Source organism: Sturnus vulgaris, unplaced genomic scaffold (genome assembly GCF_052056855.1).
Source record: "Sturnus vulgaris isolate bStuVul1 unplaced genomic scaffold, bStuVul1.hap1 Scaffold_1138, whole genome shotgun sequence".
NCBI lineage: Eukaryota > Metazoa > Chordata > Aves > Passeriformes > Sturnidae > Sturnus > Sturnus vulgaris.
Window position 1 is genome coordinate 145681 of NW_028276043.1, and position 51247 is coordinate 196927.

General features: G+C 47.2%; 2 protein-coding genes across 2 annotated transcripts in view; both read right to left on the minus strand.

Annotated features, from left to right (window-relative positions):
• RUSF1 (RUS family member 1) overlaps nucleotides 1-9146 on the minus strand; it is a 10091-nt gene extending 945 nt beyond the window's left edge. Inside the window, exons 1-6 of the mRNA XM_088157583.1 lie at nucleotides 9009-9146; nucleotides 6540-6646; nucleotides 4523-4600; nucleotides 3425-3544; nucleotides 1339-1385; nucleotides 5-110 (exon numbers count right to left, since the gene is read on the minus strand). Of these exons, the coding sequence (XP_088013709.1) occupies nucleotides 5-110; nucleotides 1339-1385; nucleotides 3425-3544; nucleotides 4523-4600; nucleotides 6540-6646; nucleotides 9009-9024 (474 nt within the window). The 5' untranslated portion in view covers nucleotides 9025-9146. The remainder of the gene's footprint in view (nucleotides 1-4; nucleotides 111-1338; nucleotides 1386-3424; nucleotides 3545-4522; nucleotides 4601-6539; nucleotides 6647-9008) is intronic.
• Nucleotides 9147-12217: 3071 nt separating this feature from the next.
• Nucleotides 12218-49115, minus strand: LOC106864623 (E3 ubiquitin-protein ligase BRE1B-like; the record flags this gene model as incomplete). Its single annotated transcript, XM_088157584.1, has 17 exons — nucleotides 12218-12611; nucleotides 15573-15674; nucleotides 16697-16837; nucleotides 20533-20658; nucleotides 21537-21749; nucleotides 23768-23917; nucleotides 26207-26324; nucleotides 28371-28843; nucleotides 30114-30235; nucleotides 31390-31525; nucleotides 33306-33485; nucleotides 35403-35522; nucleotides 37823-37897; nucleotides 38582-38728; nucleotides 39536-39648; nucleotides 43805-43955; nucleotides 48973-49115. Coding segments are annotated over 17 exons (2687 nt in total), but the record flags the coding sequence as incomplete, so codon positions are not given.
• Between the last annotated feature and the right edge of the window lie 2132 nt (nucleotides 49116-51247).

Consider the following 51247-nt stretch of genomic DNA (forward strand, 5'->3'; position numbering starts at 1 on the left):
TCACCCTGGCCACCGCCGCCATCACCAGGAGGGCGGGGCCGAGGCTCAGCCAATGGGGAGCGAGGATTTTCCAGCACCAGGGCGACGTCATTGAGGAGATCGGCACGAACCTGGGGAGGGGGCGTGGCCTGCCCTTATATGGATCTGAGGGCGTGGCCTGCCCTATATGGAGCTGTGGGCGTGACCCTTCCCCTATATGAGCTGTGGGTGTGGCCTTCCCTTATATGGAGCTGTGGGCGTGGCCTGCCCTCTATGGAGTTCTGAGCGTGGCCTTGTTTGGAAAGGGAGGGGCGGGGCTTGGGCTATAAAAGGAACTCGCTTCCATATATGGTAAAAAAGTGGGCGTGTTTAAGCGGAAGGGACCATATATGTGAAAAAGGGGGCGGGGCTTATTTGGGAGTGACCATATATGGGGAAAAGAGGGCGGGGCTTAATTATAAACAGCCATAGATGGGTAAAAAGGGGCGTGGCTTAACCGGGATGATCCATTTATGGTTTAAAGGGGCGGGGCTTAGTCGGGAGTGTCCATATATGGTAAAAAAAGGGGGCGGGGGGCTTAGACGGAAGTTGCCGTATATGGAAAAGGGGCGGGGCCTCACCGCCATTGCTTGCCTCGCAGTCCAGGTGGCTCTGGGAGAGGGAAAACCAGAATGGACCAGTATGGACCAGTACGGACCAGTACGGACCAGTATGGACCAGTATGGACCAGAATGGACCAGTATGGACCAGTACGGACCAGTACGGACCAGTATGGACCAGTACGGACCAGTTCAGACTGGTCCAGAGTGATGTGGACCAGTAGAGGGCCTCCCAGTCCCTCCCAGTTTGTCCCAGTCCATTCCCAGTTCCCTCCCAGTCCCTCCCAGTCCATCCCACTTTGTTCCAGTTCAATGCAGTCCATTCCCAGTTTATCCCAGTTTATCCCAGTCCCTCCCAGTTTATCCCAGTCCATTCCCAGTTTATCCCAGTCCATTCCCAGTTCATCCCAGTTTGTCCCAGTCCATTCCCAGTCCCATCCCAGTTTCTCCCAGTCCATTCCCAGTTTATCCCAGTTTATCCCAGTCCATTCCCAGTCCATCCCAGTTCATCCCAGTTTGTCCCAGTCCATTCCCAGTCCCATCCCAGTTTCTCCCAGTCCATTCCCAGTTTATCCCAGTCCATCCCAGTTCCCTCCCAGTCCATCCCAGTTCATCCCAGTTCATCCCAGTTTGTCCCAGTCCCATTCCAGTTCCCTCCCAGTCCATTCCCAGTCCATCCCAGTTTATCCCAGTCCATCCCAGTTCCCTCCCAGTCCCTCCCAGTCCATTCCCAGTTCGTCCCAGTTTGTCCCAGTCTCACCCCTGCAGCCACACAAAGAGGATCCTGGTGATGATCCCCGACCCCGTCTGAGAGGGGGGGGAAAAAAAAAAAAAGGGAATTCTGGGAATTCTGGGATTGGAATTCTGGGAATTCTGGAATTCTGGGAATTCTGGGGAATTCTGGGAAATCTGGATTGGAATTCTGGGAATTCTGGGAATTCTGGGAATTCTGGGAAATCTGGGATTGGAATTCTGGGAATTCTGGGTTTGGAATTCTGGGAATTTCAGGAATTCTGGGAATTCTGGAATTCTGGGAATTTTGGGAATTTTGGATCAGGAATTTTCAGAATTTTGGGAATTTTGGATGAGGAATTCTGGGAATTCTGGATCAGGAATTTTGGGATTTTTGGGAATTTTGGATGAGGAATTCTGGGAATTCTGGGAATTATGGGAATTCTGGATCAGGAATTTTGGGATTTTTGGGAATTTTGGATGAGGAATTTTGGGAATTTTGAGAATTTGGGATCAGGAATTTTGGGGAATTTTAGGAATTTTGGGGATTTTTGGGAATTTCGGATCAGGAATTTTTGGAATTTTGGGAATTCTGGGAATTTTGGATCAGGAATTTGGGATTTTTGGGAATTTTGGATCAGGAATTTCAGGAATTTTGGGAATTTGGGATCAGGAATTTTGGGATTTTGGGGAATTTTTGGATTTTTGGGAATTTTGGGAATTCTGGGATTTTTTTTTATTTTTGGGAATTTCGGGGATTTTTTGCATCAGGAATTCTGGAATTCTGGGAATTTTTGGAATTTAGGGAAATTTGCATCAGGAATTTTGGGAATTCTGGAAATTTTGGGAATTTTTGGGAATTTTTGGGAATTCTGGAATTTGGGATCAGGAATTTTGAGAATTTTGGGATTTTTGGGAATTCTGGGACTTTTGGTCCAGGAATTTTTGGGATTTTGGGGAATTTGGGATCAGGAATTTTGGGAATTTTGGGAATTCTGGGGATTTTGGATCAGGAATTCCTGGAATTTTGGGAATTTTGGAATTTTCTTGGGAATTTTGGATCAGGAATTCTGGGAATCTTGAATTTTGGGGAATTTTTGGGAATTTTGGATCAGGAATTTTCGGAATTTTGGTCCAGGAATTTTGGGATTTTTGGGGGGAATTTTGCATCGGGAATTTTGGGAATTTTGGGAACTTGGGGATTTTTGGGAATTTTTGGTCAGGAATTTTGGATCAGAAATTTTGGGATTTCGGGAATTCTGGGAATTGTGGGATTTGGGGAATTTTGCCTCAGAAATTTTGGGATTTTTGGGAATTTTTGGTCAGGAATTTTGGGGAATTTTGGATTGGGAATTTGGGATTTTTTGGGAATTCTGGATGAGGAATTTTGGGAATTTTGGGAATTTTCGGAATTTGGGATCAGGAATTTTGGGAATTTTGGGAATTCTGGGAATTTGGGATCAGGAATTTTGGGAATTTTGAGAATTTGGGATCAGGAATTTTGGGATTTTTGGGGCAATTTTGCATCAGGAATTCCGGGAACTTTGGGGATTTTTGGGAATTCTGGGACTTTTGGATCAGGAATTTTCAGAATTTTGGGAATTCTGGGAATTTTGCCTCAGAAATTTTTGGATTTTTGGGAATTTTGGATCAGGAATTCCTGGAATTTTGGGATTTTTGGGATTTTCTTGGGAATTTTGGGAATTTTGGTCCAGGAATTCTGGGAATTTGGGGAATTTTGGGGATTTTTGGGATTTTTGGGAACTCTGGATCAGGAATTTTTGGATTTTGGGAATTTTGGGAATTTTTGGGAATTCTGGATCAGGAACTTTTGGATTTTTGGGAATTTTGGACCAAGAATTTTGGGAATTTTGAGAATTTGAGATCAGGAATTTTGGGAATTTTGGAAAATTTGGACCCGGAATTTTGGGATTTTTGGGGGGGAATTTTGCATCGGGAATTTTGGGATTTTTGGGCAGTTCGGACCGGAATTTTGGGGATTTTTTGGGGGGAATTTTTGGGGAATTTTGGGAATTTTTTTGGGGATTTCTTTTTATGGGAATTTCTTGGGAATTTTTTTTTTTATTTGGGAATTTTTCCCCTCCTCCCCTCACCCCTGAGGATCCAGAGTGAGCGTCGCTCCCGTCACTGGGTGGCGGCGCCGTCACCGACCCCGACGGCCTCTGAGGACGGCGCGAGTGGGAGAGAGACCCGGCCAGGGTGGAGCACAGAGCCTGAGACCAGTATGGACCAGTATAAACCAGTATAGACCAGTATGGACCAGTATGGACCAGTATGGACCAGTATGGACCAGATAAAACCAGTATGGACCAGTATGGACCAGTATGGATCAGTGTAAACCAGTATAGACCAGTATAGACCAGTATAAACCAGTATGGACCAGCATAAACCAGTATGGACCAGTATAACCAGTCCAAACCAGTCCAAACCAGTCCAAACCAGTCCAAACCAGTCCAAACCAGTATAAACCAGTCTAAACCATTATAACCAGTCCAAACCAGTCCAAACCATCCAAACCAGTCCAAACCAGTATAAACCAGTCTAAACCATTATAACCAGTCCAAACCAGTCCAAACCAGTATAAACCAGTCTAAACCAGTCTAAACCAGTCCAAACCAGTCCAAACCAGTATAAACCAGTCCAAACCATTATAACCAGTCCAAACCAGTCCAAACCAGTCCAAACCAGTAAAAAACCAGTCCAAACCAGCCCAAACCAGTCCAAACCAGTCCAAAACCAGTCCAAACCAGTATAAACCAGTCCAAACCAATCCAAACCAGTCCAAACCAGTCCCAAACCAGTATAAACCAGTATAAACCAGTATAAACCAGTCCAAACCAGCCCAACCCAGTCAAACCAGTCCAAACCAGTCCAAACCAATCCAAACCAGTCCAAACCAGTATAAACCAGTATAAACCAGTCCAAACCAGCCCAAACCCAGTCCAAACCAGTATAAACCAGTACAAACCAGTCCAAACCAGTATAAACCAGTATAACCAGTCCAAACCAATCCAAACCAATCCAAACCAGTCCAAACCAGTCCAAACCAGTATAAACCAGTCCAAACCATTATACCAGTCCAAACCAGTCTAAACCAGTCCCAAACCAGTCTAAACCAGTCAAACCAGTCCAAACCAGTCCAAACCAGTCCAAACCAGTATAAACCAGTATAAACCAGTACAAACCAGTACCTGCAGGCTGTCCCAGCACTGGTACCGGCCGTAGTCGGGGCTGACGCTCTCGGGGAAGCCTTGGGGGAGCAGAACCCGCTGGGGGAGGGGGGAAAAATTCCAAAAAATTCCCAAAAAATTCCCAAAATTCTCCCAAAATTTCCCCCAAAAATTCCCAAAAAATTCCCCAAATTCTCCCAAATTTCCACCCAAAAAAGTCCCAAAATTCCCCCCAAAATTCCCCCAAAATTCCCCCAAAAATTCCTAAATCTCCCTCAAAAATTCACCGAAAATTCCCCCCAAATTCCCCCAAAATTCCTAAAAAATTCCCAAAAAATTCCCAAAATTCCCCCAAAATTTCCACCCCAAAAATTCCCCAATTTTCCCCCAAAATTCCCCCCAAAATTCCTAAAATTCACACAAATATTCACCGAAAATTCCACCCAAAAATTCCCCAAATTCTCCCAAAAATTCCCTGAAAATTCCCCCCAAAATTCCCCAAATAATTCCCCAAAAATTCCCCAAATTTCCCCCCAAAAATTCCCCAAAATTCCACCCAAAATTCCCCAAAAATTCCAAAAAATTCCCTCAAAGATTTGCCCAAAATTCCCAAAAATTCTCCCCAAAAATTCCCCCAAAAATTCCCCAAATTCCCTCAAAAAATTCCCCCAAAATTCCCAAAATTTTCCCCCAAAATTCCCCCGAAATGCCCCCCAAAATTCCCCCCAAAATTCCCCAAAAATTCCCAAAATTTTCCCTAAAAATTCCCCAAAAAATTCCCCAAATTCCCTCAAAAAATTCCCCCAAAATTCCCAAAATTTCCCCAAAATTCCCCAAAATTCCTGAAATTTCCACCCAAAAAATTCCCACAATTCCCCCCAAAATTCCCAAAAAATTCCCAAAATTCCCCCAAAATTTCCTCAAAAATTCCCCAAAAATTTCCCAAAAATTCCCCAAATTTCCCCCCCAAAATTCCCTGAAATTCCCCCAAAAATTCCCCCCAAAATTCCCCAAATTCTCAAAAAATTCCCAAATTCCCCCCAAAATTTCTCCCCAAATTCCCAAAATTTTCCCCCCAAAAATTCCAAAAAAATTCCCCAAATTCCCCCCAAAAATTCCTAAAATTCCCCCCCAAAATTCCCAAATTTTCCCCATTTTTATCCCATTTTCCCCCCTAAAATTCCCGTTTTTCCCATTTTAATGCCATTTCCCCCCCATTTTCCCACCATTTTTATCCCATTTTTTTTCCCAAAAAATTCCCATTTTTCCCCCATTTTCCCCCGCATTTTATCCCCATTTTTTCCCCATTTTCCCCCAATTTTTTCCCCATTTTATTCCCATTTTATCCCCATTTTCCCTCAATTTTTTTCCCAATTTTTCCCCATTTCCCCCCCAAAAATTCCCATTTTATTCCCATTTTTTCCCCATTTTTTCCCCCATTTTTTCCCCATTTTCCCCCCATTTTTCCCCATTTTTTCCCCAATTTTTCCCCATTTTATTCCCATTTTTATTCCATTTTTTCCCCATTTTTCCCTCATTTTTATTCCATTTTATTCCCATTTTATCCCCATTTTTCCCCCATTTTTCCCCAATTTTTCCCCATTTTCCCCCCCATTTTATCCCCATTTTTTCCCCATTTCTTTCCCATTTTCCCCCATTTTTTCCCCAAAAAATTCCCATTTTTTCCCCATTTTATTCCCATTTTTATTCCATTTAATTCCCATTTTTCCCCAATTTTTTCCCCATTTTCCCCCCCCCAAAATTCCCATTTTTATTCCCATTTTTTCCCCATTTTTCCCCCAATTTTTTCCCCATTTTTCCTCATTTTTTCCCCATTTTATTCCATTTTATTCCCATTTTTTCCCCATTTTATTCCCATTTTTCCCCCCATTTTATCCCCATTTTTTCCCCATTTTTTCCCCATTTCACCCCCATTTTTTCCCCAAAAAATTCCCATTTTTTCCCCATTTTTATTCCCATTTTTATTCCATTTTTCCCCCCCAAATTCCCATTTTTATTCCCATTTTTTCCCTCTCACCGTGGCCGCTCTCCTCAGTTTTTCCCGCGCGTTTCGGAGCCGCCCCCGAGCGTCGGCGCGGGCGGGAGGAGCCTCCAGGGAGCCCCAAAAACAGCGGCAAAAACAACCTGGGGGGGGAAAAAAAGGGAATTTTAGGAAAAAAAAAAAGGGAATTTTGGGAAAAAAAAATTGGGAATTTGGGGGAAAAAAATTGGGGATTTTTTGCGGATTTTTTTCTGATTTTTTTCTGAATTTTTTCTGATTTTTTTCAATTTTTTCGGATTTTTTTTCGATTTTTTTCGGATTTTTTTCTGATGTTTTTTTGATTTTTTTTTTCTGATATTTTTTCTGATTTTTCTCGATTTTTTTCTGATTTTTTGGGGATTTTTTTCGGATTTTTTTCGGATTTTTTCTGATTTTTTTGAGATTTTTTTCCGATTTTTTTTCGATTTTTTTCTGATTTTTCTCTATTTTTTCTGATTTTTTTTCTGATTTTTTTCGATTTTTTTCGATTTTTTTCGGAATTTTTTTCGGATTTTTCTTCGATTTTTTTCGGATTTTTTTCTGATTTTTTTTCTGATTTTTCTCGATCTTCGGATTTTTTTGAGATTTTTTCCGATTTTTTTGAGATTTTTTTTCTGATTTTTTTCTGATTTTTTTCAATTTTTTTCGGATTTTTTTTCTGATTTTTTGGGGATTTTTTCCGGATTTTTTCCGATTTTTTTCTGATTTTTTTCGATTTTTTTCGGATTTTTTTTCGGATTTTTTAAATTTTTTTCCGATTTTTTTCTGATATTTTTTCTGATGTTTCTCGATTTTTTTCTGATTTTTTTCTGATTTTTTTTCTGATTTTTCTCGATTTTTTTCTGATTTTTTTGGATTTTTTCTTGATTTTTTTCGATTTTTTTCGGATTTTTAAATTTTTTTTTCCGATTTTTTTTCTATTTTTGTCTGATTTTTGCCTGATTTTTTTTCGATTTTTTCTGGATTTTTTTTCGATTTTTTTCCTGATATTTCTCTATTTTTTCTGATTTTTTTTTCTGATTTTTTTCGATTTTTTTCGGAATTTTTTTCTGATTTTTTTTCGATTTTTTTTTGGATTTTTTCTGATATTTTTTCTGATTTTTCTCGATTTTTTTCTGATTTTTTTGAGATTTTTTTCTGATTTTTTCTGATTTTTTTCCGATTTTTTTTCGATTTTTTACTGATTTTTTTGAGATTTTTTTCTGATTTTTTTTTTCATTTTTTCGGATTTTTTCCGATTTTTTCCCGATTTTTTTCTGATTTTATTCGATTTTTTTTCAGATATTTTTCGATTTTTTTTCGCATTTCTTCTGATTTTTATCCGTTTTTTTCTGATTTTCTTTCTGATTTTTTTTCCGATTTTTTTTTGGATTTTTTTCGGATTTTTTCTGATATTTTTTCTGATTTTTCTCGATTTTTTTCTGATTCTTTTGAGATTTTTTCCCGATTTTTTACTGATTTTTTTCTATTTTTTTCTGGGGTTTTTTTCGATTTTTTTCTGATTTTTTCCGATATTTTTTCTGATTTTTTCCGATTTTTTTTCTGATTTTTTTCCCCACTTTTTCTCATTTTGGGGCTTTTTTTTTCGATTTTTTTTTTCGTTTTTTTCTAATTTTTTTCCGATTTTATTCGATTTTTTTCTGATTTTTTTCCGCATTTTTTCTGATTTTTTTTCCAATTTTTTCTGATTTTTTTCCCTTTTTTCTGATTTTTTTTGTGATTTTTTTCTGATTTCTTTCGATTTTTTTTCCCGATTTTTTCCGATTTTTTTTTATTTTTAAAGATTTTTTTTTAAGGTGATTTGAGGAGATTCGGGGATTTCGGGATTTTTTTTGGAATTATCGGATTTTTTTTAGCGTTTTTTTGTGATTTTTTAAGGGGGAATTTCTGATTTTTTGGGGGAATTTTGGGGGAAATTTTTAATTTTTGGGAATTTTTTTTAAAAACTCTTTTTAAGTGATTTTTTTTTTTAGGCGGGAAATTTTGGGATAAAAAAAAAATTCGGGAATATTTTTGATTTTTTTGGAATTCCTTTTGGAATATTTGGGAATTTTGGGGAAAATCCGGGAAATTTTGGGGGAAGAATTTCGGGAAAAAAAATGGGAATTTTTGAGAAATTTGGGATTTTTGGGAGCGATTCCAGTGGGATTTTTGGGGAATTTTTCACGAGGATTCCAAGAAAATTTGAGAGATTTGGGAAATTTTGGGAATTTCGGGGTCGAATTTTGGGGGAAATTTTGGCGATTTTGGGCAATTTTGGGGCTCCCGGCGCTGATTTCGGGTGAATTCGTGGCGATTTTCGAGCTCTTGGCGTCGATTCCAGATGATTTTGGGACGCCGGATGCGATTTTTGGGGTCTCGAGGTTGATTTTGGGGCGATTTTGGACGATTTTGGGGCATTTTGGGCGATTTTGGGGCATTTTGGTGTCTTTCCCCCCCCCCCCCCCCCCCGCGCTTCCACGTTACCGTCCGGCCGCTCCATGGCACTTCCGGTTTTGGCGCTTCCGGCTTCCGGTGTTTCCACGGCAACGCCGGAAGCCGCTCTGGCCACGCCCCCTTCGCGTCTCTATGGTCGCCGTGGAGCCGCTCTGGCCTCGAAGCCTCCGCAACTCGATGGTCACCCCTCGAAATGACCCCAAACCCGCCAAAATCGCCCCAAAATTCCCAGAAATTCACCCCAAATCCCAAATTTCCCTCCAGATCCCGCTCCGTGATGGGATTTTTGGGATCTCCGGGCCTCGAATTCTCTTTAATCACCCTAAAAATTCCCAAATTTCCCCCCCAAAATTCCCCAAACCCCCCAAAATCCCCCCAAATGACCCCCGAGTGACCCCAAACCCCCCCAAATGACCCCAGTGACCCTAGAGTGACCCCAAACCCCCCAAAGTGACCCCAAAGTGACCCCAAGACCAAACAAGTGACCCCAAAATGACCCCAAGCCCCCCCAAAATGACCCCTGAGTGACCCCAGACCTCCCCCAAATGATCCCAGAGTCACCCCAGGACCCCCCAAGTGACCCCAAATGACCCCCGGAACCCCCAAAATTACCCCGAGTGACCCCTGAATGACCCCAAACCCCCCCAAAGTGACCCCAAAATGACCCCAATTGACCCCAACCCCCCCCAAAGTGACCCCAGAGGCCCCCAAAGTGACCCCAAAATGACCCCAAGACCCCCCAAAATGACCCCAAATGACCCCAAACCCCCCAAAGTGACCCAAAATGTCCCCAACCCCCCCCCAAAAATGACAACCCCCACACCGGAAAGGCGGGAACGGCTCCGAGCGATTTTATTGGCTGGGAAGGGGCGGGAAAAAGGGGGCGGGGCCAGAGCGGGGTCAAAGGTCAAGGACTGGGGGAGGGGTCAAGGGGTGGTGACCACCAAAGGTGGCCTTGGGGTGGCCAAGGATCATTTTGGGGTGGCCAAAAGTGGCCTGGGGTGGCCAGGGGTGGCTTTGGGGTGGCCAGGGGTCACTTTGTGGTGGCCAAAAGGGGCTTGGGGTGGCTTTGAGGTGGCCAGGGGTGGCTTTGGGGTGGCCAAAAGGGGCCTGGGGTGGTTTTGGGGTGGCCAGGGGTCACTCTGGGTTGGCCAAAGGTAACTTTGTGGTGGCCAAAGGTGGCCTGGGGTGGCTTTGGGGTGGCCAGGGGTCATTTTGGGGTGGCCAAAAGGGGCTTGGGGTGGCTTTGAGGTGGCCAAGAGTCACTTTAGGGTGGTCAGGGGTCACTCTGGGTTGGCCAGGGGTCACTTTGGGGTGGCTAAAGGTGGCCTGGGGTGGTTCTAGGGTGGCCTGGGGTGGTTCTAGGGTGGCCAGGGGTCACTCTGGGGTGGCCAGGGGTCACTTTGGGGTGGTCACTGGTCACTCTGAGGTGGTCAGGGGTCACTTGGAGGTGGCCAGTGGCCACTTTGGGGTGGCCAGGGGTCACTCTGAGGTGGCCAGGGGTCACTTTGGGGTGGTCACTGGTCACTCTGGGGTGGTCACTGGTCACTCTGGGGTGGTCAGGGGGTCACTCTGAGGTGGTCAGGGGTCACTTTGGGGTGGCCAGGGGTCACTTTAGGGTGACCAGTGGTCACTCTGGGTTGGCCAGGGGTCACTTTGGGGTGGCTAAAGGTGGCCTGGGGTGGTTCTAGGGTGGCCAGGGGTCACTTTGGGGTGGCCAAGGGTCACTCTGGGGTGGTCAGGGGTCACTCTGGGGTGGTCACTGGTCACTCTGGGGTGGCCAGGGGTCACTTTGGGGTGGCCAGTGGTCACTCTGGGGTGGTCAGTGGCCACTGTGGAGAGGTCAAGGGTCACTTTGGGGTGGCCAGGGGTCACTTTGGGGTGGTCAGTGGTCACTCTGAGGTGGTCAGGGGTCACTTGGAGGTGGCCAGTGGCCACTTTGGGGTGGCCAGGGGTCACTTTGGGGTGGTCAGGGGTCACTCTGGGGTGGCCAGGGGTCACTTTGTGGTGGCCAGGGGTCACTTTGGGGTGGTCACTCGTCACTCTGGGGTGGCCAGTGGTCACTCTGAGGTGGTCAGGGGTCACTTTGGGGTGGTCACTGGTCACTCTGAGGTGGCCAGGGGTCACTCTGGGGTGGCCAGGGGTCACTCTGGGGTGGCCAGGGGTCACTTTGGAGTGGCCAGTGGTCACTCTGAGGTGGTCAGGGGTCACTTGGAGGTGGCCAGTGGCCACTTTGGGGTGGCCAGAGGTCACTCTGAGGTGGTCAGGGGGGACCAGAGATGGCCACATGTGGCTACGAGGTGGCCAGAGATGCTCAGTGGTCACCACGGGGGTGGCCATGAATGGTCAGAAATGACCACAGGTGGTCACTGGTCACCATGGGATGGACACAGAGTGACCATGGATGGTCATTGGCCACCATGGGATGGACACAGAGTGACCACAGGTGGTCACTGTCACCATGGGGTGGACACGGGATGACCACGAATGACCACGAGTGACCACCAGGTGACCACGAATGACCATGGGGTGACAAGAGATGACCACAAGGTGACCATGAATGACCATGAGTGACCACGAGTGACCACCAGGTGACCACCAGGTGACCACCAGGTGACCACAAATGACCACGGGATGACCACAAGTGACCACCAGGTGACCACGAGTGACCATTGGTCATCATGGGGTGGTCATTGGTCACCATGGGATTGACACAGAGTGACCACAGAGTGACCATGAGTGACCACGGGGTGACCACGAATGACCACGAATGACCAGGAATGACCACCAGGTGACCACGAGTGACCACCAGGTGACCACCAGGTGACCACGAGCGACCATTGGTCATCATGGGGTGGTCATTGATCACCATGGAATGGACATGAAATGACCACAGAGTGACCATGAGTGACCACCAGGTGACCACAAACGACCACGGGGTGACCACAAATGACCACCAGGTGACCATGAATGACCAGGAGTCACCATGAATGACCACGGGGTGACCCCAAATGACCATGAATGACCACGAGTGACCATGAGTGACTACGAGTGACCACCAGGTGACCATGAAGGACCACAGAGTGACCATGAGTGACCACCAGGTGACCACGGGGTGACCACAAATGACCACGAATGACCACGAGTGACCACCAGGTGACCACGAATGACCACCAGGTGACCATGAAGGACCACAGAGTGACCATGAATGACCATGAGTGACCACGAGTGACTAACAGGTGACCATGAAGGACCACAGAGTGACCATGAGTGACCACCAGGTAACCACAAATGACCATGAATGACCACGAATGATCACCAGGTGACCACGAATGACCACAGGGTGACCACGAATGACCCCGAATGACCACCAGGTGACCCCAAACGACCACGAATGACCCCAAATGACCACGGGGAGGTGACCCCCCCCCCAGTGGCCCATCGGGGGGGCCGGCCTCAGCTGATGTAGACGCGGTGGAAGTCGTGGGCGCCGAAGGCCGCGTTGCACTTGGGGCACTTGCGCTGCCGCGTGTCGTAGCGGCTCTTGACGCACTCGAAGCAGAAGACGTGGAAGCACTTGGTCAGCACCGCGTCCTTCTTGCGCGCGTTGCAGCACGGGCACGTCAGGCGGGCCTGGCCGGGGGGGGGGGGGGGAATTAACGGTCATTAAGGGTCATTAAGGGTCATTAAGGGTCGTTAATGGTGATTAAAGGTCAAGCGGAGTCATTGGAAGTCATTAACGGTGGTTAAAAGTCAACCGAGATCGTTAAAGGTCAACTGACGTCATTAAAGGTCAACTGAGGTCATTAAAGGTCATTAATGGTCATTGAAAATCAACCGAGATCGTTAAAGGCCAACTGAGGTCATTGGAAGTCATTAATGGTCATTAAAGATTAACTGGGGTCATTAAAGGGTCATTAATGGTCATTAAAGGGTCATTAGTGGTCATTAAGGGTCATAAAAGGTCAACTGGGATCATTAAAGGTCATTAATGGCCACTAAAGGTCATTAATGGTCATTAAAGGTCAACCGAGGTCATTAAAGGTGAACTAAGGTCATTAATGGTCATTAATGGTCATTAATGGTCATTGAAAGTCAACCAAGATCGTTAAAGGTCAACTGAGACCATTAGAAGTCATTAATGGTCATTAAAGATCAACTGGGGTCATTAAAGGGTCATTAATGGTCATTAAGGGTCGTTAATGGTGATTAAAGGTCAAGCGGAGTCATTAGAAGTCATTAATGGTCATTAAAAGTCAACCGAGATCGTTAAAGGTCAACTGACGTCATTAATGGTCATTAATGGTCATTAATGGTCATTGAAAGTCAACCAAGATGGTTAAAGGTCAACTGAGATCATTAAAGGTCATTAAAGGGTCATTAATGGTCATTAAAAGTCAACCGAGATCATTAAAGGTCAACTGGGCTCATTAAAGGTCATTAATGGTCATTAAAGGTCATCAGTGGTCATTAATGGTCATTAAAAGTCAATCGAGATCGTTAAAGGTCAACTGAGGTCATTAGAAGCCATTAATGGTCATTAAGAGCAATTAAAAGTCATTAATGGTCATTAAAGGTCAACTGGGATCATTAATGGTCATTAAAGGTCAACTGAGGTCATTAGAAGTCATTAATGGTCATTAAGAGCAATTAAAAGTCATTAATGGTCATTAAAGGTCAACTGGGATCATTAATGGTCATTAATGGTCATTAAAGGTCAACTGAGATCGTTAGAAGTCATTAATGGTCATTAAGAGCAATTAATAGTCATTAATGGTCAACCGAGATCGTTAAAGGTCAACCGAAGCTTTTAATGATCCATTCGAATCATTAAAAGTAATTAATAACAATTAAAAGTCATTAAAGCTCTACTGAAGTCGTTAGAAGTCGTTAGCGGTCATTAATAATCATTAAAAGCCGTTAAAAGTCATTAAAGATCAACCGAGATCATTAGAAGTCATTAATGGCCATTAACGGTCATTAAAAATAATTAAAAGTCATTAAAAGCCATTAAAGGTCATTAATGATCATTAACAGCAATTAAAAATCATTAAAGGTCAGTGGAAGTCATTAGAAGCCATTAATGGCAATTAAAAATAATTAAAGTTCATTAAAGGTCATTAAAAGTCGGCTGAGATCATTAATTAAGAGTCATTAAAGGCAAGAAGGTCCTGGAAGGTTCCAGAAGGTCCCAAAAGGCCCCAGAAAGGTCCTGGAAGGTCCCAAAAAAAAAAATCCCAGAAGGTCCTGGAAGGTCCCAAAAAATCCCAGAAGGCCCCAAAAGGTCCTGGAAGGCCCCTAAAGGCCCCCAAAAGGTCCTGGAAGGTCCCAGAAAACCCCAGAAGGTCCTGGAAGGTCACAGGAACCCCCAGAAAGGTCCTGGAAGGTCACAGAAAAACCCCAGAAAGGTCCTGGAAGGTCACAGAAAGGTCCTGGAAGGTCCCAAAAGGTCCTGGAAGGTCCCAAAAAACCCCAAAAGGCCCCCAAAAGGTCCTGGAAGGCCCCAGAAAAACCCCAGAAAGGTCCTGGAAGGTGCCAGAAAATCCCAGAAAGGTCACAGAAAGGTCCAGGAAGGTCACAAAAAAACCCAGAAAGGTCCCAGAAAAACCCCAGAAGGTCCTGGAAGGTCCCAGAAAACCCCAGAAAACGCCAGGAAGGTCCTGGAAGGTCACAGAAAGTTCTGGAAGACCCCAGAAGGCCCCAGAAAGGTCCTGGAAGGTCACAGAAAGTCCTGGAAGGTCACAGAAAACTCCAGAAAAGTCCTAGGAGGTCCCAGAAAATTTCAGAAAGGTCCTGGAAGGCCCCAGAAAGGTCCTGGAAGGTCCCAGAAGGTCCTGTAAGGTCCCAAAAAACCCCCAGAAGGTCCTGGAAGTTCACAGAAAGTCCTGGAATGTCCCAGAAAGCCCCAAAAGGTCCTGGAAGGTCACAGGAACCCCCAGAAAGGTCCTGGAAGGTCCCAAAACGCCCCCAAAAGGTCCTGGAAGGTCCCAGATAAACCCCAGAAAGGTCCTGGAATGTCACAAAAAAACCCCAGAAGGTCCTGGAAGGTCCCAGAAGATCCCAAAAGGCCCCCAAAAGGTCCTGGAAGATCCCAGAAAGCCCCCAAAAGGTCCTGGAAGGTCACAGAAAACCCCAGAAAGGTCCTGGAATGTTACAAAAAACCCCAGAAAGGTCCCGGAAGGTCCCAGAAAAACCCCAGAAAGGTCCTGGAAGGCCCCAGAAAAACCCCAGAAAGGTCCTGGAAGTCCCCAAAAGGTTCCAGAAGGTCCTGGAAGGCCCCAGAAAGGTCCTGGAAGGTCACAAAAAAACCCCAGAAAGGTCGCGGTAGGTCCCAAAAAAACCCCAGAAAGGTTCTGGAAGTCCCCAAAAGGTTCCAGAAGGTCCTGGAAGGTCACAGAAAATCCCAGAAAGGTCTCAGAAAATCCCAGAAAGTCCTGGAAGGTCACAAAAAAACCCCAGAAAACGCCAGGAAGGTCCTGGAAGGTCCCAGGAAGGTCCTGGAAGGTCACAAAAAACCCCAGAAAGGTCCTGGAAGGTCCCAGGAAGGTCCTGGAAGGTCACAGAAATTTCTGGAGCCCCCCCCCCCGGGCTGACCCTGTACTCTTTGATCTCCTCCTGCAGGATCTGGTCGGCGTCGGCGTACACCTCCACCTTGCGCTGCTTCTCCAACTTCCGGCGCAGCCGCGACAGCTCCTCCTGCCAGGACCCAACGGGACACGGAAGGGGAGAAAAAAAAAAAAAAAAAAAAAAAAAAAAAAAAAAAAAAGGGATGGAAGGGAAAAAATGGCGATGGGAAAAGGGGAAGAAACGGTGAAAAAATCCCCCCAAAAAATCTCAAAAAAATGCCCAAAAAATCACCCCAAAAATTCCAAAAAAATCACCCAAAAAATCCCCAAAAAATCCCAAAAAACCCAAAAATATTCCTAAAAAACACCCAAAAATCCCCAAAAAATCCCCCCAAAAAGCCTTTTAAAATCCCCAAAAAATCCCAAAAAATCACCCAAAAAATCCCCAAAAAATCCTCCAAAAAAACCCTTAAAAACCCCCCAAAATCCCCAAAAAATCTCAAAAAAAATCCCAAAAAGTCCCCCCAAAAACCCTTAAAAATCCCCCCAAAAAACCCCAAAAATCTCAAAAAAATCCCTAAAAAATAAAAAAATTCCCAAAAATTCCCAAAAAACCCCCAAAAAATCCCCAAAAAACACCCAAAAATCCCCAAAAAATCCCCCCAAATCCCCCAAAAATCTCAAAAAAATCCCCCAAAAACACCCCAAAATCCCCAAAAAATCCCCAAAAATTCCCCCCAAAAATCACCCAAAAAATCCCAAAAAATCCCCCAAAAATCTCAAAAAAATCCCCAAAAAATCCCCCAAAAAACCTCCAAAAATCTAAAAAAATCCCTAAAAAACCCCAAAAAATCCCCCAAAAATCACCCAAAAAAACCCTTAAAAAACCCCCCAAAAAATCCCCAAAAAATCTCAAAAATTCCCCAAAAAATCACCCAAAAAATCCCCAAAAAATCCCCCAAAAAAACCCCAAAAACAAAAAAAATCCCCCAAAAATCCCCAAAAAACCCTTAAAAAAACCCAAAAAACCCCTTAAAAAACCCCAAAAAAATCCCCCAAAAAACCCCCAAAAAATCCCAAAAAATCCCTCAAAATCCCAAAAAAACCCCCCAAACCCCCCCCCAAAAATTTCCCAGAATTCCCCGTGCTCACCTGCGCCCTCTTGAGGCTCAGCGATTCTTTGTCCTTGGCCGCTCGGTTCTCGGCCGCGCACACCTGGAGCTCGCGGAGCCGCGCCTGCACGTGCTCACCTTGAGCCCGCAGGTCCTCGGCCAGCTGGGCGGCCTCCACGGCCTGGGGGGGGGCACAGGTGAGACAGGTGAGACAGGTGGGCACACCTGGACGCACCTGGGGGCACCTGGGATACACCTGGGTAAGGCTAACGTACACCTGGGTACACCTGAGCACACCTGGGCACACCTAAGATACACCTGGGTATGCCTAACATACACCTGGGCACACCTGGGATACACCTGGGCACACCTGGATATGGCTAAGATACACCTGGGCACACCAGGGCACATCTAAGATACACCTGGGCACACCTGTGATACACCTGGATACACCTGAGTACACCTGGGTATGCCTAAGATACACCTGGGCACACCTGTGATACACCTGGATACACCTGAGTACACCTGGGGGCACCTAAGATACACCTGGGCACACCTGGGATACACCTGAGTATACCTGGGCACACCTGGGATACACCTGGGCACACCTGGATATGGCTAAGATACACCTGGATACACCTGGGATACACCTGGGCACACCTGGAGCTCGCGGAGCCGCGCCTGCACGTGCTCACCTTGAGCCCGCAGGTCCTCGGCCAGCTGGGCGGCCTCCACGGCCTGGGGGGGGCACAGGTGAGACAGGTGAGACAGGTGGGCACACCTGGCCACACCTGGGATACACCTGGATATTCCTGGGGGCACCTGGGCACACCTAAGATACACCTGGGTATGCCTAACATACACCTGGGCACACCTGTGATACAGTTGGGCACACCTGGGTATGGCTAAGATACACCTCGGTACACCTGAGCACACCTAAGATACACCTGGGTATGGCTAAGATACACCTGGATACACCTGAGTACACCTGGGCACACCTGGATATGGCTAAGATACACCTGGGCACACCAGGGCACATCTAAGATACACCCGGGCACACCTGTGATACACCTGGATACACCTGAGTACACCTGGGTATGCCTAAGATACACCTGGGCACACCTGGGATACACCTGAGTATACCTGGGCACACCTGGGATACACCTGGGCACACCTGGATATGGCTAAGATACACCTGGGTACACCTGGGATACACCTGGGCACACCTGGGATACACCTGAGTACGGCTAAAATACACCTGGGGGCACCTGGGCACACCTGGAGCTCGCGGAGCCGCGCCTGCACGTGCTCACCTTGAGCCCGCAGGTCCTCGGCCAGCTGGGCGGCCTCCACGGCCTGGGGGGGGGCACAGGTGAGACAGGTGAGACAGGTGGGCACACCTGGGATACACCTGGATACTCCTGGGGGCACCTGGGCACACCTGGGCACACCTAAGATACACCTGGGTATGCCTAAGATACACCTGGGCACACCTGAGATACACCTGGGCACACCTGAGATACACCTGGGCACACCTGGACACAACTAAGATACACCTGGGTATGGCTAAGATACACCTGGATACACCTGAGCACACCTGGGCACACCTAAGATACACCTGGGTATGCCTAAGATACACCTGGGTACACCTGGCATACACCTGGGCACACCTGGATATGGCTAAGATACACCTGGGTACACCTGGGCACATCTAAGATACACCTGGGCACACCTGTGATACACCTGGATACACCTGAGTACACCTGGGGGCACCTAAGATACACCTGGGCACACCTGGGATACACCTGAGTATACCTGGGCACACCTGGGATACACCTGGGCACACCTGGATATGGCTAAGATACACCTGGATACACCTGGGTACACCTGGGATACACCTGGGCACACCTGGAGCTCGCGGAGCCGCGCCTGCACGTGCTCACCTTGAGCCCGCAGGTCCTCGGCCAGCTGGGCGGCCTCGACAGCCTGGGGGGGGCACAGGTGAGACAGGTGGGCACACCTGGACACAGCTGGGGGCACCTGGGATACACCTGGGTAAGGCTAACGTACACCTGGGTACACCTGAGCACACCTGGGCACACCTAAGATACACCTGGGTATGCCTAAGATACACCTGGGTACACCTGGCATACACCTGGGCACACCTGGATATGGCTAAGATACACCTGGGGGCACCTGGACACACCTAAGATACACCTGGGTATGGCTAAGATACACCTGGATACACCTGAGTACACCTGGGCACACCTGGATATGGCTAAGATACACCTGGGTACACCTGGGCACATCTAAGATACACCTGGGCACACCTGTGATACACCTGGATACACCTGAGTACACCTGGGTATGCCTAAGATACACCTGGGCACACCTGGGATACACCTGAGTATACCTGGGCACACCTGTGATACACCTGGGCACACCTGGATATGGCTAAGATACACCTGGGTAGACCTGGGATACACCTGGGCACACCTGGGATACACCTGAGTACGGCTAAGATACACCTGGGGGCACCTGGGCACACCTGGAGCTCGCGGAGCCGCGCCTGCACGTGCTCACCTTGAGCCCGCAGGTCCTCGGCCAGCTGGGCGGCCTCCACGGCCTGGGGGGGGGCACAGGTGAGACAGGTGAGACAGGTGAGCACACCTGGGGGCACCTGGGATACACCTGGATACTCCTGGGGGCACCTGGGCACACCTAAGATACACCTGGGTATGCCTAAGATACACCTGGGCACACCTGGGATACACCTGGGCACACCTGTGATACACCTGGGCACACCTGGACACACCTGGGGGCACCTGGGATACACCTGGGTAAGGCTAACGTACACCTGGGTACACCTGGGGGCACCTGGACACACCTAAGGTACACCTGGGTATGGCTAAAATACACCTGGGCACACCTGGAGTACACCTGGGCACACCTGAGCACACCTGGGCACACCTAAGATACACCTGGGCACACCTGGAGTACACCTGGGCACACCTGAGCACACCTGGGTATGCCTAAGATACACCTGGGCACACCTAAGATACACCTGGGCACACTTGAGAACCATCAGGACACACCTGTGCCATACCTGTGCCCATTATAACACACCTGTGCCACACCTGTGCCCACCTGTGCCACACCTGTCCCCATTATAAAACACGTGTGCCCACCTGGATACACCCGGACACACCTGAGGCCCATTAGGACACACCTGTGGCCCATTAGGACACACCTGTGCCCCCCTGGGACACACCTGTGCCCATCTGTAGCACACCTGAGGCCCATTAGAACACACCTCTACCACACCTGTCCCTATTATAACACACCTGTCTCCACCTGTGGCACACCTGTGCCCACCTGAGGCCCATTAGGACACACCTGAGGCCCATTAGGACACACCTGTGCCTACCTGAGGCCCAGTAGAACATACCTAGACACACCTGGAAACACCTGAGGCCCATTAGAACACACCTGTACCACACCTGTGCACACCTGAGGCCCATTAGAACACACCTGTGCCCACCTGTGGCCATTATAACACACCTGTAGCACACCTGGGCTCCACTGGGACACACCTGTGCCCACCTGAGGCCCATTAGGACACACCTGAGGCCCATTAGAACCCACCTGTGCCCACCTGAGGCCCATCAGAACACACCTGGACACACCTGAGGCCCATTAGGACACACCTGTGCACACCTGTGCCCACCTGAGGCCCATTAGGACACACCTGTGCACACCTGAGGCCCATTAGGACACACCTGTGCACACCTGTGCCCACCTGAGGCCCATTAGGACACACCTGAGGCCCATTAGGACACACCTGGACACACCTGTGCCACACCTGTGGCCGCTCACCTTCCTCTTGTGCAGCTCGAGCGCCTGCGAGCGCAGGCTCAGCTCCTTCTCCACGGCTCCCAGGGCGCTCTGCAGGCCCCTCTCCTTCTCCTCCAGCTTCTGCACCACCTGCAGCTGAGCCTCCACCTGTGATAATCATTAATTAGTTATTAATTAGTTGTTAATTAGCGAAATCCGCTCGTTAATAGGTGAAATTATGGCGGTTTTAGGCCTTTATTAGCCCATTATTAGCCAATTATTAGGGCCTGATAAGCCCCTCTCCTTCTCCTCCAGCTTCTGCACCACCTGCAGCTGTGCCTCCACCTGCCACAATCATTAATTAGTTATTAATTAGTTATTAATTAGCGAAATCCGCTCGTTAATAGGTGAAATTATGGTGATTTTAGTCAAAATTAAGGATTTATTAGCCAATTATTAGCAATTATTAAGGCCTGATTGGTTTTCTTGAGGTCCTGCTCCACCTGCAACTGCACCTCCACCTGCGATAATCATTAATTAGTCATTAATTAGTTATTAATTAGCGAAATCCACTCTTTAATAGATGAAATCCTGGTGATTTGAGACAAAATTAAGGCTTTATTAGCCAATTATTAGCAATTATTAAGGCCTGATCCTCTTGAGCTCCTGCTCTGCCTTCCACAACCATTAATTAGTCCTTAATTAGGTATTAATTAGCAAAATCCGCTCATTAATAGGTGAAATTACAATATTTCAAACAAAATTAAGGGCTCATTAGCCAATTATTAGCAATTATTAAGCTCTGATCCTCTTCACCTCCTGCTCTGTCTTCCACAGCCATTAATCAGTCATTAATTAATCATTAATTAGCGCAATCCGCTAATTAATCGGCGCAATTAACCCCTCTTCAACCCTCACTTATTTCTCTTCACCGCCCACCGACCCCTCGGACCCCCCTGACCACGACCCCGCCCTCGCTACCGACCGTTCGTAATTACTAAATAATTAATAATTAATTAATTAATAATTAATTAACCCTCCCTCACCTGCGCTTTCAGGGCCAGCACCTGCTCTGCCAGCTCGTCCTTCTCCTCCCTCAGCAGTTTGTGGATCTGGTTCGCTTTGATCCGCTCCGACATCAGCTTGAAGTTGGCGTCGTCCTTCTCGCGCAGCTGCTGCAGCAGCCGCAGGTTCTGCTCCTGCATGTCCTCGAAGGCCTGGCCCGTCACGTCCATCTCTGACAGCAGCGCCTCCTCCTCCTGAGAAACCAGGCAAAGATGGCCGCCGTGAGGTCGTAACACGTAATGGCAAGATGGCGGCCTACGGGCGTGGGGCAAGATGGCCGCCGTGAAGTCATAGCATAACTCATAGAGACAATATGGCTGCTGTCAGATGTGGAGCAAGATGGCCGCCGTGAAGTGATATCATAATACTTAGAGACAAGATGGCCGCCGTGAAGTGATAGCATAATCCATAGAGGCAAGATGGCCGCCTTCAGATGTGGAGCAAGATGGCCGCCGTGAGGTGATGTAATAACTGATAGACACAAGATGGCCGCCTTCAGATGTGGGGCAAGATGGCTGCCGTGAAGCGGTATCAAATGCCATAGAGACAAGATGGCCGCCCTCAGGGGTGGTGCAAGATGTCTGCTGTGATGTCGTAACCAATAGAGACAAGATGGCCGGCTTCAGATGTCGGGCAAGATGGCCGCCGTGAAGTGATATCATAACTCATAGGGACAAGATGGCCGCCAACAAAGAATTGGGCAAGATGGCTGCTGTGAGGTTGTAACCCATAGAGACAAGATGGCCGCCTTCAGAGGCAGAGCAAGATGGCTGCAGTGACGTAATATTATAATACACAGAGACAAGATGGCCGCCTTTAGATGTGGAGCAAGATGGCTGCCATGAAGTGATATCATAACTCAAAGAGACAAGATGGCCGCCATTAAGGAACAGGACAATATGGCCGCCATTAAGGAATGGTACAAGATGGCCGTCCTCGAAGGCCTGGCCCGTCACGTCCATCTCCGACAGCAGTGCCTCCTCCTCCTGAGAAACCAGGCAAAGATGGCCGCCGTGAGGTCGTAACACGTAGGGGCAAGATGGCCGCCTTCAGATGTGAGGCAAGATGGCCGCCATGAAGTGATATTGTAATACATAGAGACAAGATGGCCGCCTTCAGATGTGGGGCAAGATGGCCGCCATGAGGTGATGTAATAACTGATAGAGACAAGATGGCCGCCTTCAGATGTGGGGCAAGATGGCCGCCGTGTAGTGATATCATAAGCCATAGAGACAAGATGGCGGCCTTCAGATGTGGGGCAAGATGGCTGCCGTGAAGCGATATCATATGCCATAGAGACAAGATGGCCGCCCTCAGGGGTGGTGCAAGATGGCCGCCGTGAGGTTGTAACCCATAGAGACAAGATGGCGCCTTCAGATGTTGGGCAAGATGGCTGCTGTGAGGTGATATCAGTGAATGGGAGACAAGATGGCCGCCTTTATGGAATGACACAAGATGGCTGTCATGAGTGAATACAAGATGGCCGCCATTAAGGAACAGGACAAGATGGCGGCCGTTGGTGAACGGGTCAGGATGTTTGGTGGCCGCCAGGCTCCTCTGCAGGTGCTCGAGCTGCCCCTCACCTGTCCAGGTGTGTCCCAGCTGTCCCCAGGTGTGTCCCAGCCCTCCCCAGGTGTGTCTCAGGTGTGTCCCAGGTGTCCCCAGGTGTGTCTAACCTGTCCCAGGTGTATCTCAGGTGTCCCCAGATGTGTCTCACCTATCCCAGCTGTGTCTCAGGTGTCCCCAGGTGTGTCCCAGGTGTCCCCAGCTGTGTCTCACATGTCCCCAGGTGTGTCCCCAGGTGTGCTGTCTCACCTGTGCCCAGGTGTGCTGTCTCACCTGTGTCCAGGTGTGCTGTCTCACCTATCCAGGTGTGCTGTCTCACCTATCCAGGTGTGCTGTCTCACCTGTCCAGGTGTGCTGTCTCCCCTGTCCAGGTGTGCTGTCTCCCCTGTCCCCAGGTGTGTCCCCAGGTGTGCTGTCTCACCTGCCCAGGTGTTCTGTCTCACCTGTGCCCAGGTGTGCTGTCCCACCTGTCCAGCTGTGCTGTCTCACCTGTCCCCAGGTGTGTCCCCAGGTGTGTCTCACCTGTCCAGGTGTGCAGTCTCACCTGTCCCCAGGTGTGTCCCCAGGTGTGCAGTCTCACCTGTCCAGGTGTGCTGTCTCACCTGTCCAGGTGTGTCCCCAGGTGTGTCCAGGTGTGCAGTCTCACCTGTTTGGTGGCCGCCAGTCTCCTCTGCAGGTGCTCGATCTGCTCCTCGCTCACCCTCAGCCTCCTCAGGGCCTCCTCGTCCGCCAACTTCTTACTCTCCCGGCGCTCGCGCTCCTCCAGCTCCCGCCAGCGCTGACGCAGCTCCTCCAGCTCGTTAATTAATTAATTAATTAGCCGTTAATTAGTCACTAATAAGTCTTTAATTAGCCATTAAGTAACTAATAAGGCAATAAAACTTTAAAAAGTTTATCAATAATGAGGAGGAATTTTGGTTCCCGCTCCTCCGGCTCCCGCCAGCGCTGACGCAGCTCCTCCAGCTCATTAATTAATTAATGAATTAGCCATTAATTAGTCGCTAATAACTCCTTAATTAGCCATTAAATAACTAATAAGGCAATTAAAGTTGATGGGAGTGATTAATGATCAGGAGGAATTTTGGGTCTCCCTGCGCTCGCGCTCCTCCAGCTCCCGCCAGCGCTGACGCAGCTCCTCCAGCTCATTAATTAATTAATTAATTAGCCATTAATTAGTCACCAATAAGTCTCTAATTAGCCATTAAGTAACTAATAAAGCAATTAAAGTTAATGGGAGTGATTAATGATAAGGAGGAATTTTGGGTCTCCCGGCGCTCGCGCTCCTCCAGCTCCCGCCAGCGCTGACGCAGCTCCTCCAGCTCATTAATTAATTAATTAATTAGTCATTAATTAGTCGCTAATAACTCCTTAATTAGCCATTAAATAACTAATAAGGCAATTAACGTTCATGGCAAGGATGAATGGCAAGGAGGAATTTTGGTTCCCGCTCCTCCAGCTCCCGCCAGCGCTGACGCAGCTCCTCCAGCTCATTAATTAATTAATTAGCCATTAATTAGTCGCTAATAACTCCTTAATTAGCCATTAAATAACTAATAAGGCAATTAAAGTTGATGGGAATGATTAATAATGAGGTGGAATTTTGGTTCCCGCTCCTCCGGCTCCCGCCAGCGCTGACGCAGCTCCTCCAGCTCATTAATTAATTAATCACTAATTAGTCACTAATAAGTCATTATTTAGTAACTAATAAGGCAATTAAAGTTGATGGGAGTGATTAACGATCAGGAGGAATTTTGGTTCCCGCTCCTCCAGCTCCCGCCAGCGCTGACGCAGCTCCTCCAGCTCGTTAATTAATTAATTAATTAGTCACTAATTAGTCACTAATAAGTCATTATTAATCATTATGTAACTAATAAACCAATTAGCGTTCACGGCAGAGATGAACGGCAAGGAGGAATTTTGGGTCTCCCAGGGTTGACGCAGCTCCTCCAGCTCATTAATTAATTAATTAGTCACTAATTAGTCACTAATAAGTCTCTAATTAGCCATTAAGTAACTAATAAAGCAATAAAACTTTATAAAAATGATTAATAATGAGGAGGAATTTTGGTTCCCGCTCCTCTGGCTCCCGCCAGCGCTGACGCAGCTCCTCCAGCTCGTTAATTAATCATTAATTAGCCGTTAATTAGTCATAATTACCCCATAATTACCATCTAATTAGCCCTAATTAACTCCTCACCGCCCTCATTTTCACCCCTAATTAACAACCAAAACCTCATTAAGACACAGCACCCTATGGACCGGACTCCCTGCTGTTAATTGGGGGACCTAATTAGCCTTAATTAGCGCTAATTAGCATATAATTAAGCCTAATTAACGCCTCAATGCCTTAATTTTCACCCCTAATTAACGACCAAAACCTCATTAAGACACAGCATCCTATGGACCAGACTCCCTGCTGTTAATTGGGGCCTTAATTAGCGTTAATTAGCGCTAATTAGCATCTAATTAACCCTAATTCACACCTCAATTCCCTCATTTTCACCCCTAATTACCCCTAATTAACGACCAAAACCTCATTAAGACACGGGACCCTATGGACCAGACCCCCTGCTGTTAATTGAGGGACCTAATTACCGTTAATTAGCGCTAATAAGCATCTAATTAACCCTAATTCACACTTCACTGCCCTATTTTTCACCCCTAATTACCCCTAATTAGCGACCCAAACCTCATTAAGACACGGGACCCTATGGACCAGACCCCCTGCTGTTAATTGGGGGACCTAATTAGCCTTAATTAACCCATAATTAGCATCTAATTAACCCTAATTAACACCTCAATTCCCTCATTTTCACCCCTAATTAACAACCAAAACCTCATTAAGACACAGCATCGTAGGGACTGGACACCCTGCTGTTAATTAGGGCCTTAATTAGCGCTAATTAACCCATAATTAGCATCTAATTAACCCTAATTCACACCTCAATTCCCTCATTTTCACTCCTAATTACCCCTAATTAACGACCAAAACCTCATTAAGACACGGGACCCTATGGACCACACCCCCTGCTGCTAATCGGGGGGGCCTAATTAGCCTTAATTAGCCCTAATTAGCGCTAATTACCTCGGCCTTGCTCTTCCTCTCGGCCGCCATCAGCGTCACTTTGTCCCTCTGCTCCTTGGGTGCCGACTTGTACATGTCCAGCAGCAGCTTCATCTCCTTCTGGTTCTCCTGGGCTTTCCTGCGGTAATTAGCGCCTAATTAGCGCCTCATTTGCATAATTAGAGCGACCACGCCGCCTTAGGCCACGCCCCCTTTTTTCCGCTTCGATTCCCGCCAAAATTGACCCCAAAATGCCCCAAAAATTCACTAAAAAAATGTTTGTCTCCTTCTGGTTCTCCTGGGCCTTCCTGGGGTAATTAGCGCCTAATTAGCGCCTCATTTGCATAATTAGAGCGACCACGCCCAGTTCAAGGCCACGCCCACTTTTTTCCCGCTTCGATTCCCGCCAAAATTGACCCAAAAATGCCCCAAAAATTCACTAAAAAAATTTTTGTCTCCTTCTGGTTCTCCTGGGCCTTCCTGGGGTAATTAGCGCCTAATTAGCGCCTCATTTGCATAATTAGAGGGATCGGGTCCCCCTTGAGGCCACGCCCATTTTTTTCCCGCTTCGATTCCCGCCAAAATTGACCCCAAAATGCCCCCAAAATTAACAAAAAAAATAATTAATCACTTCCTGGTTCTCCTGGGCTTTTCCTGGGGTAATTAGCGCCTAATTAGCGCCTCATTTGCATAATTAGAGGGATCGGGACCCCCCTGAGGCCACGCCCACTTTTCCCCGCTTCGATTCCCGCCAAAATTGACCCAAAAATGCCCCAAAAATTCACAAAAAAAATTTTCGTCTCCTTCTGGTTCTCCTGGGCTTTTCCTGGGGTAATTAGCGCCTAATTAGCGCCTCATTTGCATAATTAGAGCGACCACGCCCAGTTCAAGGCCACGCCCACTTTTTTCCCGCTTCGATTCCCGCCAAAATTGACCCCAAAATGCCCCAAAAATTCACTAAAAAAATGTTTGTCTCCTTCTGGTTCTCCTGGGCCTTCCTGGGGTAATTAGCGCCTAATTAGCGACTCATTTGCATAATTAGAAGGATGGGGCCCCCCTAAGGCCACGCCCACTTTTTTCCCACTTCGATTCCCGCCAAAATTGTCCCAAAAATGTCCCAAAAATTCACAAAAAAATTTTTCGTCTCCTTCTGGTTCTCCTGGGCTTTCCTGGGGTAATTAGCGGCTAATTAGCGCCTCATTTGCATAATTAGAAGGATGGGGTCCCCCTTGAGGCCACGCCCACTTTTTTTCCCGCTTCGATTCCCGCCAAAATTGACCCCAAAAAACCCCCAAACCCCCAAAATTCAAGCCCAAAAAGCCCAATTTTAAACGACTGGCGAATTAACATCTCATTTGCATAAACACGCCCCTTTCGTTATCTCATTTGCATAAACATGCAAAATACCCCAAAATTCCCCGAAACTCCCTCCAAAAATTCCCAAAAATCCCCCAAATTTTCCCCAAATCCTCCCCAGCCCCTCCTTACCATCTCATTTGCATAACCACGCCTTCATTACCAGCTCATTTGCATAATCATAAACATTCAAAGAACCCCAAACCCCTCTAAACCCCCTCCAAGAACTCCCAAAAATCCCCAAAATTTTCCCCAAATCTCCCAAAAAATCCCCCAACCCCCACCACCTAATTAGCATCTCATTTGCATAACCACGCATTCATTAGTATCTCATTTGCATAATCATAGACTTTAACATAAGCCCAAACCCCCTTAAATTCCCTCAAAAATTCCAAAAAATCCCCCAAATTTTCCCATAATCCTCCAAAAATGACCCAACCCCCCAATCCCCTCATTACCATCTCATTTGCATAACCACGCCTTCATTACCACCTCATTTGCAAAATCACAAACTTTTAAATAACCCCAAACCCCTCTAAATCCCCTCAAAAATTCCCAAAAATCCCCCAAATTTCCCCATAATCCCCCCAAAAATGACCCCAAACCCCTCCCCACCACCCAATTAACATCTCATTTGCATAACCACGCCTTCATTACCACCTCATTTGCATAATCATGGACTTTAAAATAAGCCCGAACCCCTCTAAATCCCCTCAAAAATTCCCAAAAATCCCCCAAATTTTCCCCAAATCCCCCCAAAATGACCCCAAACCCCTCCCCCAACCCCCTCATTACCGTCTCATTAGCATATCCCCGCCCCCTCACTCACTTTAGCTCCGCCCTCAGCTGCTTCAGCACCTCCGAGTCTTTTTTCTTCCCCTCTTCCGGCCCCGCCCCCTTCGGCCTCTCCCGCCCCTCCCCCCTCCCCCCGGGTGGGCGTGGCCTGGGAAGGGGCGGGGCCGCCTCCTTGGGGTGGGGGCGGGGCTGGGCGGGGCTGGGGGCGGGGTTTGGGGTGGGGGAGGGGCCCGGGGGAGCCTCCTCCTCTTCCTCCTTCTGGGCTGGGGGAGGGGCGGCCTTGGGGGGCGGCTCCTGGGCGGAAGGGGCGGGGCCGGAAGTGGCCGCGCCCTCTTTGTCGTCGGCGGCGGGGGGAGGGGCGGGGGTGGGGGGAGGGGTTTCCTCGGGGGGAGGGGCGGAGCTGGAGGAAGGGGCGGGGCCTGAGGAGGAAGAGGAGGAGGAAGGGGGAGGGGGTGGGGGAGGGGCGGGGCTGGGTGGGGGCGGGGCGCCGCTGGCCTGGAGGCGGAGCTAAAACAGGAAGGAAAAAAAAAGAGGGGGCGGGGTCACTTAAAAGTGGCCACGCCTCCATTCCGGCCACTCCCCCTTTAAGCCCCACCCACCGCCTTAAAGGGGCCGCGCCCCGTTTGAGCCGCGCTCTTAAAGGGGCCCCGCTTCATTTTGGGAGGCCACGCCCACTCTTAAAGGGGCCACGCCCCTTTAGACCACGCCCACTCTTAAAGGGGCCACGCTCCAGTCATGCAGGCCACGCCCCTTTAGGCCACACCCACTCTTAAAGGAGCCATGCTTTATTTTGGGGGGCCACGCCCCTTTAAGCGAATCTTAAAGGGATCAGGTCCCATTTTTAGAGGCCACGCCCCCTTTTAAAGCGGCCACGCCCCCTTTGAGGTGCACCCGCAGTCTTAAAGGGGCCACGCCCTATTTTTTTAAAAAGCCACGCCCCTTGGCATGGCCACGCCCACTTTTTAAAGAGCCCAGGTGTGCCCTGGCTATCTCAGCTGAGCTCCCAGGTGTGCCCAGGTGAGCCCAAGTGAGCTCCCAGGTGAGCACCCAGGTGCCCCAGTTGTGTCGAGGTGTGTCCAGGTGGGCCCAGAGTGTCTCAGGTGTGTCCCAGGTGCCCCAGATGAGCTCCCAAGTGCGCCAGGTGTGCCCAGGTGCCCCCCAGGTGTGCCCAGGTGAGCTCCCAGGATCCCCAAGTGCATCCAGGTGAGCTCTCAGGTGTGCCCCAGGTGTGCCCAGGTGTGCCCCAGGTGAGCACTCAGGTGCCCCAGTTGTGTCCAGGTGCCCCAGGTGTATCCCACGTATGCCCAGGTGTGTCCAGGTACGTCCCAGCTGCCCCAGGTGTGGCCCAGGTATATCCAGGTGAGCTCCCACATGGGCCCAGGTGTGTCCAGGTGAGCTCTCAGGTGCCCCCAAAGTGTGTCCAGGTGCCCCCAGGTGTGCCCAGGTGTATCCCAGGTGCTCTCAGGTGCCCCCCAGGTGTGCCCAGGTGCCCCCCAGGTGTGCCCAGGTGTATCCCAAGTGTATCCCAGGTGTATCTCAGGTGTGCCCAGGTGTACCCAGGTGTGCTCTCAGGTAACCCAGGTGTATCTAGGTGTGCCCAGGTGTATCCAAGCTGTGCCCAGGTGTATCCCAGGTGTGCCCAGGTGTACCCAGGTGTGCCCAGGTGTGCCCAGGTGTATCCAAGCTGTGCCCAGGTGTATCCCAGGTGTGCCCAGGTGCCCCCCAGGTGTGCCCAGGTGCCCCCCAGGTGTGCCCAGGTGTGCCCAGGTGAGCTCACCTTGCCGATCTCGGCCTGCACCTCGCGCAGTTTGCGTTTGTAGCGCTGCACGTCGCCCTTGAGCTGATGGTTGTGATTCTGCAGGGAACTGATCAGGTGACGCATCTCACGGTTAATGGGGCCTGCACAGGTGAGACACAGGTGAGACACAGGTGAGAGACAGGTGAGAGACAGGTGAGACACAGGTGAGAGACAGGTGAGAGACAGGTGAGACACAGGTGAGATACAGGTGAGTCACAGGTGAGACACAGGTGAGACACAGGTGAGTCACAGGTGAGATACAGGTGAGACACAGGTGAGACACAGGTGAGTCACAGGTGAGATACAGGTGAGACACAGGTGAGAGAGGTGAGAGACAGGTGAGAGACAGGTGAGACAAGGCAGGTAAGGGAGCCTCACCTGCTGAGATAACTGAACCCAGGTGTGCCCAGGTGTGTTTCACCCAACCCAGGTGTCTCCAGATTCCCCCAGATGTCCCCTGGTTTTCCCCAGGTGTGCCCAGGTGACCCAGAATGTATGCCAGGTGTGCTCAGGTGTATCTCAGGTGTGCCCAGGTGTATCCCAGGTGTGCTCAGGTGTATCTCAGGTGTGCCCAGGTGTATCCCAGGTGTGCTCAGGTGTATCTCAGGTGTGCCCAGGTGTATCCCAGGTGTACTCAAGCGTGTCCAGGTGTACCCCAGCTGTGCCAAGGTGCATCTCAGGTGTGCCCAGGTGTATCCCCAGGTGTGTCCAGGTGTATCTCAGGTGTATCCCAGGTATCCCCAGGTGTGTCCAGGTGTATCCCAGGTGTGTCCAGGTGCGCTCTCCTCACCTGCCTGCTCGTTGGCAGCCAGGTTCTGCTTGAACTCGATGCGCAGCATCTCGTACAGGTGTGCCCAGGTACTCCAGGTATCCCCAGGTGTATCCCAGGTGTATCTCAGGTGTGCCCAGGTGTATCCCAGGTACCCCAGGTGTATCCCAGGTGTACTCAAGTGTGTCCAGATGTACCCCAGCTGTGCCAAGGTGTACCTCAGGTGTGCCCAGGTGTACCCAGGTGTGCTCTCAGGTAACCCAAGTGTATCTCAGTTGTATCTCAGGTGTGCCCAGATGCCCCCAGGTGTATCGCAGGTACCCCAGGTGTGCCCAGGTGTATCCAAGGTATCCCCAGGTGTATCCAGGTGTATCTCAGGTGTGCCCAGGTGTACCCAGGTGTATCTCAGGTGTATCCCAGGTATCCCCAGGTGTGTCCAGGTGTATCCCAGCTGTGCCCAGGTGTGTCCAGGTGTGCTCTCCTCACCTGCCTGCTCGTTGGCCGCCAGGTTCTGCTCGAACTCGATGCGCAGCATCTCGTACTCCTTGCGCACCTGGGCCAAGGTGTCCTCGAGCTGGATGACCTCGGTGCGCAGGCGCTTCTGCACGCCCAGCTCGTCACTCTGGGGGGGGAAATTTGGGAAAATTTGGGAATTCTGGGAAAATTTGGGAATTTTTTGGGATTTTTTTGGGCGATTTTTTAGGGATTTTTTGAGAATTTTTTGGGATTTTTTAGGGAATTTTTTGAGTGTTTTTAGGAATTTTTCCAGATTTTTTGGGGAATTTTTAGCGATTTTTTCGGATTTTTGGGGCAAATTTTCGTGATTTTTCGTGGGTTTTTTTGAGGATTTTTGGGAAATTTTGGGGGATTTTCTGAGAATTTTTTTGAGGGTTTTTTTGAGAATTTTTTCAGGATTTTTTTTTTTTGATTTTTATTTTTTATCTTTTAGGGATTTTTTTAGGATTTTTTTCTGATTTTTTTTGGATTTTTGGAGAATTTTTTTGGGGGGGAAAATTTTGGGATTTTTTGACGAATTTTTGGGGCGTTTTCTTGGGATTTTATAGCACCGGCGGCCATTTTGAATGAGGAATTATGGGACTTGTAGTACCGGCGGCCATTTTGAATGAGGAATTATAGGATTTGTAGTACCGGCCGCCATCTTGGATGAGGAATTATGGGATTTTTGGAACTGGCGGCCATTTTCAATAAGGAATTATGGGATTTATGGCACCGGCGGCCATTTTGAATGAGGAATTATGGGACTTATAGTACCGGCGGCCATCTTGGATGTGGAATTATGGGATTTATGGCACCGGCGGCCATTTTGAATGAGGAATTATGGGACTTATAGTACCGGTGGCCATCTTGGATGAAGAATTATGGGATTTATGACACTGGCGGCCATTTTGAATAGGGAATTATGGGATTTGTGGCAACGCCGGCCATTTTGAATGAGGAATTATGGGACTTATAGTACCGGTGGCCATCTTGGATGAGGAATTATGGGATTAATGACACTGCCGGCCATTTTGAATGAGGAATTATGGTACTTATAGTACCGGCGGCCACCTTGGATGAGGAATTATGGGATTTTTGGAACTGGCGGCCATTTTGAATAGGGAATTATGGGATTTATGGCAACGCCGGCCATTTTGAACGTGGAATTACGGGATTTATGGTATTAGCGGCCATCTTGCATGTGGAATTATGGGATTTATGACACTGGCGGCCATTTTGGATGTGGAATTATGGGATTTATGGCACCGGCGGCCATCTTGGATCACAATTATTTACACAGTAACACCACAAAATGACCCCACAACGTCCCCAAATGTCCCCAAAAACCCCTGGGGACACCTTGGGGACACCTCCATGCGCTCCATGTGGCACAGGCGGCCATCTTGGATTGGAATTATTTGGACATTAACGCCACCAAATGTCCCCAAAATGTCCCCAAAATGTCCCCAAATATCCCCAAAAACCCCTGGGGACACCTTGGGGACACCTCCATGCGCTCCATGTGGCACAGGCGGCCATCTTGGATTGGAATTATTTGGACATTAACGCCTCTAAATGTCCCCAAAATATCCCAAAATATCCCCAAAACCCCTGGGGACACCTTGGGGACACCTCCATGCGCTCCATGTGGCACAGGTGGCCATCTTGGATCGCAATTATTTGGACATTAACGCCTCTAAATGTCCCCAAAATGTCCCCAAATATCCCCAAAAACCCTTGGGGACACCTGTGCCCACCTCCATGTTCTCTATGTGGCGCCGGCGGCCATCTTGGATCGCAATTATTTGGACATTAATGCCACCAAATGTCCCCAAAACGTCCCCAAATGTCCCCAAAACCCCCTGGGGACACCTTGGGGACACCTGGGGGACACCTGTGCCCACCTCCATGTGCTCGATGTGGCGCAGGTGGCTGTTTTTGGTGGCCAGCAGCAGCGCCCGCGCCTCGTCCAGCTGCGTCTTCACCTGCAGGCTCTCGTGGTAGAGCAGCGAGAACTGAGACTGCAGCACCTTGTACTCCAGGGCCTCCTTGACGGCCTCCTCGGGGAGGGAGCGCAGAGCCACCTGGGCAGGTGAGGGAACACCTGAGTGACACCTGTGTGACCCTGAGGGACACCTGAGGGACACCTGAGTGACCCTGAGGGACCTCAGTGACACCTGAGTGACACCTCAGTGATACCTGTGACACCTGAGCGACACCTGTGTGACACCTGTGATACCTGAGGGACACCTGAGTGACCTTTGTGATACCTGAGTGACCCTGAGGGACACCTGTGTGACACCTGTGATACCTGAGTGACTTCTGGGACACCTGAGTGACCCTGTGTGACCCTGAGTGACCTCTGTGACACCTGAGTGACACCTGAGTGATACCTGTGATACCTGAGTGACACCTGAGTGACACCTGAGTGACCCTGAGGGACACCTGTGACACCTGAGTGATACCTGTGTGACCCTGAGTGACCTCTGTGACACCTGAGTGACCCTGAGGGACACCTGTGACACCTGAGTGACAGCTGAGTGATACCTGTGATACCTGAGTGACACCTGAGGGACACCTGAGTGACACCTGAGTGACACCTGTGATACCTGAGTGACTTCTGGGACACCTGAGTGACACCTGAGTGACCCTGAGGGACACCTCAGTGATACCTGAGTGACACCTGAGTGACACCTGAGTGACCCTGAGGGACACCTCAGTGATACCTGAGTGACCTCTGTGACACCTGAGTGACACCTGAGTGACCCTGAGGGACACCTGTGATACCTGAGGTACACCTGAGGGACACCTGAGGGACACCTGAATGACACCTGTGTGACCCTGAGGGACACCTGAGTGACCTCTGTGATACCTGAGTGCCACCTGAGAGACACCTGAATGTCCCCAAATGTCACCTTGAGCCGTTCCTGGCCCCTCATGGCCCCAATGGCCCAAATCCCCTCAATGTCCCCAAATCCTCCAAATGTCCCCAAATCTCCCCAATTCCCCCCAATGTCCCCAATCCTCTCAATGTCCCCAATGTCCCCAAATCCCCCAAATGTCCCCAATGTCCCAAATGTCCCCCAAGGTCCCCAATGCCCCCAAATGTCCTCAATCCCCCAAATCCCCTCAATGTCCCCAAATGTCCCCAATCCCTCAAATGTCCCCAATCCCCTGAGTGTCCCCAAATCCCCCAAACGTCCCCAATGCCCTGAGTGTCCCCAATGTCCCCAATCCCCTCAATGTCCCCCATGTCCCCAATGCCTTGAGTGTCCCCAATTCCCCAAATCCCCCCAAATGTCCCCAATGTCCCCAATCCCCCAAGGTCCCCAATCCCCCAAATCCCCCAAATCCCCCAAATGTCCCCCCCGGTGTCACCTTGAGCCGTTCCTGTCCCCTGACGGCCCCAATGTTCCCAAATCCCCCAAACGTCCCCAATGCCCTGAGTGTCCCCAATTCCATCAAATGTCCCCCAAATGTCCCCAATGTCCCAAATGTCCCCCAAGGTCCCCAATCCCTCAAATGTCCTCAATCCCCAAATCCCCTCAATGTCCCCAATGTCCCCAATGCCCTGAGTGTCCCCAGTGTCCCCAATGTCCCCAAATCCCCCAAATGTCCCCAATGTCCCAAATGTCCCCAGCGTCTCAAATGTCCCCCAAGGTCCCCAAATCCCCCCAATGTCCCAAATACCCTGAGTATCCCCAATGTCCCCAAATGTCCCCCAATGTCCCCAATCCCCTCAATGTCCCCAATGTCCCAAATGTCCCCAAATCCCCCAAACGTCCCCAATGCCCTGAGTGTCCCCAATGTCCCCAAATGTCCCCAATCCCCTCAATGTCCCCAAATCCCCCAAATGTCCCCAATGTCCCAAATGTCCCCAGTGTCTCAAATGTCCCCCAAGGTCCCCAATCCCCCCAAATGTCCCCAATCCCTTGAGTGTCCCCAATGTCCCCAATGTCCCCAATCCCCTCAATGTCCCCAAATGTCCCCCCCGGTGTCACCTTGAGCCGTTCCTGTCCCCTGACGGCCGCCTGCAGCTCCAGCTGCAGCTTCTCCAGCTCGGCCATGCGGGAATTGGCCAAGTCCTGGTTCCCCTCCAGCTCCGCGTTCAGCATCTCAAACTGAGGGGGGAAAAAATGACCCAAAATTCCCCAAATTCACCCCAAAAATCTCAAATTTTCAAAAGCCAGAAATTCCAGAAAATTCCAGCAAAAAATCCCCCCAAAAATCCCATAAAAATGGACCAAAAATTGATAAAAAAGCTCCAAAATTCAAGAATTTTTCAGTAAAATTCCATGAATTTGCAAGGCTAAAAAAACCCCAAAATTCCAAAATTTCACCCCAAAAATCCCAAATTTTCAAAAACCTGAAATTCCAGAAAATTCTGCAAAAAATTCCAAAAAAAATCCCATAAAATTTGGGTCAAATCCAATAAAATCCGTCCCAAATTCGAGTTCAGCATCTCAAACTGGGGGGGGAAAAAATGACCCAAAATTCCCAAAATTCACCCCAAAAATCTCAAATATTCAAAAGCCAAAAATTCCAGAAAATTCCAGCAAAAAATCCCCAAAAAAATCCCATTAAAATGGACCCAAAATTGATAAAAAAGCCCCAAAATTCAAGAATTTTTCAGTAAAATTCCATGAATTTGCAGGGCTAAAAAATCCCAAAATTCCCAAAAATTCAGCCCAAAAATCCCAAATTGTCAAAATCCCAAAAGTGTAAAAATTCCCCCAAAAATCCCATAAAATTTGGGTCAAATCCAATAAAATCTGTCCCAAATTCGAGTTCAGCATCTCAAACTGGGGGGGAAAAAATGACCCAAAATTCCCAAAATTCACCTAAAAATCCCAAATATTCCAAAGCCAAAAATTTCAGAAAATTCTGCAAAAAATTAAAAAAAAATCCAATAAAAATTGACCCAAAATTGATAAAAAAGCCCCAAAATTCAAGAATTTTTCAGTAAAATTCCATGAATTTGCAAGGCTAAAAAACCCCAAAATTCCAAAAATTCACCCCAAAAATCCCCAATTGTCAAAATCCCAAAAATCCCAAAATTCCCAGGAAATTCCCCAAAATTCTCTTCCCAAATCCCATCAAATTCCCCAAAATTCTCCCCAAAATCTTCCAAAAATAAAAAAAAAAAAAATTCCCCAGAATTCCCAAAATTTCCCCCAAATTCCCAAAATTTCCCAAAATTCCCAAAACTTTCTCAAAATTTTCCCAAAATTCCCAGAATTTTCCTCAAATCCCCCCAAATTTTCCCCGGAATTCCCACAAAATTCCCTCAAATTTCCCCCCAAATTTTCTCTCCCACAAATTCCCAAAATTTCACCCCAAAATTCCCAAATTTTCCCCCAAATTTCCCAAATTTTCCCTCCCAAATCCCACAAAAGATTCCCAAAATTTTCCCAAAATGTCCCAAATTTTCTCCCCCAAAATTTCCTAAAATTCCCAAAATTTTCCCCCAAAATTCCCCAAATTTTCTCCCAAAATTCCCAAATTTTCCCAAAATTCCCTCAAATTTTCTCTCCCAAAATTTCCCAAAATTCCCCCCAAATTCCCTCAAATTTCCCCCAAAATTTCCCAAATTTTCTCTTCCCAAATTCCCAAATTTTCCCCAAATATCCCCCAAAATTCCCAAATTTTCCCCAAAATTCCCAGAATTTTCCCCAAATCCCCCCAGATTTTCCCCGGAATTCCCCCAAAATTCCCTCGAATTTCCCCCCAAATTTCCCAAATTTTCTCTCCCCCAGAATTCCCAAAATTTCACCCAAAAATTCCCAAATTTTCCACAAATTTTCCCTCCCAAATCCCACAAAAAATTCCCAAAATTTTCCCAAAATTTTCCCAAAATTCCCTCAAATTTCCCCCCAAAAATCCCCCAAATTTCCCCCTAAAATTCCCAAATTTTCCCCAAAATTTTCCCCAAAAATTCCCAAATTTTCCCAAAATTTTCCCAAAATTCCCTCAAATTTCCCCAAATTTTCTCTACCAAAATTCCCAAAAAATCCCCCAAAATCCCCTCAATTTTCCCCCAAAATTTCCCAATTTTTCTCTCTCAAAATTCCCAAAATTTCACCCAAAAATTCCCAAATTTTCCCCAAAATCCCCCAAAAATCCCCCCCAAAAAATCCCCAAATTTGCCCAAAATTTCCCCAAATTTCCCCCAAAATTTCCCAAATTTTTTCTCCCCAAAATTCCTAAAATTTCACCCCAAAATTCCCAAATTTTCCCTCCCAAAATTTCCTAAAATTCCCAAAATTTTCCCCAAAATTCCCCCCAAAAATCCCAAATTTTCCCCAAAATTCCCCCAAATTTTTCTAAAAATCCCCAAAATTCCCCCCAAAATTCCCAAATTTCCCCCAAAATTCCCAAATTTTTCCCCAAAATTCCCAAATTTCCCCCAAATTTCCGGTACCTTCTGCATGCTCAGGGTGATTTGTCCCCCCTGGAATCCCCCGGAGCTGCCGGAGCCGTAAGAGCCCGAGGTGAGCTGGGACAGGTGAGAACAGGTGAGAGACAGGTGAGAGACAGGTGAGGCACAGGTGAGACACAGGTGAGAGACAGGTGAGACACAGGTGAGGGACAGATGAGAACAGGTGAGAGACAGGTGAGACACAGGTGAGACACAGGTGAGACACAGGTGAGTCTAAAATATCCCCAGGTGTGTCCCAGGCAAGCACAGGTGACTCTGAAATACTCTCAGGTGTGCCCCAGGTGTGTCCCAGGTGTGTCTCACCTGTCCCCAGGTGTGTCAGGCACTCACCTCTGCTGCCCAGGTGAGTCCCCAGCTGTTGGAGGCCCCCTCTGCACCCGCCCCAGGTGTATCCCAGGTGCCCCCAGGTGTGTCCAGGTGTCCCCAGGTGCCCCCAGGTGTATCCCAGGTGTGCCCAGGTGTATCCCAGGTGCCCCCAGGTGTATCCCAGGTGTGCCCAGGTGTATCCCAGGTGCCCCCAGGTGTATCCCAGGTGTGCCCAGGTGTATCCCAGGTGTCCCCAGGTGTATCCCAGGTGTGCCCAGGTGTGTCCCAGCTTTACCCAGGTGTGTTTTCAATGCCCCAAACCGCCATTTTTAACCCTTTCAACCCCGTTTTTTTTTGCGTTTCCCCTCTCCCACCCACCCCCAGGTGCCCCCCAGGTGTGCCCAGGTGCCGCCCAGGTGTGCCCAGGTGCGTTACCTGCTCCAGGGCCTCGGCCAGGTGCCTGTCCAGCCTCCCCTCGCGTTTGCGCAGTTTGGCGCTGTCCCACTGCAGCCCCTCGAGCGTCGTCCCCATCTCCAGAACCTTCGTCTCCGCAGAGCCCGCCTTGTCCTGCAGCTCCGCCAGCTGGGCACGTACGGACAGGTGAGACAGGTGAGACACAGGTGAGAGAGGTGAGAGACAGGTGAGACACAGGTATGGACAGGTGAGACACAGGTATGGACAGGTGAGACAGGTGAGACAGGTGAGACACAGGTGAGAGAGGTGAGAGACAGGTGAGACACAGGTATGGACAGGTGAGACAGGTGAGACAGGTGAGACACAGGTGAGAGACAGGTGAGACAAGTGAGACACAGGTACAGAGAGACAGGTATGGACAGGTGAGACACAGGTACAGAGATACAGGTGAGACACAGGTGAGACACAGGTGAGAGACAGGTGAGACACAGGTGAGACACAGGTGAGACAGGTGAGACACAGGTGAGACACAGGTGAGAGACAGGTGAGACACAGGTGAGACACAGGTGAGACACAGGTGAGACACAGGTGAGACACAGGTATGGACAAATGAGAGACAAGTGAGGCAGGTGAGACACAGGTGAGAGACAGGTGAGAGAGATGAGACACAGGTGAGACACAGATACAAAGATACAGATGAGACAGGTGAGAGACAGGTGAGACACAGGTACAGAAATACAGGTACAGACAGGTGAGATACAGGTGAGACACAAATGAGACAGGTGAGACACAGGTGAGGGACAGGAGAGATACAGGTGAGACACAGGTGAGACAGGTGAGACAGGTGACAGAAGTGACAGAGGTGTGCCCAGGTGACCCCCCCAGGTGTGCCCAGGTGACCCCCCCAGGTGTGCCCAGGTGTGCCCAGGTGTGTCCAGGTGTGTCCCAGGTGTGCCCCAGGTGTGTCCCAGGTACCTCCAGCGCCTCCCTCTGGTGTTTCTCGTGCAGGTGCTGAGTCAGCTCCTGCAGCCTCCGGTGCTCCCGGAGCAGCTCCCGGAGCAGCTCCCGCCCGGCCTCGCCCAGCTCGGCTGGAAAAAAACACAAAAAATTCCCAAAATTTTCAAAATTCCACCCAAAAATCCCAAATTTCCCAAATTCCCAAAATTTCCAGGAGATTCCGGGAAAAAATCCGGAAAAAATCGGGAGAAATTTGACCCAAAATTGAAGAAATTCGCCCCAAAAATTGAAAAAAATTCTCCCAAAATTCTCCCGAATTCCAGGATCTCAAAAATCCTAAAATTCCAAAAATTTGACCCAAAAATCCCAAATTTCTGAAATTCCCAAATTCCAGGAAATTCCAGAAAAAAATCGGGAAAAAATCCCCAAAAATTTGACCCAAAATTGAAGAAATTCGCCCCAAAATTGAAAAAAATTTCACCAAAATTCTCCCAAATTCCAGGACCTCAAAAATCCCAAAATTCCCAAAATTCGACCCAAAAATCCCAAATTTCCCAAATTCCCAAAATTCCAGGAAATTCCAGAAAAAAATCCCGAAAAATTTGACCCAAAATTATCCTAAAATGGAAAAAATTCCCAAAAAATCTCCCAAAATTCTCCCAAATTCCAGGACCTCAAAAATCCCAAAATTCCCAAAATTCGACCCAAAAATCCCAAATTTCCAAAATTCCCAAATTCCAGAAAATTCCACAAAAAAAATCCCCAAAAAATCCCAAAAAATTCCCCCAAAATTTGGGTCCCGGAGCAGCTCCCGCCCGGCCTCGCCCAGCTCGGCTGGAAAAAAAACACAAAAAAAATTTCCCAAAATCTTCAAAATTCCACCCCAAAATCCCAAATTTCCCAAATTTCCCCAAATTTCCAGGAGATTCCGGGAAAAAATCCGGAAAAAATCGGGAAAAATTTGACCCCAAATTGAAGAAAATCGCCCCAAAAATGGTCCCAAAATTGAAGAAAATTTCACCAAAATTCTCCCAAATTCCAGGACCTCAAAAATCACAAAATTCCAAAAATTTGACCCAAAAATCCCAAAATTCCAAAATTCCCAAATTTCCAGGAGATTACGGGAAAAAATCTGGAAAAAATCTGGAAAAATTTGACCCAAAATTGTCCCAAAATTGAAAAAAAAGTCCCAAAAATTCTCCCAAAATTCTCCCAAATTCCAGGACCTAAAAATTCCCAAAATTCCAAAAATTCGACCCAAAAATCCCAAATTTCCGAAATTCCCAAAATTCCAGGAAATTCCAGAAAAAAATCGGGAAAAATTTGACCCAAAATTGAAGAAATTCACCCCAAAAATGACCCAAAAATTGAAAAAAATTCTCCCAAAATTCTCCCAAATTCCAGGACCTCAAAAATCCCAAAATTCCAAAAATTTGACCCAAAAATCCCAAAATTCAAAAATTCCCAAATTCCAGAAAATTCCGGAAAAAAATCGCGAAAAAATTGGGAAAAATTTGACCCAAAATTGTCCCAAAATGGAAAAAATTCCCAAAAAATTCTCCCAAAATTCTCCCAAATTCCAGGACCTCAAAAATCCCAAAATTCCAAAAATTTGACCCAAAAATCCCAAATTTCCCAAATTCCCAAAATTCCAGAAAATTCTGGAAAAAATCCGGAAAAAATCCCCCAAAATTTGACCCAAAATTGTCCCAAAATGGAAAAAATTCCCAAAAAATCTCCCAAAATTCTCCCAAATTCCAGGACCTCAAAAATCCCAAAATTCCCAAAATTCGACCCAAAAATCCCAAATTTCCCAAATTCCCAAAATTTCCAGGAGATTCCGGGAAAAAATCTGGAAAAAATCCCCCAAAATTTGACCCAAAATTGTCCCAAAATGGAAAAAATTCCCAAAAATTCTCCCAAAATTCTCCCAAATTCCAGGACCTCAAAAATCCCAAAATTCCCAAAATTCGACCCAAAAATCCCAAATTTCCCAAATTCCCAAAATTTCCAGGAGATTCCGGGAAAAAATCTGGAAAAAATCCCCCAAAATTTGACCCAAAATTGTCCCAAAATGGAAAAAATTCCCAAAAATTCTCCCAAAATTCTCCCAAATTCCAGGACCTCAAAAATCCCAAAATCTTCAAAATTCGACCCAAAAATTCCAAATTTCCCAAATTCCCAAAATTTCCAGGAGATTCCGGAAAAAAATCCCGAAAAATTTGACTCAAAATTGTCCCAAAATGGAAAAAATTCCCAAAAATTCTCCCAAAATTCTCCCAAATTCCAGGACCTCAAAAATCCCAAAATTCCCAAAATTTGACCCAAAAATCCCAAATTTCCAAAATTCCCAAATTCCAGAAAATTCCAGAAAAAATTTGGAAAAAATCCCCAAAATTTGACCCAAAATTGTCCCAAAATGGAAAAAATTCCCAAAAATTCTCCCAAAATTCTCCCAAATTCCAGGACCTCAAAAATCCCAAAATTCCAAAAATTTGACCCAAAAATCCCAAATTTCCAAAATTCTCAAAATTCCAGAAAATGCCAGAAAAAAAATCCTGAAAAAATTGGGAAAAATTTGACCCAAAATTGTCCCAAAATGGAAAAAATTCCCAAAAATTCTCCCAAAAATTCTCCCAAATTCCAGGACCTCAAAAATCCCAAAATTCCCAAAATTTGACCCAAAAATCCCAAATTTCCGAAATTCCCAAAATTCCAGAAAATTCCGAAAAAAAAAAGTGAAAAAATCCCCAAAAATTTGACCCAAAACTGAAGAAATTCGCCCAAAAATTGAAGAAAATTCGCCCAAAATTCTCCCAAATTCCAGGACCTCAAAAATCCCAAAATCTTCAAAATTCGACCCAAAAATCCCAAATTTCTGAAATCCCCAAAATTCCAGAAAATTCTGGAAAAAATCGCGAAAAAATCCCCAAAAATTTGACCCAAAATTGTCCCAAAATGGAAAAAAATTCCCAAAAATTCTCCCAAAATTCTCCCAAATTCCAGGACCTCAAAAATCCCAAAATTCCCAAAATTTGACCCAAACCCCCCAAATTTCCAAAATTCCCAAAATTCCAGAAAATTCCACAAAAAAATCCCCAAAAAATCCCAAAAAATTCCCCCAAAATTTGGGTCCCGGAGCAGCTCCCGCCCGGCCTCGCCCACCTCGGCTGGAAAAAAAACACAAAAAATTCCAAAATTTTCAAAATTCCACCCAAAAATCCCAAATTTCCCAAATTCCCAAAATTTCCAGGAGATTCCGGGAAAAAATCCGGAAAAATTTGACCCAAAATTGTCCCAAAATGGAAAAAATTCCCAAAAAATTCTCCCAAAATTCTCCCAAATTCCAGGACCTCAAAAATCCCAAAATTCCCAAAATTTGACCCAAAAATCCCAAATTTCCAAAATTCCCAAAATTCCAGAAAAAAATCTGGAAAAATTTGACCCAAAATTGTCCCCAAAATGGAAAAAATTCCCAAAAAATTCTCCCAAAATTCTCCCAAATTCCAGGACCTCAAAAATCCCAAAATCTTCAAAATTCGACCCAAAAATCCCAAATTTCCCAAATTCCCAAAATTCCAGAAAATTCCGGAAAAAAATCCCAAAAAAATCCCAAAAAATTTGACCCCAAATTGTCCCAAAATTGGAAAAATTCTGCCAAATTGGAGCCCCCAGGTGTGCCCAGGTGTGTCCCACCTGTCCCCAGGTGTATCCCAGGTGTCCCCAGGTGTGTCTCACCTGTCCCCAGGTGCCCCCAGGTGTGTCCCAGGTGTGTCCAGGTGTCCCCAGGTGTCCCCAGGTGTGTCCCCAGGTGTATCCCAGGTGTATCCCAGGTGTGCCCAGGTGTGACCTAAACCCCTCCCAGGTGTCCCCAGGTGTATCCCCAGGTGTGTCTCACCTATCCCCAGGTGTCCCCAGGTGTCCCCAGGTGTGTCCCAGGTGTGTCCCAGGTGTGTCCCCAGGTGTGTCTCACCTGTCCCCAGGTGTACCCAGGTGTGCCCAGGTGTATCCCAGGTGTCCCCAGGTGTGTCCCAGGTATCCCCAGGAGTGTCTCACCTATCCCCAGGTGTCCCCAGGTGTCCCCAGGTGTGTCCCAGGTCTCCCCAGGTGTGTCCTAAACCCCTCCGAGGTGTCCCCAGGTGTGTCTCACCTGTCCCCAGGTGTCCCCAGGTGTGTCCCAGGTGTGTCTCACCTGTCTGTCCCCAGGTGTGCCCAGGTGTGTCCCCGGTGTCCCCAGGTGTGTCTCACCTGTCCCCAGGTGTGTCCCCAGGTGTGTCAGGCACTCACCTCTGCCCCCCAGGTGCGTCCCCAGTTGCTGGAGGCCCCTCTGGAGCCTCCCCAGGGCCCCCCCCAGCCGGGCCACGGCCTCGGGGGCAAAGCTCAGCCTGGGGGGGGGGAGGGGCGGCGGCCACGCCCTCCTCGGGCCCCGCCCACGCCTCTGCAATCGTTCATTAGCGCTAATTAATATGCATGTATGCAAATGAGGGGGCGGTTTCCCAAAAATCCCGAGGTTTTAGCCCAAAATTCCGGAATTTTTCAGCCCAAAATCCCGAATTTTTTCACCCAAATTTCACCCAAAATTCCCTCTAGGAACCCCCCCCATTAACTCTGTAATTAGTAATTAGCGCTAATTAATATTCATTTATGCAAATTAGGGCTCGATTTCCCAGAATTCCCGAGGTTTTAGCCCAAAATTTTCAAATTTTTCAGCCGAAAATTCCCAAAATTTCGCCCAAAATTCCCCAAATTTCATCCAAAATTCCCTCCTGGGACCCTCCCAAGAGTCATTAATTAGTAATTAGAGATAATTAATATTCATATATGCAAATTAGGGCTCGATTTCACAAAAATCCCGAGGTTTTAGCCCAAAATTCCGGAATTTTTCAGCCCAAAATCCCGAATTTTTCACCCGAAATTTCCCCAAATTTCACCCAAAATTCCCTCTAGGGACCCCCCCAAGGTTCTTTAATTAATAATTAGCGATAATTAATGTTAATTTATGCAAATGAGGGCCCCATTTCCCAAAAATCCCGAGGTTTTAGCCCAAAAATCCTGAATTTTTCAGCCCAAATTTCCCCAAATTCCACCCAAAATTCCCTCTTGAAACCCCCCCATTAACTCTGTAATTAGTAATTAACACTAATTAATGTTAATTTATGCAAATGAGGGTCCCATTTCCCAAGAATCCCGAGGTTTTAGCCCAAAATTTTCAAAATTTTCAGCCCAAAATCCCGAATTTTCACCCGAATTTCCCCAAATTTCACCCAAAATTCCCTCCTGGGACCCTCCCTAGGAGTCATTAATTAGTAATTAGCGATAATTAATATTCATTTATGCAAATTAGGGCCCGATTTCACAAAAATCCCGAGGTTTTAGCCCAAAATTCCGGAATTTTTCAGCCCAAAATCCCGAATTTTTCACCCAAATTTCACCCAAAATTCCCTCTAGGAACCCCCCCCATTAACTCTGTAATTAGTAATTAGCACTAATTAATGTTAATTTATGCAAATGAGGGCTCGATTTCCCAAAAGTCCCGAGGTTTTAGCCCAAAATTTTCAAATTTTTCAGCCAAAATTTCCAAAATTTCGCCCCAAATTCCCCAAATTTCACCCAAAATTCCCTCCTGGGACCCTCCTAAGGGTCATTAATTAGTAATTAGCGATAATTAATGTTAATTTATGCAAATTAGGGCTCGATTTCCCAAAAATCCCGAGTTTTTAACCCCGAAAATCCCGAATTTTTCAGCCAAAATTTCCCAAATTTCAGCCAAAATTTCCCCCAAAATTCCCTCTAGGAACCCCCCCAAGGTTCTGTAATTAGTAATTAGCGCTAATTAATATTCATTTATGCAAATTAGGGGTCGAGTTCCCCAAATTCCCGAGGTTTTAGCCCAAAATTTTCAAATTTTTCAGCCCAAAATTCCCCAAATTTCACCCAAAATTCCCTCCTGGGACCCTCCTAAGGGTCATTAATTAGTAATTAGCGCTAATTAATATTCATGTATGCAAATGAGGGGGCGGTTTCACAAAAATCCCGAGGTTTTAGCCCAAAATTCCGGAATTTTTCAGCCCAAAATCCCGAATTTTTTCACCCAAATTTCACCCAAAATTCCCTCTAGGAACCCCCCCATTAACTCTGTAATTAGTAATTAGCACTAATTAATGTTAATTTATGCAAATTAGGGCTCGATTTCCCAAAAATCCCGAGGTTTTAGCCCAAAATTTTCAAATTTTTTCAGCCAAAATTCCCAAATTTCACCCAAAATTCCCTTCTGGGACCCTCCTAAGAGTCATTAATTAGTAATTAGCGATAATTAATATTCATTTATGCAAATTAGGCTCCATTTCCCAAAATTTGGGGGTTTTTCAACCCGAAAATCCCAGTTTTTTCACCCGAAATTCCCCAAATTTCACCCAAAATTCCCTCTAGGGACCCCCCCAAGGTTCTTTAATTAATAATTAGCGATAATTAATGTTAATTTATGCAAATGAGGGCCCCATTTCCCAAAAATCCCGAGGTTTTAGCCCAAAAATCCTGAATTTTTCAGCCCAAAATTTCCCAAATTTCACCCAAAATTCCCTCTAGGAACCCCCCCAAAGTTCTGTAATTAGTAATTAGCGGTAATTAATATTCATTTATGCAAATGAGGGGTCGGTTTCCCCAAAATCCTGAGGTTTTAGCCCAAAATTTTCAAATTTTTCAGCCGAAAATTCCCAAAATTTCACCCAAAAATTCCCAAAATTTCACCCAAAATTCCCAAATTTCCCCAAATTCCCAATTTTTTTCCCCCAAAATCCCAAAATTTCCCAAATTTCCCCCCAAAATCCCCAAATTTTCCCCCCCAAACTCCCAAATTTCCCCCAAAATTCCCAATTTTTTTCCCCCCAGAAATCGCCAAAAACCCCCAAATTTTTCCCAACTTTTTCCCCAAATCCCCAAATTTTTACCCCCAAATTTCCCCTAAAATTCCCCAATTTTTTCCCAAACTCCCCCCCAAATTTTCCCCCCAAATTCCCCAAATTCCCAATTTTCCCCCCAATTCCTATTTTTTCCCAAAAATTCCCAATTTTTTTCCCGAATTTCCCAAAAATTCCCAAATTTCCCCAAATTACCAAATTTTTCCCAAATTTCCCCCAAAATCCCCAATTTTTTCCCCCAAAATCGCTGAAAAATTCCCAATTTTTTCCCAAAAACCCCAAAAATTCCCAAATTTCCCCCCAAAATCCCCAAATTTCTTCCAAATTTCCCCCAAATTTCCCATTTTTTCCCCAAAATTCCCCAAATTCCCAATTTTTCCCCCAAATTTTCCCCAAAAATCCCCAAAATTCCCAATTTTTCCCCCCAAAAATTCCCAAATTTCCCCAATTTTTCCCCAAATTTCCCCCCAAATTCCCAATTTTCCCCAAACTCACAATTTTTTCCCAAATTTCCCCAAATTTCCCCCAAATTCCCAATTTTTTCCCAAATTTCCCCCAAAATTCCCCAAAAGTCCCACAATTCCCGATTTTTCCCCCAAAAATTCCCAAATTTCCCCCAAAATTCCCAAATTTTTTCCCAAATTTCCCCAAAAAATTCCCAATTTTTCCCCATTTTTCCCAATTTTTTCCCAAATTTCCCTCCAAAATCCCCAAATTTCCCCCCAAAATTCCCAAAATTTCCCCCAAAATTCCCAATTTTTCCCCCCCAAAATTCCCATTTTTTTTCCCAAAAATTCCCCAAAAATCCCCAAATTTTCCAAATCCCCCAAAAATTCCCAATTTTTTCCCCAAATTTCCCCCAAAATTCCCCCCAAATTCCCCCCAAATTCCCAATTTTTTCCCAAATTTCCCCCCAAAATCCCAAATTTTCCCCAAAATTCCCAAATTTCCCCCCAAATTCCCAATTTTTTCCCAATTTTTTCCCAAATTTCCACCCAAAACCCCCATTTTCCCCAAATATCCCCCAAAATTCCCCCAAAATTCCCAATTTTTTCCCAAATTTTTCCCAAAATTCCCATTTTTTCCCCCAAAATCCCAAATTTCCCCCAAACTTCCCCAAAAATCCCCAAATTTCCCAATTTTTTTCCCCCAAATCGCCAAAAATCCCCAAATTTTTCCCAAATTTTTCCCAAATTTTCCCAAAAATTCCCAAATTTTCCCCCCAAAATTCCCATTTTTTTTCCCAAAAATTCCCATTTTTTCCCCAAATTTCCCCCCAGAATTCCCAATTTTTTCCCAAATTTCCCCCAAATTTCCCCCCCAAAATTCCCAAATTTCCCCCCAAATTCCCCCCAAAATTCCCAATTGTTTCCCAAATTTCCCCCAAATTCCCAATTTTTTCCCAAATTTTCCCCAAATTTCCCCCAAAATTCCCCAAAAGTTCCAAAATTCCCGATTTTTCCCCCAAAATTCCCCAAATTTCCCCCGAATTTTCCCCAAAATTTCCGATTTTTTCCCCCCAAAATCCCCCAATTTTTCCCAAATTTCCCCAAATTCCCCCCAAAATTCCCTTTTTTTCCCCCAAAATTCCCCAAATTCCCAATTTTTCCCCCAAAAATCCCAAATTACCCCAAAATTCCCCCCCAAATTTCCCAAATTTTCCCCCCAAAATCCCCAAATTTTTCCCAGTTTTTTCCCAAATTCCCCCCAAAATTCCCAAATTTCCCCCCAAAATTCCCAAATTTTTCCCAAAATTCCCAAATTTTTCCCAAAATTTCCCCCAAAATTCTCAATTTTCCACCCAAAAATTCCCCATTTTTTCCCAAATTTCCCCCCAAAATTCCCAATTTTTCCCCCAAAATTCCCCCCAAATTCCCCCAAAATTCCCCCCAAATTCCCAATTTTTTCCCAATTTTTTCCCAAATTTCCCAAAAATTCCCAAATTTTCCCCCCAAATCCCCAAAAATTCCCAAATTTTCCCCCCAAAATTCCCCCCAAATCCCCCCAAAATTCCCAATTTTTTTTCCCAAATTTTCCCCAAATTTCCCCCCAAAACCCCAAATTTTCCCCAAAATATTCCCCAAAAATCCCCAAATTTTTCCCAAAATTCCCCAAAATTCCCAATTTTTCCCCCAAATCCCCCCAAATTCCCAAATTTCCCCCAAAATTCCCATTTCTTTCCCCAAAATTCCAAATTTCCCCCCAAAATCCCAAATTTTCCCCAAAATTCCCAAATTTCCCCCCAAAACCCCAAATTTTCCCCAAAATATTCCCCCAAAATTCCCAATTTTCCCCCAAATTTTTCCCAAAATTCCCCAAAATTCCCAATTTTTTCCCAATTTTTTCCCACATTTCCCCCCCAAAACCCCAAATTTTCCCCAAAATATTCCCCAAAAATTCCCAAATTTTTCCCAAAATTCCCCAAAATTCCCAAATTTTTCCCCCAAATCCCCCAAAAATTCCCAAATTTTTCCCAAAATTCCCCAAAATTCCCAAATTTCCCCCAAAATTCCCGATTTTTCTCCCCTCCCCCCTCACCTGTCTCGGGGCTCTCTCCGGGCGTTTCCGGGGGGGCTCGGGGGGGTCCCCGGGGGGCGGGGCCGCCCTCCCCCACCCCCCCCCGCCCCTCCCCCCTCGGGGACCTCGCAGCGACGCAGCAGGGCCTGGACCTCGGAGTGCAGCTGGGTAATTAACGGATTATTAATTAATTATTAATTAATATTAATTGGAATCAATAATAAAAAATTCCCAGAAAAATCTAAAAAAAATTGACCCAAAAATCCCCAAAATTGACCCAAAAAACCCCAAAATTAATCCCAAAAATGGGCCTGGAGCTCGGAGTGCAACTGGGTAATTAATGGGTTAATTAATTATTAATTAATATTAATTGGAATCAATAATTAAAAATTCCCCAAAAAATTGAAAAAAAAATCGACCCAAAAAACCCCAAAATTGACCCAAAAAATCCCCAAAATTAATCTCAAAATTGGGCCTGGAGCTCGGAGTGCAGCTGGGTAATTAACGGGTTATTAATTAATTATTAGCATTAATTAGAATTAATGGTAAAAAATTCCCAGGAAAATAAAAAAAAATCGACCCAAAAAACCCCAAAATTGACCCAAAAATCCCCAAAATTAATCCCAAAAATGGGCCTGGAGCTCGGAGTCCAACTAAGTAATTAATGGGTTAATTAATAATTAATATTAATTAGGATTAATTGGAATTAATGGTAAAAAATTCCCAGAAAAATCTAAAAAAAAATTGAACCAAAAAGCCCCAAAATTGACCCAAAATTGGGCCTGGACCTCGGAGTGCAGCTGGGTAATTAACGGGTTAATTAATTAATTAATAATTAATTAAAACTTAATTAGAACTAATTAAAATCAATTAACATCAACCCAGAAATAAAATTTTTTTAAAAAATTCCCCAAAATTTCCATTTTTGGCCCCAAAAAAAAAAAAAAAAAAAAAAAAAATTTAAAAATTTTCCCCATTTTTAACCCTTTCAACCCCGGGGTTTTTTTTTTTTTTGGGTTTTACCTGGCCCAGGTGTGCCCAGGTGTGCCCAGGTGTCCCCAGGTTTCCCCAGGTGTGCCCAGGTGTCCCCCAGGTCTGTCTCACCTGTGCCCAGTCTCACCTGGCTGTCCCTGTCCCCATCTCACCTGTCCCCAGGTGCTCCCAGGTGTGCCCAGGTGTGCCGAGGTGTGTCCCAGGTGTCCCCAGGTGTGCCCAGGTGTGTCCCAGGTGTGTCCCAGGTGTGTCCAGGTGTGCCCAGGTGTGCCCCACCTGTCCCCAGATGTGTCCCAGGTGTCCCCAGGTGTGTCCCAGGTGTGTCCCAGGTGTGCCCAGGTGTGTCCCAGATGTTTCTCACCTGTGCCCAGGTGTGTCCCAGGTGTGTCCCAGGTGCCCCCAGGTGCCCCCAGGTGTGCCCAGGTGTGTCCCAGGTGTACCCACCTGCCCCCAGGTGTCCCCCAGGTCTGTCTCACCTGTGCCCAGTCTCACCTGGCTGTCCCTGTCTCCATCTCACCTGTCCCCAGGTGCTCCCAGGTGTGCCCAGGTGTGCCCAGGTGTGTCCCAGCTGTGCCCAGGTGTGTCTCACCTGTCCCCAAGTGTGCCCCAGGTGCCCCCAGGTGTGTCTCACCTTTCCCCAGGTGTGTTTTCAGAGCCCCCAAATCCCCATTTTAAACACTTTCTACCCCGTTTTTTTCGTGTCTTACCTGCCCCAGCCACCCCCAGGTGCCCCCAGGTGTGTCCAGGTGCCCCCAGGTGTGCCCCAGGTGTGTCTCACCTGTCCCCAGGTGCATCCCAGGTGTGCCCAGGTGTGTCCCAGGTGAGTCTCACCTGTGCCCAGTCTCACCTGGCTGTCCCTGTCCCCATCTCACCTGTGCCCAGGTGTGTCCCAGGTGTCCCCAGGTATGCCCAGGTGTCCCCAGGTGTGTCCCAGGTGTCCCCAGGTGTGTCCCAGGTGTGTCCAGGTGTGCCCCAGGTGTCCCCAGGTGTGTCCAGGTGTGTTTTCAGTGTCAAAATCCCCATTTTTAACCCTTTTAACCTCATTATTTTCATGTTTTACCTGTCCCAGGTGTCCCCAGGTGTGTCCCAGGTATGCCCAGGTGTCCCCAGGTGTGTCTCAGGTGTCCCCAGGTGTGCCCAGGTGTATCCCAGGTGTGCCCAGGTGTATCCAGGTGACCCCAGGTGTACCCAGGTGTATCCCAGGCATGCCCAGGTGTGCCCAGGTGTATCCCAGGTACCCCAGGTGTATCCCAGGTGTCCCCAGGTGTGCCCAGGTGTCCCCAGGTGTATCCCAGGTGTGCCA